Source organism: Lepisosteus platostomus, chromosome 3, assembly GCF_059453375.1.
Source record: "Lepisosteus platostomus isolate fLepPlt1 chromosome 3, fLepPlt1.hap1, whole genome shotgun sequence".
NCBI lineage: Eukaryota > Metazoa > Chordata > Actinopteri > Semionotiformes > Lepisosteidae > Lepisosteus > Lepisosteus platostomus.
Window position 1 is genome coordinate 44,897,954 of NC_142613.1, and position 72,089 is coordinate 44,970,042.

The 72,089-nt window shown below is 39.2% G+C and overlaps 2 protein-coding genes across 6 annotated transcripts; one reads left to right on the forward strand and one right to left on the reverse strand.

Moving 5' to 3' along the window:
• Positions 1-25,469: 25,469 nt before the first annotated feature.
• Positions 25,470-30,658, reverse strand: LOC148674933 (uncharacterized). Its single transcript, XM_088623463.1, has 3 exons — positions 30,518-30,658; positions 30,319-30,405; positions 25,470-29,833 (listed from the first exon to the last, which is right to left on the reverse strand). The coding sequence occupies exon 3, from the start codon at positions 29,412-29,414 to the stop codon at positions 25,470-25,472; it is 3,945 nt and encodes a 1,314-aa protein (XP_088479589.1). The 5' UTR covers positions 29,415-29,833; positions 30,319-30,405; positions 30,518-30,658.
• An 81-nt stretch (positions 30,659-30,739) lies between these two features.
• Positions 30,740-34,664, forward strand: LOC148674934 (uncharacterized). 5 transcript variants are annotated; one of them, XM_088625710.1, is made up of 5 exons: positions 30,740-30,878; positions 32,858-33,005; positions 33,093-33,206; positions 33,313-33,357; positions 33,908-34,664. In XM_088625710.1, exons 1-5 carry the CDS (start codon positions 30,832-30,834, stop codon positions 34,373-34,375), a joined length of 822 nt encoding a protein of 273 aa, XP_088481836.1. In that variant the 5' UTR covers positions 30,740-30,831; the 3' UTR covers positions 34,376-34,664. The 5 variants fall into 5 exon arrangements, with proteins under 5 accessions (XP_088481836.1, XP_088481837.1, XP_088481833.1 ...); XM_088625711.1 differs by lacking the exon at positions 33,313-33,357; XM_088625707.1 differs by having other exon boundaries at positions 33,313-34,028.
• The last annotated feature ends 37,425 nt before the right edge of the window (positions 34,665-72,089 follow it).

Sequence of the window (72,089 nt, forward strand, 5' to 3'; positions counted from 1 at the left end):
CGTTACAATATAAACATTTATATTGATTTAAATCGTGTTCCGATTTAAATTGCAAATGCGTGTTTAATTATGTGTGTTTTTTAATCATAATCAGGCTAATGCAACATAAATTGATACAGTATCTTTGTCTTCTAAGTATCTTAATAAACTTTCAGCATAGCTTTCTACCCGTCAAGATTTATATTTCTTGGGATTTTGGGATCAAATGTGGAAAGATTAGATTATAATCGTTTTTATTTGTCAAATATGTGATTGTATTTCTGAATGTTATGTGACACCTACAGTAGTTCACTGCTTTAAATACATCGAATTAAGAAAGTTATGTGTAGCACTTTAGATCTTTTTTCTGAACCAGGGAAAATCTGATCATGTTTCTCTATAACAATAATAAAAAACTTTATTTTACATATCGCCTTTAAAAGTGGCATCTCAAAGCAATACAGTAGATCGAAAAACAGTTAAAAGGGACCAAATTAAATACCAGACAATCGCAAACGCGTTTTCAATAAAATTATTTTATTCATTCAGCAGTTTGTGAGAGGGACATCCAGCAGGGAGAGACACACACACCGGTTTTCATTGACAAAATTGTTTTTTTTCAATTCCTCTTGTCTAACAGGAATGTTTTGTTTGTGGACAGACTGTTAGACAAGAGGAAAAGACCGCCTCCTCCTACGAAGCATTAATCGCGTATCTAAGGAAAATTGCAGTATACCTTTGTTCATGCACATCATTATACAGTACAGTATCTCAATTCGTATTTCGATAAAAAAAATCGTTTGCCCAGCCACTACTGTTGTTATTGTTTTTATCCTGTAAAGCGTTTCCTTTTTCTGCGTTTTCCATTTCCTTTTTCTGATCACTCGCTTTCTGGATACACATCTCACCTGTCCTGTTCTTTGTTTTCCTGGTTTGCTGATTATTGCTGCTGCGGTCCACTCCTACCCTCACACCTAAAGAATACTATTTTAAATTTCTTGGCGCAGTTCATTAACCCTTGTATGTGCTGTCCGCGCCCAAAATGCAATTAAAAAAAGTAAAAAACCGCGCTCAAAATGCAATTTAGAGCTTAATAAGATACACTCCACAGGCAAAATTAAAGACAAAATTAAAGACAATTAAAATCTGTAATCTTTCCACTTGTACTGTGAGTCATCGGACAGTTTCTGCTTTGTGTAAGGATGGTGAGAAAGCTGTGCTCAATGTATTTAAGGGACTTAAAAGTAAAAGGAGATGCTTCATATTGCTTGACTAATTTTAAAAACCAAGTTATAATTGCAGACGCTCCCTCGGTGCCGCGCCGGGTGTAAATATCAAAGTATACATTCCCAACAAGAATTGTACCCATCTGTCATGCAAATAAAACACCTTGAATTGAAATTAATTGAGGGAGAGAGGGGGGTAGTGGGACAGAGATACTGTAGACAGACTCAAGGCAAATAAGATACTTATGGGTACGCAGGCATTCACGACAGCAACATACGAAACGTTTGCACGTACTGTATAGTTAAGTTATTACTTGGCTTTCAAAGTGCAACAAAATACAATATTGTTGTTGCTGCTGTTCTGGTTGTTTTTATCCCGTAAAGCGTTTTGAGAAGCCACCTTTAAAGGTGATATATACTGTAAAACCGCTGATTCTTATGGAATGTGTTCCGCAGGAGATTCAAATTTTTATTTATTTATTTTTTAATCGCGTATCTTAGGAAATCTCAGTATAACTTTGTTCATGAACAGTGGCATGTTACATTATCATTCGTTTTTTTAACAAGGCTCGCCAGCTAATGTGAATCGAAACCTGTCTTGCTAGCTTTTAAAGTCGTGCATGTGTAAACTGTACTAGAGGGCATGCAAGTTACTCTGCCCCTTTCAGCTGCAGGGAGTCCCTCTGCTGCAATACACAGCAGACAGAACGGGAGACTATTGCCTTTCATATCTGACACCAGTGAAGTAAAAGGGGTGTCTAAAGGGGTGATTTCAGACCACATTTTAGTTACTTTATTTTGTTTACTTTTAACATTTCTGTAATTTACAGTAGATGTCACAATAGAAGCCCGAAGCCTATTATACTCAGTCTAGCCTTGGATCCTCTGAGTCCCATGACTCAGTCTTGTCTGCTTTCCTAGAATAAAACCAGTTAAGTCTTGTGTACTATGCAATTTATATTTTCCGATCCATGCATTCCCTTAATGTTTAGAGTTTACTATATTCTCCAGACTCAAACACATAAGTACTAATAGCTCTGTCCCTTTAGGAGACTCTTTGCAGTACTGTGTCCCACTACCCCCATGAATTCTTTAGGTTGGGTCTAATATTTTCCAGTAATATACAGAATGGGATACAAAATGCTGTCAGGCAGGTAACAGAAAAGAGAAAAATATAAATATTTCCATTTTACAGACGTTCACACATTTATAACATTTTGGCTCAATAAAAAGCTAACCCAATAATTAAATGTGATAAAGTATAGTTTGGATGTTTATACATTCATGTTAATCGTATACTTGATTTATTTCAATAAGTGTTCATGTTTCATTTGCTAACTTAGAGCATATTGTGCAATGAAGAATAAAATAGCTGCATGACAAGTGACTTCCTTCTCTCAGTGGAAATTAAAAGGTAGCCTGATAAATTATAGTAAGACAGTAAGAAAGGTTCTAATCAGGAGGAGACAATTCTTTCCATTTTTTTGTTTGATTGCTGGTAGCAAACTGATCTGAGGATCTACTCCAGCTCTTTCTCTTTTTATCATACAGTACATTTTATTTTCTTGCTTTCTGAAACACAATATAACAAAAAATAACCTCACAAACTCAAAGAAAAAATCCTTGCTCCCCCCCTCCCCTTGGCAGTACTTCCTCCCATGCTTTTAACTAAGGGCATCTAAAATACTGTCAAACAGCTACAATGGTATCTCTGTACAAGGTTTTGACTGTGTCAATCACAGCACCTACCGTTCCCTTACCAGCAACAACATGGATTCAGACACTCAGACATTAAAAAAAGTCAGGCCAAGAGAGAAAATACCGAGCTTTACAACATGCGGTACCAGTAACATTTTACCCACAGTAGACTCACCAACCAGATGTGTTTCAGTTTCTGTGATAAGCCTAGATTAATCATATCCTCTCCTCTAGTAGGATCACCAAGTGTAAACATGTAACGTCCCTATTAAAAATAATGGCAAAACAGAAGTTCACTCTTTCTAGAACATACCTTCCTATGGACACTCCTAAAATGTATAAAATAGTGTCCACAGCATCTCATAATAGAGGCAAATGGGGAACTACAAACTCATTTCATACAATGCCATCCATGAGGGGTTAAATACACCCTGAGAGAAATTAATTTCTGGATAATTCAACGGCTGTGATTTCTGGAATATGTATTATCCCAAATATTTTCAAAAGAAATTGAATCATTTCAATGAATCTGTGCCATTCAAGTACCTGCTCCAGACAGTAACCACTGCTAAGGGTTTATATGAAGCTTGCATTAAAAGACTTTAAAAAAATGTCATGTTCCCATAAAAAAGTCATGCCTTGGAGTATAGACCCCCAAAGGAATGCCATAGACTCAAACTGCAAAATAAACACATACAGAAAGAAAGTATTTGTATTGTAATTGCAAATCCTGGTATGAGTGATTGGTATGACTTTCCTCATTACAAATCTCTTATTAGAATTTAAATTTCTCTGTAACTCCAGGTCAGAACAGAGAAAATGTAACTGCCTTAAGGAGTTTACGATTATGAAAAATAGAAGGATAAGCATGATACGTATGTCTTCTGTCATTTTCTAAGTCATGTTACAGAGCACCCAATCTTATTGAGAATATGAATCCATTTAAGGTTTATACCATTAAAGTAAAGGTTTATTCCATGCTGAAAATGTTTGTACCAGACTTTTTTGAGGCCTGTTTAATTGTGTCTGAAGTCTGATGTTGTAAATTTTATTGTTAAAAAGATCCATGAAAATGTCACTACTAAAGTTAGCTGGTACTGTTGGTATTGTAAGTGGCAAGTAGAGCTCATATTTTAGATTTTGTGTAATTGCTAGCGTTGAACTGTGTGTTGGATGCACATGAATTGAAGGAATGGGCAAACATAGCTGATGCGGATCCACAGAGCCAGCATATTAAGATGTTTATAATTAGAGGCAATTTGTTTAAATAACTAGGTATGGATACTGATGTGCAAGAGAGGTGGAAAGGCTGTTTCCTTAAGCCAGCACTATAAAATGTTTTATTCTCAGTGAGATGCTGCCATTTCATAGTGGGTTTCTAACACTGTGTATAGTTCCATCCACACTGTGCCTTTACTTCCATCCATTTCTAATCTCTTTATCCAGTACAGAGGATTTGGAGCCTATCCCAGTAAGCGACGGACACAAGGCAGAATACACCCTGGACATAGCGCCAGTCCATCACAGGACAGACAGACACAAACACACACACACCAGGGCCAGTTTAAATCTAACCTCAGAACCTTTCTTTTCAGAAGACTTAGTGTCTGTATCTGCTTCATTTTCTAATTTTGGTAGCACCTCTAACTGCTTGTCTTTCTTATATGCATTTACTTTGTAATCTGTGGTCCTTTTATCTGTTTTTACATCTACTGTATTGCTTTGAGATGCCACCTTTAATGGTGATATATCAAATAAAGTTTTTTATTATTGTTATAGGGAAACATGATCAGATTTTCCCTGGTTCAGAAAAAAAGATCTAAAGTATACTAGTTTGTCACTCTTCTCATTCCCTTTGCTAAATGACTTTTCATACTAATCTGATCAATCTAACTGCCAGTTTTCTGTGCTTTCTCTATCCTGCTAGATTTGCAATTATTCTGAAAATTTTCATCTTGAAATAACTCATTTCTAAATACCTTTTTCACTGTTAATATCTTGCAGCAACTCTGCAACAAAATATACACTCTGACAGTTCATCCTGCTACCAACATCTGTTATAAATGCAGACGCTCCCTCGGTGCGCTGCTCTGGTGCGCCGGCTCTTACACAGTGCCTGTCTGCCGTAAGCGTTACAATATACATACCCAACACTGCTTGTACCCATCTGTCATGCAAATAAAACACCTTGAATTGAATTGAATTGAGGGGAGAGGGGGGGAATACTAAAGCCAATACTGGCTCAATACCCTCAATGGGCTTTGACGTGCTAATGCGTTGGTTTAACAGTCCGGGTGTGGCAGGCTTCCAATGTCAACTCGACTCGATTGGAAGACAATGAACGTATTTTAGCCCTAAATGAATTAATAGCAAACATGGTTTACATAAAATACATTTTTCCAAGAAAGTTTATAATAATACGATCTATAGTTGAAATCTGAGCCTACTTTAAAAATAAAGGAAAAGCATTTTCAGAGAGCAATCACGCTGTGTTTATGTAGAAAAAGCGATTAGGTTTATGAGCAATCTAATTACCTATTCGCTTAAAACGCTATATAAAATAAAGTTTATTTAGAGATGAATGATCAGTGTCGCAGTTTAAATAATGGGAGTCAGGAAACTAACACACAGCGCCACCGGATTTAATAACGCAATAAAAATGCTATAAAATAATGTGACTAGGCACAGAAAAAGTTTACAGCACAGTACAATAATAAATGCTGACCATGACTTTAGAAGCATAAATTACCTTACACTCAATTTAAACACAAGCTGTCTTTCTGTATGAACCTCTAAGCTGGTTCATACAGAAAATGTAGAAATGCATTAGCCTGATTATGATTAAAAAACACATAATTAAACACGCGTTTGCGATTTAAATCAGAACACGATTTAAATCAATATAAATGTTTATATTGTAACGTATACTGTCCAGCCTCCATTTCTCTATAAAAATTTACTCTGTTGCACACACACACACAATAGAAGCAGGAACCGCTGTCAGAAGGGAAGATATGTTCAAAATATCGCAAATATTTTATATATATTAAATATATATTTTAAATATGCGTTGTTAGTCAGGCACGTAGACCAGTAGGCTACAAGACAACTCGCATGAACAGGGAGGCGAAACAGCCCTACACAGCCCTGTCGCAGTACACAAATATAATCATATTGTCATTAAATTCTTTAGATACGCGATTCCACATTATATTCCCTATTAATCAAATTCTAAAAGTATGCTTGTTGACTCCGGTATCTCTTTAGTTAAAGACTTCGATGCTTAAAATGTTTAGGGAGAAATGGAATACTGGTGTGTATGTTTTCTTTAAAGTACCGAGACCAGCCATATACTGTATGTTTAAGTTCCAAAATTAATATTGTTTATGGCCTTCACACGCGTTACAGTATGCTCCTATTCTTTTTATGCTCAGGTACTAAGATTTCCCTTCAGTGGTAAAATTCCATATAAATATTCAATACTTAAACGGGCACAGTAAAGACATTAAATATACATATACATACTGTATACAGTACAGTTTGCATACAGTAATATGTTTATGTTCCTAAATCAATCTCTTTTATGAGCATGTGAAAGGCATGGTGAATCGGAGATTCTCAAAAATTACTGTACTTTGCATGATTGGAAACAAATGCGTGATTGCGAAATGCTTTGGTGTTACTTTTACAAAGACGGTCAATGAAAAAAATAATGTGGACCAGGGCAATACTTTGAGTTTACAGCTTGTCCATGGTCATTCATTATTAATACTATTAGTAATATCTTCGTTAAAGACTTTGATGGCGACAGCTCAAACATGAGAAGTTGAGCTTTATTAGCTCCACTTTGCGGAAATTCCGGATACTATTATTTGACTTGCGGTACTATAGGAGAATTTACGGTAACTTGCGGTAGAGTGCGTAAAGCGCACCGCAAAATAATGCGGTATCGCCCGCTTGTTTTGAATGGCTGCATCTGTACAGCATTTGAGCTTTTAAATTTAACCTGTGTATTACAGCATGTTAATCATCAGTCATTAAAAAGTTGGTATATTTTATGAAAGCAAGATTGCTCAGTTGGGCAAAAGTACATAACCTACCTTTATCATAAGTATTTCAATTATGCAGAAATATTTTTTTGCATCAAAGCTTTTACCGAAGATATTACTCATATTATTAATAATGAATGACCTTTGACAAGCTGTAAACTCAAAGTATTACGCTGGTCCACATTATTTGTAACCGTCATTTTAAATGAAAAGACTTTATTTTTTAATCGACAAAAAGTAACAACACAGCATTTCTTTGATCTACTGTAACTGACAAGGACGGGACATTAGCTAGCCAATATGATAAAGGAATAAATTACTTTTTTTGTTTATTTCTGTAGCACATTTATTTGAACATTTCCATTGATTGTACAAGCACTGAAAAACTGTCCAATCCCTATTTCGTCGGGCATTTTCTTTTAGTATAACAGACATAAAAACTCCCTTGCTTTTAACAGAGCGTTTCATAATTCCTAAAAACGAAAATTATTTAAACTGCGACACTTATCATTCAACCAGAGCTCAAAATATCACAAAGATCCTCAAGAGCACAAAGAGACTGTTTTAAAAGATACTTGTACCAGATACATGAGAATCCAAGCCTTTTTATCTACGTCTTTAAAATTTATCACACAGTAACAAGTCAAATTTCAGGAGCGTCCGTATACCAGAGATTATGGTACTGCTTCAGAAGGGTGTCAGCTAGTCAGATTCCAGGACCGGAATTATCTGTTTTATAATCGAGAATATGTAAGCGGGTATCTAAATAAATTAATCATGATATTAATTTAAGGATCTAAATTTCTAAATCTATGTATCTATATAGCTGGTAGTATTACTGTATTTCACTTTCTATGTAAACACGTTTTTTTAACACCCGAATCGCAGGTGGATTCTGTTTTTTGGTCTGTTATGGTCTGTAGCTCAAATCCTGCTTAACTAAAAATTAGACATGAGAAGAGTATTATTGGACAATGTTGTGAGGCTCTGGTGGAATTTCTCTGTAAACTGAAGAGTTATAGAGGAGACAGGTTGTGTATCGCTTCTTTTGACACTTGTAAAAAAAAACATTCCAATGTTAATCCTACACGGAAGATAATGTGGTGCATTGGTCGTTAGTGAAAAGATTAAATCATTTAATCTCTTTACTGTGCACATTTTATTCTGCTTATTATTGAATTTAGTATTTATATGGAATTTTACCGCTAAAGGGAAATTTTAGTAGCTAAGCATAAAACGCAGAGGAGCATAATGAAGGTCATAAAGGTCATTAACAATATTAATTTAGGAACATAAACATATTATGTAAACTGTATGTTGCTGTTATTGGTATTTTAAAGAAAAAATACACACCAATACTCAATTTCTCCTAAAGTATAATGACTTTTTTTTTATATTTCAAAATAACACATTCGTACTGTATGTACAGTACACAGCGGTACTGCAGGTTGAACTGTAGGGCACAAATCCACCCTAACCCAAAAGCCCAACATATTAATGTGCATTCGCCTGGCGCTGCGCGGTTTTCATCACTCTCTGCTGGAGTGCTGGCTGTGACGAATTAAACCGGTTTCACAGGTATTTTCAACCCCAAGCCACTGTTGTTTCATCGGTTGTTATCCTGTAAAGCGCTTTGAGGAGCCATCTTTAAAGGCGCTATATAAAATAAAGTTTATTATTATTATTAATATTGATCATATTTTCCCCCAGAACTTGTAAATTGTTGTTGTTATCCTATAAAGCGCTTTTAGAAGCATACTGTCCAGCTTGTCAGGTGCAAATAATAAGTAGAGCTTTGGGCTTATTAGTGCTCCATTTACAGCAACCCAATGTAAATACATTTTGTCTCCAAATCCACCACCACTTGTATGAATCTTAGCCCTGCCAAATGATGCAAACTCCGCTGCAATGGTTGTGTGCAGGAATTTTTCAGTATGGCATCTCCATGTTCAAGTAAACACTGCTCTGTGTGCAAATGCAAATGCATTTAAAAAATGTTTTTTTTAAAAAAGCCACCTTTAAAGGCGCTATATAAAATAAAGTTTATTATTATTATTAATATTGATCATATTTTCCCCCAGAACTTGTAAATTGTTGTTGTTATCCTGTAAAGTGCTTCGAGAAGCATACTGTCCAGCATATTGTATTTCATTGCACTTTGACAGATCGACTTATAATCACTTGTTGTTAGAATATCCCCCAAGAGGATATTCCCCCCAAGAGGATATAGAGGCTATCCCCCAAGAGGTATCCAGGTAACAGTGAAACGGGCGTACAGTCTGGGGAGATCGCCCGTTTTCCATGTAAATAGTTCTCTGGTTCCGCACCCCTTGGTGTCTCTCTCTCTCTCTGTTTCTCTCTCTCGGGCCCGCGCTCTTTGGCGGGCTTGTCTTGTGTTTCTCTCTCGTCTGGGTGCGGGAGTGCTGCTGGCGGGTGGGGGGCCCTTTCCCGGGTCGCCTCAGGCTGTGTGACAGGAAGGAGACGCCAGACCAGCAGGGTCCAGCCCGCCACCCCTGCTCCAGCCTGCGCTGGTGAGACCGAGCCGTTATAATGGGGAGATCCCATGGCAGATGTTTGAGGCCCAGTTCCAGATGGTGGCCTGGGCAAACAGCTGGTCTCAGGTGGAGATGGTGGGCAAGGTTGGCCCAACTCTGCTGCCTAGCGGGCGAGCCACTGGGTCCAGTCGCTGCAGACGTGGCAGATGCCTACCGGGAGATAGCGCTCCAGGCGTTTCTCTGGGCCCTGGTGCCGACTGAGGTGCAGCACCACGTGATGCTGGCCACACCGGTCCTCTTGGAGCAGGCCCTGGCTCTGGCTGAGCAGGCTGATGCCGTATTCGAGGAGACCGGTGGGCACCAACGGAGGGGTTTACGGGGAATCAGATGGGGAGGAGGAGATGGCCAGTGCGGCGATGCTGGGGGAGTGACAACGGCTGGTCATCTGCCACTGCTGTGGGGAGAGAGGGCACATCGGAGGCCGTTGGGTTGGACTGGTTGCAGCAAGTGGGTGGTTGCCTTGACCTGGGCGTGAGGGACAGAGTGCTGCGCCGGGGGTGGCGGGTGCCCTCCAGCGGCGAGGTCACTTGCTGCAACCAGTCCAACCCCAGGATACATTCCTCGCGGACTGGGGGAAGGTAGAAGGGATGTTTCACCCTTACAGCCACAAAGTGCACGGTGAGCGCCCTGGGGGTCCGGCTGCCTTGGTGCCCAGCAGGACACTAGGCCGCAGCAGGGTGATGGTCGAACCGGTGTCGACAAGGGCCTGGCAGGGTCTGCCCTCGATAAGGCAGGGAAGAAATAAGCCCCGGCTCTGGCCAACCCTTCCCACAGCAGGAGGGGTGAAGCGCTCCTTCTGACTTTCCGGAGCGGAGGTAGTGTCGCTCAAGGGCGGCCTTCCCCCCTTTAGGCCGCCCCTCTCCCGCCTCCCAACGGCCTCCGGAGTCCCCGGGGATCCAGCGCCTGGCACTCCCGGGCGATGTGCCCTCTCTCCCCACAGCAGTGGCAGATGACCAGCTGTTGTCACTCCCCCCCATCTGATTCCCCGTAAACCCCTCCGTTGGTGCCCACCAGTCTCCTCGAATACGGCATCAGCCTGCTCAGCCAGAGCCAGGGCCTGCTCCAAGAGGATCGGCGTGGCCAGCATCACGTGGCGCTGCACCTCAGTCGGCACCAGGGCCCAGAGGAACCCCTGGAGTGCTATCTCCTGGTGGGCCTCCTCCGGGAGAGTAGGGTAACCCTGGCGGGCTAGTAGGCCATTTCTGCGGCGACTGGACCCAGTGACTCTCCCGCTAGGCAGCAGTGTTGGGCCAACCTTGCCCGGAGCAGTCCTGGCGCCTCCCCTCTCCTGCCAAAACGCCTCCGGAAGGCCCACGCCAACACCGCGTAGTTGTACCGCTGGTCCCCGGGTACATCCAGCAACGCCTGGCAGGGCTTCCCCTCCAGGACGGCGGCAAGGTGGCCCACCATCTCCACCTGAGACCAGCTGTTTGCCCAGGCCGCCATCTGGAACTGGGCCTCAAACATTTGCCATGGGATCTACCCATTATAACAACTCGGTCTCACCAGCACAGGCTGTAGCAGGGGTGGCGGGCTGGACCCGCTGGTCTGGCGTCTCTTTCCTGCCACATGGCCTGAGGCGTCGAGGGAAAGGGCCCCCCTTCCGCTGATTAGGTCACTGTGGGGTAGCCCTGATAAGGGCTGTTGCCACTGGCGGTGCTGAGGGGTCGTCCCGGCCCCTGGAGGCTGCTGCTCGCCCCCAAAAGGCGTTTTAGGGGGTCACTCAGCTGCTGTGGGAACCGGCCCTTCTCTGAGTCTGACATCATCGGCCGTTCAATGTCCATCCTCCCGCTTCTGACACCAATGTAATGAATTCGGGTTAGTTGAGGATGAACACAAAGACTCAAACCTGTGGAGTTAAAAACTGCGCTTTATTTCTTCTACGTCACCACCCGCCAGCAGCACTCCCGCGCCCAGACGAGAGAGAAACACAAGACAAGCCTGCCAAAGAGCGTGGGCCCGAGAGAGAGAGAGAGAGAGAGAGAGAGAGAGACCAAAGCACCACGAGTGCCCCTGTCGGTCATTTTGGCCAGCAAATCACTTACCGCGGTGCCCTGCGGTGGCTTGTGGGCAGTTGCCCGTACCGCGGGTTTTTACTGTGCATTTGAATGGCTGCATCTGTATATAGAAAAGTAGATTGAGGGACAGCTGGTTAGGCAGTTACTGAGTTAGTGTTGTAATAGTTGAAGAGCACTGTGTTAATAAAGTGCACGTTCATCACTACAAAGCTGTATGGTTAATGACCGCAGAAAAGGCTTCTTCCTGACGACCCTTCTGTAGATGGCATTTCTGTTCAGGGGTCTTCTTATAGTTGATCTATGCACCACTACTCCAGAGACAGCTAGGGAGTCTTATAGATCTCTGGTTGTTATTATAGGATTACCATTTACCTCTTTTATTATTCTCCATGCTGCTGGCTTTAGAGCAAGGCGACCTGTCAGAGGCCCTCTGCTTTCACCTCCTAGATGTCAGACCGGACTGGCTTGGGCCAGACAAAGGCTGAGGTGGATTTGTCAGCAGTGACATCAGGTCCTCTTCACAGATGAGTCGCTCTTCAGCCTGTTCCACACAGGAGGAGGTGTTGCGTTTTTTTTTCCATTATTATATTTTGTGCTCTAGAGGATCAGATTTAGAGAAACAAGATAAGGAGGATAGAACAGAATTTATTAACCTAGGCTGATCAACTAATCGCCAGTTGCAAAAACCTACAGAGCAAGAGGGGGAAGTGTTAGAAATTTCTAATTGAAGATTCAAGAGTATAGAAGAGATACAAATGGTGATGCACAATAGTGTGAAATGCTTCTATGAGCTGGGCAGCTGCTAATCAATTGTTTAGTTTTTGCTAGACAAGGACATTTTTTCGCTGAATTTCTAATTGCCTTTTAATCATGCTGTCCTGCTGGCTCCCCCTTAGGCTCTATTATAATTTTTTAATACTTGACCTGACATGTGAGATAAAAATAAAAGACAAATATTTTAATAATACTTTTGGATTTTATGAGTGACTTTTATCAGTTTTACAGTTCTAAAATAATTGTAGGTGTTTTTCATTTTAAAGAGTCAATTTAAAAAGGAACAGGAAGTGTCTCCTTCACTGCATGTCGCTTTTAATTGCATGGACAAAAAAAACTACATTTTGCTATGTACCATACACATTAAAGAATTCCTTGAAGAACTATCCACAAATAGCCATACTGTAAACTGTTTAATGAATTTCAGTTCTACTCCTGCGGTTTGAAGTTTGAGAACAAAATGGCATACAATCGGCCATCTTGGTTGATGCAGTAACCCTATGTTTTCATTCACTGTTTTTCCACTATGATAATAACCACCAACCACTTTTTGAACCCAGTCAGGACTTCTTCAGGGCAACAGGGGGTGTCTGTGTTCAGTTCTATGAGGCTTTCTTTTTCATGGAGTTTGCATACTCTTACATTTTTTAAAGTCATGTTCATTATGTTAAATGGTATTTCTAAATTGCTACACATACGCCTAAATATGTCTGCTTTGTAACAGATCAGATCATCCATGCAGGTTGTCGTCCACCCTTGCACCCTATACTGTTGGGATTTGCATCAACTTGTAGCCTCTTTTGCTGGGTAAAGGATAACTAGCTCGTTCTTTCTTAAATATATGACTGAGACAAAAATCAACATCTTTTTAGAAAAGGAATGAAAATAAAATGTGTATGAAAGTTTAGATGGAAATGATATTTTTTCTCAACTTACTTTTTTCATTCAGACCTCTGAGATGCCTTTTTTGTAAGTTAAGTAACTTGTACAGTATATTGTGTTGTGGGCTGTTTAGTGTAAATATTAATAAATATTTGTTTATCCCACTTTACCTTAGATTATTACTCTTTGTAATTGTGCCAGGGAACAAAACAAAGATCTCAAGTGCTTCTAATTATGCCAGCTGCTCAGATATATTTTTGGCATATTTTTTACAATTTGGTTATGAATGGTTATTTTAATTATTTATCATTCTGCTTGGTATATTGTGTAGTTATCTCGGTTTAATTTTCATAATATTATTTTGGATTGTCTTTGAATGAAGAGGTGCTATTTCCATTAACATCATATAATCTGAGAAAAAAGTAATGTATTTTCCACAACTGTATGTTTAAATTGAAGACAAAGTGTAGCAATGCTATACTTGGAAATAATCACTGGGGTATTAAAAACTGAACTTTATTAAATAAGTACTGCTTTCAATTTGATAGTAAAGTACCAAATAAAGTGCTGAAAAGTTTAATTTTAAACTGAAACGAATGTACTGATAGCAAAAAAAATAATGCTTATGAGGCACGTAATATTATTGAGGGAGTAGATATAGATATTTTTGTAGCATTATTTCTATAATAGTATTCATATTCATCTGATACATCTGCATAATTGTTTTCAAATAGCAGTGGCTGGAGCGTGGTAAAGTCCAATAATCAACCCTCCAGCTCTACTACTCTAGTTAAATCAAAAAGCTGTGGCAAATAATCCTCAGTTCACCAAAGAGAACCAACAAATTGTCTCTCACCAATGAATCCTATATCACAATGTTCTGTCTAAAAATATTTTTTTTTATCCATCATACAGATGCAGCCATTCAAAACGAGCGGGGTACGTTGCGGTAAAACGCGGTGGGTATGTTGCATCATAACGCATTTTATCACGTTATACCGTATAATACCGCAGTTATGATAATAATATCTGGTATCACCACCAGGTGGAGCTAATAAAACCGAACTTCTCATGTACAGCATTTGAGCCATCGCAAGAAAACGTATGGTTTCAAATCCTGGTCACTGCTGAAGAACAATCTTTTCCAATTAAGAATTTAAGTTGTATACTCTTTAGACTTTTAATAATTTTATACCGTGTACTACAGCATGTTAATCATTAAACATTAAAAAGTCAGTATATTTTATAAAAACTAGATTGCTCAGTTGGACAAAAGTACACAACCTACCACCTTTATCATAATTATTTAAGTTATGCAGAAATATTGAATGCATCAGTCTTTATGGAAGATATTACTAATATTATTAATAATGAATGACCATGGACAAGCTATAAGCTCAAAGTATTACCGTGGCCCACTTTCTTTGTAACTGTCTTTGCAATTGAAAATACTTGCAATATTTTAATTTTAATTGCAAACATTGCAACATTGCAAACTCCAAGCGTTTCATTTTGTCTATTGCTACAATATCGACAGCAGTGCAGTTACAAGGAACATGTTTTTCATTGACAAAAAGTAACGCCACACTCTCTTGTTTAACCGGATTGTTTTGATTCTGGACAGACTGTTAAACCAGAGGAAAAGAGCACCTCCTTCTTTGAAGCATTTTGTTGATCCGAAATTAACACAATGCACCAGGAAATATGTTAGACGCATTAGCAAGTTAATGCATGTTCATTGAAAAGGGCATGATTTTCTCTCCAAGCCTCAGCGGCAGACAGCAGATAATTTTTTTCTTCCTTGATTAACTGATGAGTTAATGTGAATGTGAACAGTGAATGTGAGTTCTGTCTTGCATTGTCAGATTGTAAATAAATAAAAGTATTTCATAAATCACGCGTTTGCGATTTTAATCAAGATGGGGGTAATGGGGCATCAGAAAAAAGTGACTTTTTATGCGTGATAAACGGGTGATTTTTCTTCCTCATGATCAGCTTAGAATCTGAATCTACCTGAACATAAAGCAAGTGGTCTCGTAACTCTAGAAGGTCAGCTGTTAAGCATACTGTAGTCTTTGTTAACACAACACTGCTTTGTCAGTGAAAAAAATGACTGCGGGCACTTTTCCTCCCCCTCTACATTCTCAGAGTACAATAGGCAAACCTTCCATTGAAAGACAGTCCCCCTTCCCTCCACAGACAGACTGACAAACGGGAGTAGAAGTGGTCAGGGTGGGGACTAGGAAAGCTGCTGACCAGTGCAGCTGACCCAGTGCAAAACGGGCGTACAGTTTGGTGAGATCTCCTGGATTTTTGTAAATAGTTCACTGGTTTCACACCCCTGTTATACTTGAACTCAATTGCCACCCTATCCCTGTGTAGCTACCCGAATAGACCCTTGTGTGTTGCTCTCTCTCTCTTGTTCTCTCTGGCGCTCGCTCGTTCACTCTCTCGCTATCACTCTCAATCTCTCAATTCAATTCAATTCAATTCAATTCAAGGTGCTTTATTAGCGTGACCAATGGGTACAATCTGTGTTGCCAAAGCAAATAAAAATAATAAAATGAACATGAAACAAAACAAAAAATAAAAGTAAAATAAAATCCACAGACATATTACAGATATTTACAACCAAGACATATAATAAAATATTTACATATACTGTAAACAGATGGACCATTATTGGGAGACAGACTCACTGTTCCTCAGGCTGTGACAGGAGATCACATACTGGGCTTCCAGTTCAACTGAGTTCCCTCCTCCCTCTCCCAGTAGGATTGGGACCCGTTGTTCAACGCAGTGGCTTTTGGGTAGTTGCGTGCGGTATGGGTTTGTACCATGCATTTTGAATGGCTGCATCTGTAGGCCTCCTGCCTCCATCACAGTCATGATGATGTATTTCCTTCCACTTGGATCGTTCTTATCGTATCACTCTCCTTTGGGATCCTATATCAGCCAGGTCCTCTGGATAATCTTTCACAGTGAATACTTCATCAATGAACTCTAATTCTGTTAGACTCTACGAACTACAGATCTGGATACATCCCTCCTGATCTTTTTTAGAATCAGAATTTATTAATGCTGTCATGTCATCTTTCTTTCTTCAATGGGAGGCTCCAGAGGTCTCATGTTTATGCTCAGAGTCTTTCCCTCAGCCCTGTGTGTTAGACCAAATCATCCAAAACGAATTACTTCTATCATTCTGCTTTAGCTAGTTTTCTCTGAACTACTAAAATTGATTTTGTGACAAATAGCCAGAAGGAATGTCATGAACACGCTCTATAGTCCATGTTGGATGTTATGTTAGATCCTATGTGAAGCGGTAAGAGCTGAAGGAGACAGAAAACATAGAAGTCCTAGGATGATGGGGCCAATTCCTCCAGATCCCATGCTCAGAAAACGGGAGGTGTTGGGGATGAGGTCTATGCCCTCAGGAGATGGACGTAGGGTATCCTGGTGCTTGGCGGGCCGCGCAGCATCCGTGGCCTAATGTTGAGCCCTGAGGACTGGAGGAGCTAGGCTTTAAATAGACATAACAGGCTACACCTGGGGAACAAAGCAATAATCACGGAACTAATGACAGGAGTAGTGGAGCCTCACAGCATCCGTATCCTAATGCTGAGCCCTGTCCCCCAGAGGAGCTAAGAATAAATAGGGGGGGACACAAAAAGGAGCGCCCTCTAGGGGAGGGATGTCAACCATAACAAGGAAAGACCTAAATTCCCCATCTTCTGTTTACCTAATCAGATTTCAACACAACCTCCCAGCATTTGTCACAACACATCCATCCTTCCAGTCCATCATAGTCTTTGTAGTAGCTCCTTGGCTTGTTCCACTCATTTACAACTTTCAATTGCCTTGAAATCATGATCAGGCAATCTTTCTCTCAACAAAGAGATTAAATACCCTAAAAATAATTTGTATTTAATCCCTTGCTTAAACCTTAAGAAAATGACATATATTATCAAATGTGTTTATTGCATTTTACTGCACGCATATTTTATTATTATGCTTCCTGATCTAAATATATTAATTAAAAAATCAGATCACCCTATAATAGCAGTTTAAGTTAAGTGCGGCATTTCTGACAGACTAATCTTAGGATGAAATGTGTACAAAGCCTTGTTGTTATTGTTTTTTTTTTCTTTCAAAAAGCTATTAACCAAGCTCCAGTTGCCTGCAACTGTCATCTTTGATGCACTTGCCCTAAGTCAGCTGCAGGCCTACAGCAAACTGACACATAAAGAAATTTACATGTCCTTCGGCTGTTTCTCTGCTGTCAGTGGTATGCCACAGGAAGTTAAAATTGTTCATTAGCTGACACTAAGCAAGGCCTATTTACACAGATGTTTACACAAAAACATCAGATTGCATGGACAGATTCATACTGACTCAGCAAAAGCATAAGGTTACCATCTCTCTTCTTTGCTTTATGTTTATATTTATGGGTTATAACCATTGGAATAATATATTGGTTTAAGTCTGTTTTGTACAATTTTTAAACATACCATCTTATTATCCAAAATATAACTGTTATAAAATTAAAAGAATACACATTCTGAATGATATAAATAAATATCAGAGTTAATATAATTTATTTTTATTTTAATCATTATATATCTAAAATATACTTCATATATAAGAAAAGGAAGCTGTAAACAAGATTTTGAATGATTTAAAAAGATTAGTATTTTTGGACAGGAGCCACTTGTCTGCTGCTTGGAACAATATGTAATATTAATAAATGTTACATTTACTATATTTACAGTAAAGAAATCTCATCTTAAAACTGGTTATTAGTTATAAAGGGAAAGACTGTGTTACGTCCCAGTGTGTGTTCTGTGTGTGTTTTTTTCTGTTATGTCCACACTGCTGACCCTTGATTGTTCTCCCTTCCCCATTGGCCCACCATCACACCACTATTTCAGTATGATGTCGTCATCAATTAGCTCTCAGCCAATCAGAACACATCTTATTCAGCATATAACATGGAGGTTTTCAGCAAGGAGAGGCCTTTTGTTTGACTTCGGTCCCGTTTGCTTCTGGTTATTGCTTCTGGTTATTGCTTCTGGTTATTGCTTCTGGTTATTGCTTCTGGTTATTGCTTCTGGTTATTGCTTCTGGTTATTGCTTCTGGTTATTGCTTCGGCTTCGTTTGATTGTTTGTTTTGCTTTGTGTGTGTGTATTTTTGTATAGCTTCGGTTTTGTTGGTTTTCTGTTAGTTTCTTTGTACTTTCGTTTGTGTGTTTATCCTTGTTTTGCCATTTCCTTGCCCTAATGTGCTACATGTTCAACCTTTGTGTTCTTTTGTACCCTGTTCCTGTTGATTACTCTTGTTTTCCCTTATTTGTATTCCTGGTTTACTTGTGTTTTTGTGTGAACTTTTGTGTATAAGGTTAGTTTACGTTGTTGGGTAGACTTTACACACTTAGTTTATTTTGTATTAGTACACTAGTTTAGTACAGGTGAGTGCCATTTGTCTTGTATGGTTTTGGGTAGCCAGTGCAGGTTAGCTAGGGTGTTGAAGACGCCGAAGACCGTGTGTTTCGGGTTTTCTTTTGTAGCCAGATTAGCTTTCCCTCACTGTCCTAGCCAGCTCCATTTTGTTTATTGTCTTTCCTTTGGCACCACTCTAGTTCCTTACCCTTGTTATCACACTTCCTAGTCCCTCACCAAAACCCACCTGCTTCCAAAAAAATTATCCTAAATGTTACATGCCTATACCCCTAGACACTTGGGGTCGTAACAGACTGATTTAAACATAAGTAGTATAAAGCGACACCTTTCGTCAAACTTTTGACAGGTACCACGCCCCCTTTTCCAACCAATGGTCGTCCGCGGTGTTTGGTTGTCCCGCCCCCCAGCCATCCAATGGCGTGTTGTTATTTGTGCATGTCCCGCCCCCTCAGGAGCCAATGGTGTGGGTCGGAACCCCCTACCGGCCGGTCGCCCCGACGCCTCGGGGTCCCAAAGCCCCCAGCCGGCGCATCCCTGGTTGTGTGCGAGTGTGTATTGGTTTGGAAGTGGGAGCATGTCTGCCGCGGGGTTGAGTGCGCTCTATTATAACCCTAGGAAATCGGGCAGTTACGGCGGCGCAGGGGGTCTGTTGCGGGCCGCGAGATCCCGGGGTGTGCGCGGCGCCAGCCGCGGGCGGGTGGTCGAGTGGCTGTCCGGCCAGGCTGCTTATACGCTGCACAAGCCGGCGCGCGTACGTTTTAAGAGAAACAGGACGCTGGTGTCCGAAATGGACTGGCAGTGGCAGGCCGACTTGGTGGACATGAGAGAACACCAAGCGTTCAACGACGGTTTCTGTTACATCTTAATGTGTATAGACATGCTGTCTAAATACGCTTGGGCCGTGCCGCTGAAAACCAAGACTGGTGGGGCCGTGACAGGCGCTTTCCGAAATATACTGCAAGAGGGGCGGACTCCTAAAAAGTTACAAACGGACGAGGGTAAAGAATTTCTTAACAGGACCTTCCAAAATTTTCTCAAACGTGAGAATATTAAACATTTCGTTACGGCCAGCGATGTGAAGGCTAGTGTGGTCGAAAGGTTTAACAGAACTATTAAAACAAAAATGTGGAGGTACCTGACACACAAAAACACCTTTCGTTATATCGACGTCCTTTCAGATCTTATTTACGCTTATAACCATAGTTACCACACGACTATTAAACGAACCCCGGCTTCTGTTACGCCCGACAACTCCCTTGAGGTGTGGAGAACGGTCTATGACGCTCACTTTAAGAGAAAACCGTCAAAGTTTTCATTTAATGTGGGTGATCGCGTGCGGGTGTCCAAAATAAAGGGAGTGTTTGAGAAGGGATATGAACAGACCTTCACAGATGAAATTTTCATTGTCAAAGAGCGGTCCGCGGCTCTGAGACCCTATTACAAACTGCAGGACTACGCAGGCGATGATATTAAGGGTTCCTTCTATGCCGAAGAGCTACAGAAGATAAACCCGGATGTTGAGAACGTCTACCGCATCCAAACGATTTTAGCAACCAGGGGTCGTGGCAAAAACAAACAGCTTTTGGTAAAGTGGCGTGGCTGGAGCGATAAATTCAATAGTTGGGTGAAGGCTTCTGAGGTCCGAGACATATAGAGGTGGTGAAAAATGAACCCCAATGGTTTCTATGTGACGCTGGCCAGTAATTCATCCTCAAAGATGTTTCCAAAGAACACTAACGCCTGCTTCACAGAGCATCTGGCAAAGGCGATTGACCTGGACGGGGGCTGGGAAGTGGGCCTGGTCGAGCTACACTATCCGAATACACTAAACACTTTTGATGAAGACGAAGTTTTTCTGTTCATCAGCGAGGAGCTCAAGACTATCTGGACCTGTACCTTACCGAGAGGGTACTACGGCAACATCGAACAGCTCTTGCATGAAATGAAACGGGCTGCTGAAAAATCCAAGTTAACGGCTGTAAGTCTTAAATACAACCCCATTAGCCGTTCGGTAAGAATTGTTAGTGATAAACGGTTTGTTATGCAGCTGCGTAATCGCCTAGCGCGGATGTTGGGTTTCAATTCGGGTGTCGCGGGTGTAAAATCACCGCACCCCGTCGATATGACTGGTGGATTTAACACCATGTATATATACACCGATATCATAGAACACCAGTTAGTAGGCGACGTCTACGCACCGCTTTTGCGTTGTGTGCCCTTCAGAGGCGTGGATGGTGAATTCGTCACAGTATTGTACGACAAACCCCATTACGTGCCGGTGAGCATCGACCATTTTAACAACATCACTATTGAAATAAAGACGGATCAAAACGAACACGTGTCATTTGCATTTGGAAAGGTCATCGTCAAGCTGCATTTCAGACCTGTGAAAGCGTCAAACATCTAAAAGGATGACGGTCATCAAGAGCTACGGGGATCCTTCTCTGTATACCCACTACTACAAACAACAGGCTGGTTATGGATTACCAGGATTTTCAGGGCTACCGGTTCAGTACGGCGCTGGTATCGGTGGTATTTTCAGAGCGCTATTTAGAAAAGCCGTGCCTTTTCTGAAACGCGGGTTTGAAATAGCTAAGCCGCACATGGCATCGGCGGCTAAAAACATCGCCAAAGACGTGGTCGGCAACGTTACAAGCGCGGTCATGTCTAAGGTGGGTGCACATCAGCAGGAAGGTTCGGGTCTAGCATACATCCGCAGGGGTGTCGGTAGAAAAAGACAGACGTCATCATCCCACCGTCGGGGGCCGCCGAAACCTGATAAAAGAACGGCTAAGCGCAGACAGGCAACTCATAGAAGCTTCAGGTCGACCAAGAAGAGCGTGACACACCGCAATCAACGCGACACGAAACGAGACATATTTTAAACATGGCATTTGTTCACGGCGGGTCTGCAGAATGCGCCAAGTCGGAGCTGGACATATTTCAATTAGCGCCTACCCAAACAAGCGTCGAGAAAAGTTTTTACATAGAAGTTCCACCCCTCACGGCCCTCACGGAAAACGCACCTCTGGAGTTCTACGTCGCAGGCAACGGTGAAGATTATTTAGATTTAAACAACACGCTGCTCTATCTGACCTGTAAAATAACGGAAGCAGACGGTCGGGACATTGATGCGGCAGCCCGTGTGAGCCTGGTGAACTACCCCATCGCTGCCATCTTCAGCCAGGTTGACATCACCGTAGGAGACCGATTGATCAGCCAGAGCAACAACTGCTATCCTTACAGAGCCTTTATAGAGTCGGTCCTGAACTACAGTGAAGAGACGCTGAAGACGCAGTATTCAACAGGTCTCTTTTACAAAGACACAGCCGGTGAACACGAGTCCACAATTTTGGATGGTCCCAATCAGGGGTTCCGAAAAAGAGCATCATACACGACGCAAAGCCGAAAACTGGAGCTCCTGGGACACATTCACGCCGACCTGTTTTTTCAGGACAAACTACTACTGAATGGCGTAGACCTGAAAATAAAACTCACGCGAAACAGAGATGCTTTCTGCTTAATGAACAACGCCGGAGAACACAAACTGAGCGTACTCTCTGCATCTTTGTTTGTGAAAAGAGTCAGAGTGTCACCCGGGGTCAGACTGGGACACGCCGAAGCACTCCTGACGGCCAACGCTAAATACCCCATAGACCGCGTACAGATGAAAGTCTTCAGCCTGCCTGCCGGGAGCCGTGTGTGTAACCAAGAAAACCTCTTTCTCGGGCAGCTACCCAAAGTGGTCATTTTGGGGTTTGTGGACAACGCGGCATTCAGCGGCAGTTTTACCCAAAACCCCTTCAATTTTAAACACTACAACGTTAACTTTCTGGCTCTCTACGCGGACGGGGAACAAATCCCCACTAAACCGCTTCAACCAGACTTCCAGAATGGACATTGCGTCCGTGAATATTTTAATCTGGTGGAAACAGCCGGGAAGCGTCTGAAAGACAAACCTGTTCTGGTGGACCGCGAGGAGTACGCGCGCGGTTACACATTGTTCGCTTTCAACCTCAGCCCCGACGACGAGTGCACAGGACATTATTCACTTATCAAATCAGGTAATCTGAGAGCTGAAATACGCTTCGCGACCCCGCTACCCACAACCGTTAACATGGTTGTGTACGCGCTGTTCGACAACGTGATAGAGCTGGATATGAGACGTCAAGTCATTTACGACTTCAGCTAAAAAGCGCTGGGAGACCACACAACCTGCACATAAAGATGAACACCAAACAGCTGGAAGACATTCTAACCCGAGACCGCTATACCCGAGACAGTTTTCTAGGCGTGTTCCCCAGTGATGCCCTACCGAGCGAGAGACTGGCGCGGCGCCCTCTGAGTTTAATAGTTAATACTCACCCACACGACCGCCCCGGTGAACACTGGCTGGCTATTTACTTACCCGACGACGAGGGCGCAGAATTTTTCGACTCCTACGGATTTTCACCCGAAGCCTTTTTCTTTCCCAAGAACATTAATGATTTCTTAAACAGAAATGCTAACTCCATATTTTACAATAACAGACAATTGCAAGATTCTTTTGCAGTGACCTGCGGTCTACACTGCGTCTTTTTTCTATACCATAGATGTAAAGGTTTATCTTTTAGAAACATTTTAGAACTTTATTCTACGGATGCAATCCAGAATGACCGCATGGTGGAAATGTTTCTGAAAAACCGACGTCGTGTGAGACGGAGACCCCGGTACCCTTTCAACCCCTTTGAAAATACGAATGTTCAATTATGCGGGTGTTTACGACAATTTAAAACATGTCATAAATGTTAATCGGTCGTCTAAAATAAAAATGAAATCGAACCATTTCGACGTCTGTGTGGTTATTATTTAAAAAGAACACAAAACATGGATGAAAATCAACACAATATTTTTATTATACATTCGCTGTTACAGCGCTCAAGCTTTTTTTAATACATGTTACAGACAAACCATTTTTAAACATATTGCGCACGCTTTTTAATATACATTTCAAGTCATTTAACACAAACACACAGACCCAGAGAAAAAAATGTTACAAAGACAGCCATGTGGGTCTAGGTATTAATGATCGTCTCCTTTCAGCGGTTATCTTAGAGACCGGGTCGACCGTCGACAACTCTACCGGTTGTTTTAAAGTTTTGGCCGCCGCGGCACACCCCGGCGGGGCAGCCTTGAGTTTTTCAAGTAGCTCTCGGTTACCAGCGTTGGCTAGCAAGGTGCCCGGCACGTTGATTTCAGCCATAGCCTCCATGAACACATCCCAACCTTTAGGCTTCTTACCGCCAGCAACTGCTTGCTGCTGCGTGAGAGCCCGGACAAGATCAATCATGTGAGAGCCCTCAACGGGTGCCCCCTTGTACACAAATTCCCCCTTTTCATTCCAGGCTATTAGTGGTTCATTGCGGGCCATGGTCTTTAACAATATCTCGGCATTTCTCCGGAACCTCTGAGACACGCTGTCCAAAATATACCCAAAGTCAGCCTCGCTCGATGACGGCGGTTGCGCGAACGTACGTGATAGTTCGGTGGGTGCATTTTCCGGTAGTACAACGGTTAAAGTCCCCTTTTCGGAAGTCTCCTGGCGTACTAATGCCAAATACCGTTGCAACACCTGGCTGTACAATTTCACTTTTTCATATTCGGGCAGATGCGAGTTCTGCAGAATGTCACGCATTTCATCATCCAGTCGACGGGCGGTTATTTTTCTTACATCGCTTTCGACCCCAGACCGCTCTCGGAGTCGCTCGAGCTGTTTCTGAGGTACCAGGTACATTTTTTCAGCGTGCTCCATTATCGACGTTGTAGAAGTCCCGTAATCAGTGGTACGGCAATACTCAACAGCGCCCCGATAAAACCACCGGACTGGTTCACCAAGAGTCTCTTTCTTTTAAGAGAAAGACCCTTTCGACTCAAAGTCTTTATAAGCTTACGCTTTCTCTTCAGGGTCCCAAACTGCTTAGCAGATAACGGTATGTTCCCTTTCAAGGTATTCAAGGCGATTTCAGCTATGGCCTGTACAAGATCATTTGTAGCCCCGCAGAGAATAGCTTTCCGCTGTTTGGGGGTGGCTTTTACCAGAAAATTTAAGAGAGTCAGGTTTCTCCGAACGCGTGAAGACATGACGACGCCCCGAACGTGTTTTTCGACTGAGTCGGTGGTTGTGAGATCACCGACTTTTAGATTTTTTAAACACATAAGCCGTGGGTACATCTGGGGGGAAAAGACCTGTTCGCAAGCGATAGTCATCTGGGGTGTCGGCATTTAAATCCACCAACAAGTAACCGAAAGGTTTTTTAGTAGCGTCATCGAACGCTTCCAAAAAAAATTTGGCTTTACCGGGGTACATCTGCCGGGACAGGGTTGTAATCTGTAGTTTATCTCTAGGGTTTTTAAACAGCACCATGTACTTTGTATTTAACGCAATGGTTCTACTTTTCCGACCTTGACAAAACACATTTTGGACGATATACATGATGCTGAGGTTTCGGTGGTGTACGTATTTGGTAAAAGCTTTTTCTATCTCATTATTTTCACACGCAGACTCCATCAAATCATCCACTATAATCAAATTTACGCTACCCGGCGGCAGTAGCTGGTCGTCGGAAAACGACGTCGGTAGTCCTTCTATAAACTGAATGTATGGAAATTTCACAAGCAACACGTCGTATAGAGGTTGCCAGCAGCTGTAACACCAGACTATGTTTTCGGGTTTACGAGTCATAACGGTATCACCGCTCTCCAAGAGCTGTTTTATAAAATAACTTTTACCGCAATTCGAGGGTCCGGACAAAATGCACGAAAAAGGGTGTTTTAACCTGACATCCATCGTGTTAATATCCGTAGGGCAACGATGTCAAATTTTCTTGCAGCACCCGCTTGTCGTACACTACCTTCTGGGTTTTCTTTAAGGTCCGGGTCTCAATGCGCCAATCCTTTTTAACACGCACGATCATCGGCTGTTGAATAGAAATGTGTTTAAATTCCCGGCACTCTGCATAAGGGTTAACGCCATAGTCAAAAACCAAGTCCCGCAGACTCTCAAAGTTAACTTTTTCACAATTGTTCACATTGAGCGTAATGCCTTTTACCTTTAAACAGGCTTTCCCTCCAGACAGTTTGTACCCGTACGACTTGGGTCCTGTTGACACAAACTCGGTGATGTGTTGACCAGCATCGATTTCGCTGGTCAACTCACCCAAGTAGTCGCCCAGTTCCGGATTCCACTCACCCTCCCGGCTCACAAAGATAACGGAATCTGTGTCATGGTAGAGACAACGGCCTTGCAAAGCATTTAGCAGATTGTATAACTCCAAGCGGGCATAGGCGGTTGTAAAGCTAGCGATGAAAATGTTAGTGTTTGAATGCCCCGTATAGTGGTGTTTAGTGTGTTTCCACGTAACACAGGCTGTGTTTTCATCGATAAACTCGCAGGCTGACACCTCATGATATGGCGTAAATAAGTACCGGAACAATTCATCGGGGTTTCTCACAATGGTGGTCTGTGGTAAATTGTCTCTTTGCCCATACTTCCCCCACAAACTGTTCAAGGCAATTTTTGAAAGCTGTCTTTTGGCCGGATTCTTTTTAATGTTGCCGGGGTCCAGCCGGACGCCCTCTTTTTCATAATATTCGCCGATATATCTTTGTTGTTTCGCGACATCTGTACACCACTCTGGAAACCCCGAAGCTTCCTGCTTCCCTTTCAGATGCAGTTTGATGTAGTCGGTAAAAAGATCGTGTGAGGCCTTTTCGAAATGCCAAATTTCGTAAATTTTACACACTCTATACCCCAGGTCTACGGCCTTCTGTAATTCGGGGGTGCACCAGACACCAGTCAAGGCGCGATCTTCATCACTGTGCTCACAGGGGGTGGTCTGTTTTGTTTCAGCACACGTACGACACAGCGTGAAAAACAGTTTTTTGTCAATTTTGGTTGGTAGAACTGGAAAGTACAAACGTCTGGGTGGGTAAACTTTCACCTTCGCTAAACCGAAATACAGTTTTAAATCTCCAAAGTTGTTATATATTATTCGGGGGTGGCCCAGTGGGTATTTTTTAGTTTTGTTCACAAACGGATACAGACTGGTGAAATCATAGTAATGAATTTTTTCACCGGGCTGCGCTGTGTAATGCAAACAAATCGCATTTGTTCTCCCCCCAAAAAGCGACTCGCGAGGTTGCAGAGGCTCTGGTAATTGTGCGGCTGTTAGAAATTTACCCAAGTCTCCATTTTCAACAAGCATGTCTCTGAACTCGTGCTCCCACAAAACACGCACGTTAAAACCTCTCATTTTGAGAAAATTAATTTTCACCATCGTCTTTCTGTACAACCAACCAAAAGTAGTGTTTGTCAGCTGATTAAAATCGCTTTCACAATAACAAACGCTACAACCGTGAAAAAAGCAACCGTTGAACTCAAAGGCTGTCGGCACGCCGTCAATTACAGCATACCCATCCAGAAAATATGGGCCAACCTTGAACTCACCGGCCGTGGTTAACGCGTGTTGGATTTTAACGCGCTCTGTGTGTTCAATGTACATAAGCCATTGAATGCTGGGTGTAGAAAATCGTTTTTGCTGGCGGTGGTAATTGTCATGGGGTAGCAACGCAATCGTCTCTTCCTGTAAAAACATAAGTCTGAACATGGCCATGCAGACACTAGCGATGGTCACAAACTGAAAGGGGTCGATGCACACAACGCAGGCGGCCCCTGACTCAGTCACGCGTGTCTGTCTGGTCATATTCATGACCTCGTCCCGAAACCTGACACAGCCTTCTCTTAGAATTGCCACATCCAACTGGCAGTAACGTTTCAACTCTCTCTGTAAGTTAAACACACTTCCCCGGCATTCTTCATACCAAACCAAAAACTCGGCTTTCTCGCCCGGCAGCATGTAGTTAACGCCGTAAAGTTCAGGCGGAGGCATCGGTCCGACATAATTTTGGTTTTCTGCAGTGTTCATCAAGTGTGGAAAATGACCCTTACACCCGGGGAACCCCATGGCGGCCGGCAGTTTGCTTAATTTCATAGGCAGAAAGTTTAAAGAATCGATAAATCGGATGTTCAGAGCTTTTACGGTCATACACATTATCTTACCACCCTGATTTATTAGTTCAACGTCCATCTTTTCAGCTAACAACTGCCTGATCACTAGGTAATTGTCATATCCCTTGCCATTGTGCGATATGAACGTATGGTTTTTGAAACGTCTATCGATAAATTTACACACAAAATCCTTTAGACAAGTTTCACCATAAAATTCCCAGCTGCGTTTATTGTCAATATGAAGGGCGTGGACGTAATTTGGTATGTGGGTCCCCGTTTCCTGCATGCATTCAAAGTCGAAAAAAATGTACTTGTTTGAAATTTTGGGGTTGTCCAAAGGCGGTATGTAGCACAAATGTGTGTCCGGGGTGTCGATCACGTTGTTACAACGCGAGCACAGTTTCTCTTTACATTTGTGACTTGCGAGGTTATAAACCCCACATTTCTCACAAAAGACCCTGCGCTCACACTTACTCACACCCGTCGCCGCATTCCGCAAGTGTCTCGCCAAACACTGTGAGCTACGACAAAAGACCTTACAGGCCGGGCAATTCTGAATTTCAGCATCAATTTCGCAACACTGGGGATCTAAACAGGTTTTACAAGCTTTAACACAGGCGTGTGCGTTCTTGTGGCTATACGCGGCGTGGCAGTTAGTGCAAAAATACGCCGCCCCCACAAAAGCTTTAATATTTAAAACCCCATAAAAATGCTCTTCATGCAGTAGAACAAAAAGTATTTTAGAATTTGGTGGTGTGGGTCCCGTTGTAAAATATTTCCAATCACCCTGGTCGTGGTACAAAATTTTAATAACCACCTTTAAATGTTTTTCAAAAGCGGTAATGTCTGACAAACTAATTTTCCGATTCTCTGGAAAACCCAACTCTTTGTGCATTCGTTTAGCACCCTGTAACATTTCCCCATCGGTACAACCCTCATTCAACAAACCGTACACACTCCCGGCGAAACACAGATTACCGCCCGTGTAATGTAAGTCGATAAGGTGTGCTTTTTTCTGCGCAATTACCCGGCTGTACAGAACGGATTTAAATCTTCGGCGGGCACCCCCCTGCATATTCCTAACTATCGTCACCACTAAGCGGAGGGTGTCATCGGTGAGAACCTCTGTGTGGCTCTGTAAGAGGTCCGAGATGTGGCTTAAAAAATCGGCCGCATTTAATTCTCCGGGGTGTCTCCTGCGTGAGAACAAGGGTTTGTTAAAACCACCCGCTGTCAAACGCAGCTGTACAAAATCATTCGCCCCGATGTTTGGAGAAAGTTCGTCCAATATTCTCTGGACTGCACCATGCACAGCGTCTATAGCCTGTACATACGAGGTTATTCTGTCGAGATTAACAAAACGAAATTCTTCATGGTGCTCTGTTGCTCTAAAATTATTATAAGCCCTGTTATAACGGCGTATACACTCCAGGAAAACCATGGGGTCTCTATTCACCACGGCACCGCCACCAACCTGATTCAGATCGTTCAGTACAACCGGTTCTGGGTTACCACCATCCTGTTCAGCCACAACAACCTCGGGCCTTAAGTTATTTTCTACCACGGCATTTTCATTGCGTGGCTCGGGCGACCCTTGGGAAATCTGATGCCTCGCTCTGAATCTTTGACGACGCAACAAACATGCTTTTGCCAGTTTAATTCTTTTATTTATGTACAAAAGCTTGCGGTTGGCAAGCGGTTGGTCTTTTAAGCACTTTTTAGACCGCATGTTTAGTCATTTATCACCGGGGATTTCCACCGATGAAGCATGAAATAGCATCAACAGGTTCTGAAATCCAGAGGTTAGATCGGCATCCTCTTTAGAAATTATATCTAAGATGTTAGCGCTGAAAACCTGGATCGGTTTTGGAAACAAGGTCTGTACACCGGGTAAAACCGCTCTTAGACGCTCTAAAACTCGTTTTTTGATCACCTCGCTACTGCGCACCGTTGTTAGTATCTGTGTAATACCGCGCACGGAGTCTAGCACATCACCCAACACCAACTCTTTAGGCGCGTTATTATTTCGCTCCGCAGGCTTGACACGTCTGGCTTTGGTCGACGTCTTAACAGTCGTCTCGGATGCAGTCACCACCTTGGGTTCCGACGTTTCCACCGCATTTGTTTCACCGCGCGTCGATACAGATGCTGTGTGAAAAAATAAGACTTTTTATTACCACGCCAATGCTCCACATCTCAAAATCTGAAAACAACACTGTGATAAAAATAAAAGACTTTTCAACACAACAATCAATGAAATCTAAACTGTCAAAGTCAGAAAACTACGATAACTATGATAAAAACGCCACGCATATGCTGCCCCCTTACACAAAGGGCTGTGGGTGAATGGAGCAAGTTACCCGGCCATGTTGTTACACCGGTTTCCTTGACGTCGGTGGTGGCGCTACTGGGTCAAGCGGCGTGCTAGCGGCATGTAGACCCACGCACACACCAGTCGCTTTTAACTTTAAAAGCTAGGCAGTTTTAAAATAAGGTTTTTTAACACCCCCAAACAGAAAACTCCGCGAAGTAGGATCTTTCAGCGAATTAACAGCCTAACAAAAGAAGTAACGTTTACCGTAAGTGGATCATAACACATCTTGACCACGCTTAATTATATTAACTATATTAACCTTTGCCGGTTGGTTTCAGTCGTTTTGAGCTCGATGCCCCAGTTAACTTGTTGGCGCGCCGCAGTTTATTTTTTGAAGGTCCGGGGTCTGCACGGCGTGGGAAAATAACATTAGTGAAAAATATAGAAAAACGGTATGTATTTTTATTATAGACACGTTTAAATGACCAGGCTATAAGAATGTTTTATATAATACCAACCTCTTCTCTCAGGCGCTCTGATAATATCCCCCGCACCGTCTGGTATGATGTGAACATCGGCCTGTGTCACCACAAGGTTTTGGGTTGGTAATGCAAACCCCAAACGGGGTTTTTTAAATGTGTGGCGACTTGTCCCTTCGCCCGCATCTGTGGAATAGACACATGCGCGTTTTGGTGCGGCGTATATACCCCATGTGTCTTTAAGACTCACATGGTCGTAAAGCGTTATTCAAAACATTGTCGTAATTACTCACCGGTGTTGTGCTGCAGCGTAACTGGTCTTTTTACACCCGTGGTTTTCGGTGCTATTGGAAATGAATGGATACACACAGTCACGACCACATTACGGCACCAATCGCGGGTAATTCCATTATATTCATTCAATATTGCCTAGTATACAAATATTATACAACGTTTTGTAACTATAGCTAACACGAGACATGCACCGCGACGTTGTAATTGTCTCACAATAAGCCAGATATACATACCGCTGAAATTCGCTGAATCCGCGGCTTCGTCTATCAAGTCGAACAGCTCTAATTCTGTAAACAGACTATCTTCAGACTGTTGCAATTGATCGGCGTGGTCCATTCTGACGAGTTAGGCGATAACGTGCGACTGTAGGAATTGGAATGCAGCTAAAACTTCGTCTGTTAAACCGCTGGTACTTATACTCAAGCCGCTAAACATTCTCTTCTAAGAAACACACATGGTCCCCCCATAAAACCATTAATCTTAGGTATCGTTGGGGGGTGCACGTACTGGTCTGTAGAAATTATTTTAAGAAACATTTTAGAAAACGTTTTAGACCGTTATAATGTTAAAATCTATATTATTTTAAGACATACAACGGTGTCTAAAATTTCATAGCTGTTAAAACGTGGCGGAAATGTACCGCGTTGTCTTTGTTTGATTCACCAACAGACCGCTAAGAATATTATCAAGCAAAATGTTTTTTATTATGTATCTGTTCTTTACAGGGCCGTGTTCACAAACCAAGCTTGACGTTTTGAGGTTTTATTTTTCCGCGCTGCGCTGTTAAGAACATTTTTGCGTGAAATACATGTGGTGTTTGTAAATTAGAAAACTTTACATGAATTTAAAATGTTTGTAAACTTTCACTGGTGTCAATTTTAGCCCCCCCCCCCCCCCCTGCATTCCAGAGCCTGTAGCTAACCCCTCCCCAACCCCCCGTCTCCAACATCATCACAATGCATCTCTACCGGGAAACAATTTTAAAACTTTAAGAACAATCCGTTACAGTCTGTAGAACAACACCCCACCATTTGTTGTCTGTTAACACCTTAAAGCCTTTTATGCTGGCGCTGTGTGGAAATTTATCCCAAACTTTCGAAAAAAGCTGTCGCGAATGTGTTATTAAAAATAAACTGTGTCTTATTACGTTATTTTAAAAACTTTAAGGCCAACCACGCGTTTAAAATTTCTTGTCGGGTGAAACACATCATTTGTGTTTGCGTTGTGTGTTAATACTTTTAAAGTTTAAAACTTATAAACTGATAAGCGAATATAGCGCGTTATAATGTTAAAATCTATATTATTTTAAGACATACAACGGTGTCTACATTTCTTAGCTGTTAAAACGTGGCGAAAACGTGCCGCGTTGTCTTTGTTTGATTCACCAGCAGACCGCTAAGAATATTATCAGGCAAAATGTTTTTATTATGTATCTGTTCTTTATAGGGCCGTGTTCACAAACCAAGCTTGACGTTTTGAGGTTTTATTTTTCAGCGCTGCGCTGTTAAGAACATTTTTGCGTGAAATACATGTGGTGTTTGTAAATTAGAAAACTTTACATGAATTTAAAATGTTTGTAAACTTTCACTGGTGTCAATTTTAGCACCCCCCTCGGCATTCCGGAGCCTGTAAGCCCCACTCGGCATTCCAGAGCCGGTAGCTAACCCCTCCCCACACCCGTCTCCAATATCATCACAAATCATCTCTACCGGGAAACAATTTTAAAACTTTAAGAACAATCCGTTACAGTCTGTAGAACAACACCCCACCATTTGTTGTCTGTTAACACCTTAAAGACTTTTATGCTGGCGCTTTTATGCTGTGGAAATTTATCCCAAACTTTCGAAAAAGCTGTCGCGAATGTGTTATTAAAAATAAACTGTGTCTTATTACGTTATTTTAAAAACTTTAAGACCAACCCCGCGTGTTTAAAATTTCTTTTCGGGTGAAACACATCATTTGTGTTTGCGTTGTGTGCTTATACTTTAAAACTTATAAACTGATATGCGAATACTTCTCGCTCTCGATAAATCGGGGGGGTGGGGGGTCATCACAACCAATTGTAAAATGTCTTGTGTTATGTAGGCGTGTTACACCATTGGCGCATATTCTTAAACGCTCCGACCTGACAGGGCCGCAGTGCGTGCTTGGCGCGGTCAGACACCACAGAGCTGCTGAGATGGCTTCTTTGTGTGGAGAAACAACGGGGTCCGCTACTCTACAAAGCGATGAGGTAGGCGGCTAAAATATTTTTTCTACTCGTGGAATTGTTGTATCGGTGCTTAGCGTATGTCATTTTAATACTTGGTCTTCTTTTTAGCAAAACCCTAACCCACCCTCTGAACCCTGTGACAGCGGTGGGGGTGTGAGTTCAGCTGGGGTACCAGATGCTGAAGAACAGCCGGGTGCTAGCGATGATACCACGCTACAAATGGTAAATATTAACGAAAAACCTTAGCTCAAAAGTGTAAATGCTCGGTATTTTAGGTGCAATGCATGTCTATTTTGTTAAGCCTTCCTTTTCTTTTTCCTTTTAATAGAATAAAGAGGATGTGGACGGGTCAATCTTCAGCCTGCCGACACATGTGAATGTCTCGTGTCTATGCTTGGGTGTTCGCCCAAATGTTAATAAAGATGATGCCCCTGACCCTAATGAGCCCGATGTTATGCCCCAGATTGTGAAAGCAGTAGTTTATTGCATCTTCAAGCACTGTTTAAAGGGGGTCCTGGTTGATGACTGCCCGGCCTGTTTGATTGACCATCCTGGGCAGCGGGGCCACACATGTCTGTCTGTCGGCTACACAGATGGGTTTGAAGATGTGACGTTTGCCGCTTTAGAAATTTATAAGTCTCTCAGTTTAGCCCGAATTTTATCGGTTGTTCTGTACACCGCCCGGTGTCTGGGTTCGTACACCATTACAAATGACACTGAGCGGGGCATAAAACAGTTGCTAAAAAATATAATTGAGGACCACTCCCCATACGAGCATGTACACGCCACCCTTGAACAGCTGGATGAAAAATTAGTAGACGTGACTTTTGATGTGTTGCAAAAGAAACACTATTCTTATTTTTACAGACGCAAAAAAAAAGATCTATGTAAAATGTGAATACAGATTTCACTCTGTTTTACAGACCCGGGTGTGCCATCGACCGAAGAATGAAGAATTTCGAATGTATACGTCTGAATTCTTACTAAGAGTGCTTTACACACTTCTCTCTACAAAGCTTGATATGCAAAACAAAGAGGCGAATGCTAATGTCCTTAAATTTGTTAAAGAGATAGATGCGTATGTCGAGAACTTGAGTGAAATTATTACAGATCTGATGTTTTCAGATCAGAAAAGGAAGCCTGGGGGGTTCTACAGTGTGTATTCCAAAATACAGCGTGTTTTGCACAGAACCTGTGGTAACACCATCCCGCTGGTTACGCAGGCAAATTTTTTTGCCCTGCTCGATCGGATCGCCCAGTGTGGTTCGCACGGCTTTAGACACGGTGAGCGGAAGGGGGTTATGAATGCTTTTTCAGATGCCGCAAAGTTTCTCAGCAGCGTAGGGGTGGTGGTTACGTGTACCGAACTAATTTTCCGCACCAACATTTAATTGTTGAATGCAAACAGGAGCCGGTAACGCATGTGTGCTGCGTTGTTTCACTGTTTGAAAACCCCTGTTGAAATAAAGCGGTTCACATTTCACATACTTGCAAACTGGAGTCTGTAACTTGTGTAAAAAGTGCTGCTGCGCTGTTTCTGTGTTTGAAAACCCCTGTTGAAATAAAGCGGTTCACATTTCACATACTTGCAAACTGGAGTCTGTAACATGTGTAAAAAGTGCTGCTGCGCTGTTTCGGTGTTTGAAAACCCACTGTTGAAATAAAGCGGTTCACATTTCACCTGGTGTTTGCCCGGCGATTTCTTTCCGTGAGACTTTACGCAGTCAGTGTGTGTGTGTGTGCTTGCACCCCGGCTGTTTTGGAGACACGGCTTCTGCAGCATATAAGCAACCACGGCCCAAGCGTATTTAGACAGCATGTCTATACACATTAAGATGTAACAGAAACCGTCGTTGAACGCTTGGTGTTCTCTCATGTCCACCAAGTCGGCCTGCCACTGCCAGTCCATTTCGGACACCAGCGTCCTGTTTCTCTTAAAACGTACGCGCGCCGGCTTGTGCAGCGTATAAGCAGCCTGGCCGGACAGCCACTCGACCACCCGCCCGCGGCTGGCGCCGCGCACACCCCGGGATCTCGCGGCCCGCAACAGACCCCCTGCGCCGCCGTAACTGCCCGATTTCCTAGGGTTATAATAGAGCGCACTCAACCCCGCGGCAGACATGCTCCCACTTCCAAACCAATACACACTCGCACACAACCAGGGATGCGCCGGCTGGGGGCTTTGGGACCCCGAGGCGTCGGGGCGACCGGCCGGTAGGGGGTTCCGACCCACACCATTGGCTCCTGAGGGGGCGGGACATGCACAAATAACAACACGCCATTGGATGGCTGGGGGGCGGGACAACCAAACACCGCGGACGACCATTGGTTGGAAAAGGGGGCGTGGTACCTGTCAAAAGTTTGACGAAAGGTGTCGCTTTATACTACTAACATATATTTCTAATTACACAAAAAAAACACCTGCCATGAAGATTAATTCTTACTTAAAGCTGTGAAACAACCTAATATTTTGGTTTCTTTCAAGAAAATAAAAAAATGGTTAAGATCCCTTGTTCATTTGGCTGCTAACTACCTAACAGGCTAGATGGCCCAAATGCTCTCCTCTCATTTGTAACCTTGCTTGTACTCTGTGAGCCAAGGCAATTAAAACTGTAGTAATTTTGGAAAGCAGTGTGACAGCACCAGCACAAAATGCTTAAATGACAACCTGCCACTTGCACTGCAGTTTCTGGTAAGTATTCTTGTTACTTCAGCTATGAACCTTCTTGACTCTGCACATTTTCAGTTGAACACCAACTGTTACAAAGCATATGGAACCCAACAGTAACCACATTTGATTTGATTACAAGGTAGGCATTTTTCAATTGTACACACAGTGCAATGAAAATGTGTGTGGCATCTGCTATCAGTGAAAAGACAAAAGGAAAATAAATCCTGCAATCCTGCATTAGGTTTTCTATATGAAAACAAAAGTTTGTATAACTTAGACTCCTGGAATATACAGTATATAGCCACTAAACCAACAAGACTGCATTATGTATTTGCCCAGATACAGCTGGGCAAAATCATGATGGCAAATGGACTAATTCAAGTGAAATAAACTGTGGAAGAGAACTGAAAGTGCAGTCATCTTCTGGTTTAAAAAAAACAAACTCTAAATGCCATTATATTTTCCATTTTGAATTTTGAATTTAGATATGTACAAGTACTATTATAGCAAGACATAAGTTTAGTATGGGAAAAAGCAGTTTGAGAAACCTGAAAGAGGCACATCACGTTAACAAGCTACAGTATAATAATGAATAAAAGTATTATGTATCCAACTGAGCAATCTTGCTTTTATAAAATACACCTACTTTTTAATTAGTTTAATGTTTAACATGCTGTAATGCACAGTTTAAAATTACTACAGGTCTGAACAACTTTTATTTAAGTATTATACAACTATAAAATAGTATACAACTTTAATTCTATAATTGGAAAAAGATGGTCCGCCAGCATTGGCTGGGATTCGAAACAGCGTTTTCTGGCAACAGCTCAAATGCTCACATGCCATGTTAAGCTTTCACTGCTCCACCTGATGGTTTTACACAGTAGAGCAGTCACACAACTTGAGTATTTTTAAAAACCTACAGTACCCTACGATCCCTAAACTGCAAACTACTACAGTATCCCCTGTGCATTCTGAATGGCTGGAATTGTAACTAACAGCAGATAAATGACTTTGGAGGTGCTTTGGTTGGCGTATAAGACTACAATAAGATTATACAGCTACTATATGCTGTAAGTGACAATAATTAAAGGGAATTTTGCTATCAAGTGCTATTACTTTTTCCACACATTTCATTGTACACTACCTTATTGTACCAGCATCGGAATACCCTACTGGTTTCTTGGTCAGCCTTCACACACTGACTGAACATCTCTTTGAATCTCATTCAAGCAGTAAAATAGCTGGTGCTGTGTAGCCTCTTTTCCTTCAGAAGGGCATCACAACATGGTGTCCATTGATATAAAATACTCACATGTCATGTTAAAAATTTGATATAAAAACGATTCTTGTGATTTTCATACATACAAACCCCTGCAAATATACTGTATGTCAATATGATCAACATTTAATTATGGCAATGTATAATGCATTAATGCAGTTTAATCTTCCTTACTATGAACCATAGTAGTAAACACATTAATCATTTTTTTGTCTTATGGGAAATTATTACAAAACCTACTGATTAATAGTAATATTTGGAATTTTAAAAACCTAAATACATTGTAATATGGTATATTTATTAATATCTCAGGCTTACATTTTTGAGTGTTCCAGCAACGGTTTATTAAGTTTTATACCACTTCTAGAAACAACAGAGCTTCTCTCTGTGATGACAGGATACCAGTGTTAGTTAGTCCTTTGGGAGCATCTAAATTATTCAGCAATAAAAATAGGTTTCTCAAAAGGGATTATGACTCAATTTACATATTAGGAGGATACTTTTTTGGAAGTGCCTTTAAGCAGGTAGCTCAAGGCGGGAACTTAGGTACTAAGGGCTTTATTGAGAATCAGTATGTTTTGAATGTGAGATGGAAAGCTGTACTGACTATTGGTGAGCATAATAGTGGAATTAGCACTATTGTGAAACAACTTAAATTGTGAATTTAAAGTCACACTGAAAACTGTATTCCCTTAATCTATTATTTTGTCTGTTAAAATATTATTTTACATTACAGTTTATAATATTCTACATTATATTATTATAGAAGAAGTTGTGAATTTGATTGAGCCTTTTTAATGGGCAAATCCACAACATCATCATGACCTCCCCAGTGGTGATTACAAAGTTCCTGAACATATTGCTTTTCAAAAACTATTGGAAAGGTTTGCCAAAAATCATCTGAAAAGGCACTCTGGTCCCTGAGGGTCAGGGTATAGAAAACTATCCTACTTTAAAGTGGAAAACATTGGAAAAGAGGATTTAAGGGCTTAATTCAGTAAGATCTGGTATACCCCCGATCATCTTTGAATATAAAATTTGACTATTTCATTTTTTTAGATAGCTATAATAATTCTGTTCTTATTTCTTTAAAGCATATCATATCTTTCATTAGAAAACCACCAAAACCGATGAATACACATTATATTTTTATTCTCTTGACCATTACATATGCTTGAAATATTTTAATAATTTATGTAGGACACAACAAATTAGCTTGTAAATTATCCTTAAACATTGGAAATTTGTATCCTACTTCAAAACACATTCAACACATTGCACCAGCATATATTAAAATTCAGCCATGCTCTCTGAGGGATGTCAATTGAAATTAAATGAACATCTTATTCAGTTGATGCCTTTAAGTCTTCAATAATACTTAGAATATCCTGTAATATGTGATATCTTTCCAATTAAAATCAAAATTCCAACCTGTTGACATGGATGACCATACCTTTTCTCTACCATGGATACAAGGGAACCTTTAGAAGATGGGTGGTGACAGGGTCACAGTTTTCATTCATCACAAACTTTGAAGCTTTAGCTTACAGAGTCACAGTAGGATTTTATTTATTATACTGCAAGTACTTCCTTATTTAGAGACATTTTAACCCATTTATAGTTCTCCAATTTGTCTTTTTTTCCAGATCCCTTGTAATTCTCTCTCTTTACAGTAGGACTAAAGAGGTATCTAAAAGGTAACTACAATTTCTTGCAGCCTGTCAATGTAGGATATTCCCTTAAACATAAACCCTTGAATGTATCTGGTTTGCTCTTGTCTGGACTGATTCAAGAGTTATCTTGAATTATCTTTCCAAATTAAGTGGTGATGGCAACTGTACACAATAGTCAACATGAGGTTTTACTAATGTGATGTACAATTTTAACATCTCTTAAGAGGCCATGGTAGCTCAGATGGCAAGGGTGTCTTGCTCCTACCTGGAAGGTCCTGGGTTCAATCCCAGGTAGGGGCAAGTGATGTAGCTTGCTCTAATTCCTTCCAGATGGCTCCCAGGTCCACTCAGCCTGCTTTCCAAGTGAGTACTGGGGGTTAATCCTTCTGGGGGTAATAGGCCGTCTGTAGTGTGATGCTGACCACATCACCTCACCTCCAGTGTCAGATGGTTGAGAAAAATGGTGGCCCCTGCCCCCCATTCCCCCATGGGCCTTTGTGGCCTGAAAAGGGACCTACCTAACATCTCTTAAAGTCTATGCTTTTGACTATACTGTATATCCCAACCTTTTGCCATAGGAAGAATAGGAAGAACATTTGTCCTGGAACAAATACCCTTGGTAGCAAATACTGACCCCTTGGGTCAGATTTTTGTCAATCATCTCATGGTTGAGCACTACATTAGCTATTCTCCAGACCATAGGTAATTCCCTTGTATTGAATGACTGTTATATATAATCGGACCATGGAGATTTTTTTTCTTGAGCTTCTCTCAAGCACTTCTGCCTATTCTGTGCAAATACTATTTCCTCCTACTTTCTCCTACTGCCCCAGGGATGTTGTTGACCTCTTTCTTAGTAACACCTGAGTGAAATATTTGTTTAGTATGTCTGTCACTGCACTTTCATTGTCTATTTTTGTCTTAGACATGTTTTACTCCATCCTAAATGATTTTTATGCTTTTGTTTAACTGTGAAGAACTCATTATGTTTTAGCTTTCATTACAATATCCTTTTTGTCTCTTTTGGCCTTTCTAATATATTTTTAACCTGTGCTTCCAGGTCATTGTTCTCATTTTCTATGATTGTGTCCAGTTGTATTTTAGTAATATTATAAAATTCATTATTTTCCCTTGTATTTTTCCTGTTTGACTTGTTGAAGTAATTGTGATACTGTTTTTTGCTTTCCACAAGAAAAATGTGGAAAACATATGTTCTGATTTCTAGCAGAATTTCATTAACATTATACACTACAAAATAGTCACATCTGACTACAAGTTTTTGCTTTCAATGCTACACTTTACTTTGCCAAAACAAGACTTTGTTTCTCAAAATATCACAAATGCACACAATCTCCAATATCCTCTAAACACAACCATTACATTTGTTTTCAAAAGCTGTGAAATTATGTTTTGATAAAGCAGCACATTAATGATATACTGTTCTCCATAAGACTTTATAAATACATAGAACAAAATTGTTAATTCCATAGAATTCTACCAACACAGCACCACACCATTAGAGAAAAAGAAAAATGACAATCAGCTTCAGAATGGAATTTTTGGGAAGAACAACGAAAATATTTTTATAAGACTACATATCTGGTAAACCAATTCTTAGATGCTTCTAAGCACATCAATAATTGATCAATTCTTTAGCAAAATACAATCACAAAATTAAAAACAGATACCCTTATCTTGCAATGGTAAAAAATAAATGTACACAATTAAAAATACACTCAGAAAAAGATTTGAAAGAACATAATAGCTGGGAAGGAAGATGACCACTGACTTATTTTCAAACCAATCAGCTATGGAAATAGCTTGTATAGGTACAAATAGCTGTCATTTAGTAAATTCTGGCCATGCAGAGACTTTCAATAGTGTGCATTCATAATTGTTTTTATTTTTTTAAAGTATGTTTCCCAAAAATAATGTACACACATGAAAAGTGCAAAAAGGTGCAAACATTAAAAACACACTGGTAGTAGTGAAATACAACAGTAAATATAGTAAAAACATTTTGTTCTTCATTATTTTATCCTTTATTTTACATGTTTGGAAGGCTTAGAAAACCATACTAGGTCCTGTCTTCATAAAATCCATGCAGATCTTTCTTATGTTTATTTCAATCACTCAAATTTTATCCAAGATAGCAAACGTACTAAAATAAACCTAGAAAGAGAAATTTGCATCCTGGTGTGCTACTTGAGAAACTGAATTTTCAAGAAAGACAATAAAATGTCTGTTTTTTTTCCCTGATTTTGTTCTAGATATTTCTTTGTAATGGGTGTACTGTGTAAGACATGACTTGAAATCAAGACCCTAATCAGGTCTGTATTGCGTATACTTTCCAAGATAATTCAAGACTGTTAAAGGGTACATCCATTCCATCTGAGGAAGGGGGTGTATTTAAACTGTTGCTCTCCATTTTCCACTGATTCCATGTCTATTTTACCCTATTTCTATCTGTTTCACCTCTCCTAAACCCTGGACAATTATACTAAGAACCTTATATTTTCTACACTGACCTACTAAAAGCAACAGTAATAGTTAAACTGTAAATGTTCACTATTAATTCATTGAAACCTACTTTGATGATACCAACTTTTGAGGGGAACATCTTTGGTGTAGTAGCAATATGATACTACTCCATTTGCTGAACAATGGTGTGACCACCTTGCTATATAACAGTGTATTTGTTTTTGCTTTCAAATTGCACTGTTTCATATGAAATGATATGTACACATTAATAGATGAACTTAAATGATGCAGAATAAATGGCATGCTACTATACATTTACTGTATCTGCATGCCCTGACCACTCAGCCAATAAGCAAGATATAAGTCATAATAATACAAAAATGTTGTTATTGCTTATTTATGATAAATGGATATAATTGGTTGGCTTTCTCCTGTCATTTGTGTTCAGAATGCAAGATAAGAATTTGATTTCATTTACATCACTTTGTAGATCAGGACTTCTGATGATAGCTCAGATAGTGAATTAATTTAGCAAACACAGTTTCACTTTGTAAAAAGAATCACTTGTTTGTAAATTGGATAAAAAATACATTTATGTGATCATAGCCAATACTGCTATGGTAAAACAGTAGTTTTGTTATGAATAACCCCATAAAATTATGTTAAACTCAATAGTGCATGTATCTTCTGTTTCTGTGTATACCAAATACATCTACAGTTTTTCTACAATGTATTATTACAATCATGAAGTAAGGCGATGCCAACAAAATTCCCTTTGTATTGTTTTCATTGAAAGAAACTGTTAACAGTAAAACTTTCTAAGATAGTCATTATATTTTCTGCCTCACAATAAGGGCACAGGTTCTAGCTGGGCCCCAATCAAAGACATACTCCACACACAAATTTTAAATTCAAACTGTTCTATATTGATTGCTACTTTGTATGATACCAGCTTGTGTCCAGCACAACAAGTCTTACTCCCAGTGATCTGTCAGTAAGCCAGCAGCCTACAGTATATTGTATGTATGCGGCTGAAGCATTAATAGCACAGTTAGTCTTCAGCCCAGGGGCTGGTGTAGTAGCCAAGTAACTGGACTATAATTCTGTAGGTGTATTTTGAAAAAAATAGAGCTGTAGTAAGATGGAAGCACAATGTATCTTCAGCTAGGAGGATTATAAAGCAGTCCACAGCTCTGCAGCTCTATCTGAAAAATAGACAGTCTTTAATTTGTGAAAGTCATTGCTGTAGCAATCCAGCCATAAGATTGAGGTCTTCAGCTCTGTGGCTGTATTTGGAACAAAAATAGTCAGCTTGTGCTGTGTGAAAGTGGCTTCTGTAGTATAAGTGTTACGTCCCAGTGTGTGTTCTGTGTGTGTTTTTTCTGTTACGTCCACACTGCTGACCCTTAATTGTTCTCCCTTCCCCATTGGCCCACCATTACACCACACTTTCAGTATGACGCCATCATCAATTAGCTCTCAGCCAATCAGAACACATCTAATTCAGCATATAACACGGAGGTTTTCAGCAAGGAGAGGCCTTTCGTTTGATTTCAGTCCCATTTGGTTTTGGTTATCGTTTTGCTTCACTTTTGGTTATTGCTTCGGCTTTGTTGGTTTGTTGTTTTGCTTTTTGTGTGTGTATTTTCGTATAGCTTCGGCTTTGTTGTTTTGTTGGTTTTCTGTTAATTTCTTTGTACTTTCGTTTGTTTGTGTGTTTATCCTTGTTTTGCCATTACCTTGCCCTAATGTGTTACATGTTCAACGTTTGTGTTTTTTTGTACCCTGTTCCTGTTGATTATTCTTGTTCTCCCTCATTTGTATTCCTGGTTCACTTGTGTTTTTGTGTGAACTTGTATATAAAGTTAGTTTAGGTCGTTGGGTACACTTTACACACTTAGTTGACTTTGTATTAGTAACACTAGTTTAGTACGGGTGAGTGCCATTTGTCTTGTATGGTTTTTGATAGTCAGGGGGGGTTAATTAGGGTGTTGAAGACGCCGAAGACCTTATATTTCAGGTTTTCTTTTGCAGTCAGGTTAGCTTTCCCTCACTTTACTAGCCAGCTCCATTTTGTTTGTTATTTTCTTTTCTTTGGCACCACTCTAGTTCCTTACCCTTGTTATCACACTTCCTAGTCCCTCACCAAAACCCACCTGCTTCCAAAAGAATTATCCTAAATGTTACACCCCGATACCCCTAGACACTTGGGGTCATAACAATTAGCATAGCCACTCTTCAGCCCAAAAACAGGGATAGTAGCTGGTATAGCTGGTGTCTTGAGCATGGAGTCTGGTTCAGTAGTGTATCAACCTGTGCTGGGGCAGAAACTGATGTGAAAGACTTGTGTTTGTGCTCCGATGTCTTCTCTTGATCATCACTGATCCTCCTAGTTTCTCAATCTATTTATGTGGACTGGAGAAGAGTTCACATCTGATCCCTTCTCCAGTGATTGCCAGCATCAATTTTGTTGTGCTCTTCAGCTGCTTGTCTGGTCCACTATATTAGGTAGGGGGAAGAGACCTCAGGGAAAGTAATGCACATCAAGGAATTGCCTCCTCACAACATCTCAATTTGTAAAAAAACCTATACGGATGGGTGATTTTGAAATTACAGTGCTTTGGAAAAATTTTAAGAGCCTTAGTATGTTGTCCCATTTTGTGAAATAAAGAAATGAAGCATATACATTTTTTAAACTTAATTTTGTATTACAATCACAAATGCTTAGACTAAAGATTTTTAAGGGTAAGTTACAATAAGTGTCAGAAAAAAATAAAATTAAATATGTTAATTGCATACAAATTCAGACTTGTGAACTCAATATGAAGTATGGAAGCCCATTTCCGCCAGGAAGTAAAAATAAAACGCGCTATGGTATCTCAGAATTTCGACTTAGTAACTCAGAATTTCGACTTAGTAACTCAGAATTTCGACTTAGTATCTCAGAATTGCGACTTAGTAACTCAGAAATCCGACTTTAAAACTCAGAATTATGACTTTATATCTCGTAATTACGACTTTATATCTCACATTTGCGACTTCGAAATAGCCCATATTTCATTGTCTGTCCTTTTGTTATTGTAACGGATTCGGGTTCTAGGGCTTGTGCCCTCGCCGCTCCCACCCTAATTCGTGCCTTACTGCATTGGCTCGAACCCAGGTCTTGCCAGCTGAGCTAAAGAACACTTTCTTTAGCCCTGGCAGCCAGCATCCCAGTTATGTGCAAGGGAGGGCCGTGCCTGCACCCCACTGCAACCAGATTGTACAGCCTGTATGTTGGCCATTCTGTTACACTATATTCACGAATCGTACAGGATCATAGGATCTATAGGCCTGAAGACTTGTCTTGTACAGTGCCCTGATAAAAATCAAATTAATTACACTAATTTTTATAGAATCCCATTTCCGCCAGTGAGGCTTCCATAGTACCCGGATGGAATAGTGGACGGTGGGCTTTTTAAAAAAGTTTTTATTTAAACATCAGAAATACAAAAATGGAGACAGAATATGAAATAAGATACAGAAAAAGACACTTCACATCCAGAGGAATTCACAATTATAAAAGATGAAACTTATACTTTTTACATATTTCCTTTTTTACTTAAAAAAAGAAGGTCTTCTTTAGCTCAGCTGACAAGACCTGGGTTCGAGCCAATGCAGTAAGGCACGAATTAGGGTGGGAGCGGCGAGGGCACAAGCCCTAGAACCCGAATCCGTTACAATAACAAAAGGACAGACAATGAAATATGGGCTATTTCAAAGTCGCAAATGTGAGATACTAAGTCGGAATTCTGAGATACTAAGTCGGAATTCTGAGATACTAAGTCGCAATTCTGAGATACCATAGCACGTTTTTTTTTTTACTTTCTGGCGGAAACGGGCTTCCATAATTAAGTGAAAACACCTTTGACAGTAATTATAGTCACAAATCTTTTACTGTAAGTCTGCACCAACTTTAAACTTCTCATACTGACTCTGTTCCATTTATGCCCATTCATCTTGGCAGATTGCTCAAGTTGAGAATTGCTTATTGACAGTAGTCTCTAGGATTCTAGTCAGAACTGAGTCACTTAAGGACTTTCTTCTTAAGCCACTCCAGTGTAGCTTTTACCTTGTGTCCTGACATATCGTTCTGCCAAAAGGTGAGTTTTTTTTCTGAAGTAGGTTTTTCTCTAAGGTTAGCCAGTTTTTTGCTTCGTCTATGTTACCATCACTCTTGACAACCTTTTCCATCTAATGAGTAGCAGAACTATAACATAATGCTGCCATCACCATGCTTGACAGCAGGGATGATGTTGACTGAGTGATGCACTACAGTGTGTGGGGTTTGCATTAGATATAGTACATTGTAATTAGACCAAAAAGTTCCAATTTTATCTTGGCAGACCATAAATTCTTTAACATATTTGCAGTATTACTTTGGAGCTTTGTTGGAGTTTGATAGGGTTTTAATTCCATACAAGGCTCATTTGTGGAGTGACCAGGATATTGTTGATTCATGGACATTTTCTTTCATTGCTGTGTCACTTTTATCATCGTCTGCCCTACAAATGGTTATGGTAATCTAGAAAATATGAACATATACCAGCTATGTTTTCAAACACAAAACCCTAGCTTTCAAGAAACATTTGATTAATTCTTTGCATCACTTGGCTATTAGCAATTAAACAAAGGCCTCTCCCTTGTAACCTTATTTGACATTCTTATATAAATGTAATGAATAATCTAACATTTATCCTTGGCATTGTCTTTATTATAATGGTGAGTTCACTGCATAGTTGTCAGCTGTAGACTTTGTGCTTTTCTCAGTGCAACACCTGGCTGTTACTCCATGACAATTGTAGTGTGCTCTCACGAGGCACCAGTTCTATAGGGGTTTGGGCATTTACTGGGACAATTATTAATTGTAGCAGTAAATCACGAAATTGATTCTTTTAATGGCCTTAGAATCCAACCATGCGATATAACTCAAATAACGCACACACACAGGTACTAATACACAAGGATACATTTATTAATACATAAAATATGCATATAAACATAACAGATCTTATCGTGAGAGTTATCAGAATACAAAAGGTATTTATTCAATCAGTCACGAAGAGTTACATATATCAAGAGGACATACGTTCAGTATATCATTCATTTAGACGGTTTCGTAAATGAACTTGGTTATAACTTCTACATTAGATACTCAAAACAAGTACATAACTCCTAGGAATTAAATTAATATCAACTGGTTGGGATAACAATTGAATTCTCGAGCTGTAATGCAGTGAAGTTGAATAGTCATCCAATCTCTGGGGATTCAGATCTGCGGGCACAAAGAAACAGCTGCAGGCTTGTTGCTGTCCAATCCGCGCTCTCTGGCTCCGTACCAGGCTGTGCTGTGCGGCTTGCGACAGTGCGCTGCTGATGCTCTCTGAAGACCGGCTAGTTAGTTTTGGCTGAAACTAGCAAGAGTTTGTGCACAGGAGAAAAGATGACTGTGGGTCCCAGCAGGTCAGGAAGAGGACCGGTCCCTTCCTGATAAAGCGCTAGTTCCGAATACTGATTCAGCTGTCCACAGTTCCAACCTGTTTACAAAGCTTGCTGCTGGTGCTAACCTCGGGTGGATCCTCTGGTTAATCTCTGGCAACCTCCGCTCTAGACTCTTTGAACAGAGGAAAGTTCTGGCACTCGGACACACTGGCCATTCCGTGGTTGTCCGGGCTGAGTCTCAGGATGGTAAGGAGGTGCGCTGCTAGAATGTTTTGCCCTTGGAAGCCTTTCTGCTCCTGGGCCGTCCTGCCCTGGAATTGTCTCGCACCCCTGGAATTCTCCTTAGAGATCCTTCTTCGAAAACTCTGTGTTGCCTGTTTTTATCTGGAGGAACTGCAGGTTGTTCATTGGCTAAAAGTTTCATGGGCATCAGAGACCCACGTGGGTTACTCGGCCCTACCAGTCCCTGATTGGTTGATCAAGGTGAGATATGAGTCACTTACTCCTGACACTTAGGAATGCAGTCCAGATATCCATCTGGCACTCCCTAGACAGATAGGCGCCAATGGATGACCATTGATCATGATAGCCAGGCTTAGCTAAGTGCATCCCCCTTTGGGAGCTGTCCCTTATCAAAGGAAACCTTAAATCAGCCTGCATGAATAGTGTGGCTGCACCACAGAGATGAAGAGAGAGATGGGGCCTCATTTGGGAAAGCACAGCAACACTTAATTCTGTCTTATTAACAAGCATTGCTGCTACACCATCCACATCTATACTTTATGCATCCCTAATCTTATGACCTTTGGGACTTGCTTTGATTCTCCACCTTTCATGGTTTGATTACACTACATCACTGCTGCCAGTTTGTCAGGAAGTATTTTTAAACCGTAATAGTGTCACTGATTAAGATTTCAGCTATTGAATTTTGGACTCTGGGCAGCAAGGAAGTGCAGTGGTTAGCATTACTGCCTGGGGTTCAATTCCTGACTTGTGGTGCTTTCTTTTTGAAGTTTCTATGTTCTCCCCACGTTCACATGGGTTTCCTCACACAGTCTAAAATATTGATGGATAATGGTTAATTGGCATCTGGGAAAACTGGCTGTATGTGTGAGTGTGTGCATGTCTTCGTGTCTGCCCTGTGATGGTCTGGCATCCCATCTGTGATGTACTCATGCTCTCATTGCTTGTCTAGATAGTTTCTAGCTCTCACACAATTCTAGATAGGATGAAGCAGAAAATGGATGGATGGATTTTTGGACTCTATTTAGTGAAATATAAAATTATTGTCTTTATAAAACAGGACAATTGTGTGAGATTATTATACACAAATATGCACAGAGTGCTTTCTCTGGATTTGTTTGTTTAAAACACCCTCTTTTTCTAGATGCAGTCCAGTTGTGACCTACTGTACTTCTTTATACAACAAGGACCTGGAAACAGTCTTACATTAGTTCAACTTTCATTTCTTAATCCTCACATAACCCCTCTATAGCTCAAACCCCATTTCTAAATGGCATACAATAAGAACACCAAAATAAAGAGTCAAAATATTATCAAAGCTGCCGTCAGTTCTATATAAGTGGTGTTCAAGTCAGAATCCAAGCTCTAGTGCTTAGGGATTTTTGGAGCCTTCTGGAGGTGCCCAAAAGTGCAGGGGTCAGAACTCACTGGAGACAACCTAGGGGGCAGTATGAAGTAGTTGTGGAAGCCACAGCAGAGACTAACATAGACTGGTACTAGCAATAACTGTCACAGCTGTGGTAGACTGCCGACTTGCCATAAACCAGCATCACTGTAGTAGTCACAGCAAAAATGGGCCATTGACAATCTACTACAACTGCCATTTCTGTAATAGTCATAGCAGAGAGTGGCAAAATGGTAGTGGCCATTGCCAATGTGTAAAAGTCATAGAGATGGGTTGTCAACTAGCAATAGAACATTGTGGCCATAGAAGTTGCTAGAGAGGCTGTGGTCAACGCAGCGGGCTGAGAAAATTGAAGAAACTGCAGCAAGCTAGTGCTGGTTTGTAGCAGACTGGAGTGGCTGTAGAAGTCACCGCAGAGGTTGGCTGCCAACTTGAAGCAGACAAGTGACGCTATAGAAACTGCAGCAGGCTGATGAAGCTGTTGCAGTCTCAGCAAAAGCTGGCTGCTAACAGGGACAGCAGCTGTTACAGTCGAAGCAGAGGCTCTCTGCCCACTGGGGTACAAGATACAGGACAAGCAGTTGTAGTAGATTTAGACAGTTTCAGGGATTTGTGATCCAAAGAGGTGTGCTAGCATACAGATGCAGCCATTCAAAATGCGCGGTAAAAACCCGCGGTACGGTAACCTACCCACAAGCCACCGCGGGGCACCGGAGGGTACCGCAGGGCAAGTGATTGGCTGGCCAAAATGACCGACAGGGGCACTCGTGGTGCATTGGTTGGTAGTGCAAAGATTTAATCATTTAATGTCTTTACTGTGCACATTTTAATCCGCTTAGTTTTGAATATTTATATGGATTTTACCACTAAAGGGAAATTTTAGTAGCTGAGCATAAAAAGAAGAGGAGCATAACGCATCTGAAGGTCATAAACGATATTAATTTAAAACATTACTGTATGTATGTAAACTGTACTGTGTATGGCTGGTCTTGGTAGTTTAAAGAAAAAATACACACCAGTCTTCCATTTCTCCCTAAACATTTTAAGCATGAAAGTTTTATGAAACGGTACCCAAATATGCGATTGCTGTATAGAATGAATTTTAATTTAAAAAAAAATTTAACACGAACATTAAGCAGTTTACATCTTCCGCCTGAGAACAGTCACCCGTTGCTACCCAACGCAGAATGGTGATTGGCTGACACCATCTGACACCCCTCTGATTGGAGAAAAAAGACGTGCTGGTTTGCTATACCAGGAAGAGGATTTCTTTCAATTCTAAACGTGTATTTTAAAAGTTTAAGAAATAAAAACCTTACAGCGTACACAGATTTCTAAACTGATCAGGATCGTTATCTTTGTCTTATGCATAATAATGTTCACCGCTCTGTCCAGCAAATTAATAATAAACTTAATTTTATATAGCTTTATAAACGAATAAGTAATTAGATTGCTCATAAACCTAATCACTTGCTTTTTCTTTTTATTTAGGCTCAGATTTCAACTATAGATCGTATTATTAATAACCATAATAACAACCAACCAACAAAAACAACCATATAAACATAATACCAACCAAAAACATAGATAACAACCACAATACAAAATCAAATAATCAAACCATTTTACACTCGCAAAGTCCTCCAATTATCATAATCCCGCCCCTTATGCAAAACCAAACCTTTCTCCCATCCCAGTTTATCCTGTTTATCATAAACAAAATCCACCTCAATTTTCAACATAAAGCATTACACAAAATCAATACCTCAACACTCCATACTCAACAACGATAATTCACAAACAGCCAGAACATGTAACTACACATTCCCAAACATACCCAAACATAGCCCCGCCCCTTATGCAAAACCAACATCCCTCCCCTGTTCTCTCTCTCCCCTGGCAGTTGTAATTGTTTTTATTTTCAAATAAATTTTAGCAAAGTCATGTATTTTAAAAATCTTAAGATTTTTCTATTTATGTCTTTATTTAGTGGTTTCATTAGTGACAAAGGCTAAACTTTCTTGGAAAAATGTCTTTTATGTAAACCATGTTTGCTATTAATTCATTCAGGGCTAAAATATGTTCATTGTCTTCTAATGAAAGAAGGGTTCCTTTCGCCGTAGTCGGGAGCCTAGCTTTAACTAGTAAGTACTGTATTTACTGGGTTTTTGAGGGGGGGGGTGTCTTTCGCTGGAAATCTCGCCTCCTACTTTGAAAATACCCGTGAAACCGGTTCAATTCGTCACAGCCAGCACTCCTGCAGAGAGTTGGGTTGTACTTGCAGTGCATACAGTACACGCGTTATGCTCTTCGTTAATGTCTGTGAAGTTTTATTTAATCTCTGAGCCATACTGATTCTTCTGGAAGCCAGTTTCCGCCAGGGAGTAAAAAAAAAAAAACACACTATGGTATTCTCTCCAATGCAGTGCAGTTAAAAACATACCTCTGATGCTGCTCTTAAATGAATATCGTTTATGACCATCAGAAGCTTTATGCTCCTTTTCTTTTTTCCAGTGGATTGAACAGGGAGAGGCATTTCATGATGTACTTTTCACTGATGAAACAACAGTGGCTCTGGAACAGTTTTCAACCAAGTCGTTTTATAAAAAGGGGAGATATGTACACGTTACTGAAGCTAAAAGTTTAGCCTTTGTCACTAATGTAAACACTAAATAAAGACATATAGAAATCCAATTTTTAGGATCAGAGTCTTACATGTGGTTATTTCGAAAACGTTTGTACGTGCTCCTTCTTACCATGTTACTGTTTACCGTTACTGACCAGATTAAGTTTAAGTGCCTGTGGGCACTTTTCCTGTCCGTGGGGGGTGGACCGTCTTTCATTAGAAGGTTAGTCTGTTCTACTCTGAGAATGTAGAGGCGGTGGGAAGTGCCCGCGGTCATTTAATTAGTATTAAAATCTTAGTTATCTTTCTAGTTCACAGGTTTGCATGCATAATTTAATTTCGAAAGCCACTGAGACATCAGGTACTACTGTTGTATTTATGAAAAAGAAACAAAACAAAAAACATACTAACAACTGTGCCATCCTACTCCTTAGTTAATACATTTTATTCATAAACAGTTAACATTGTTAGCAAAATATTTTGAATTATATTTAACCCTATTTTTTCTTTAGTTTTGTATTTAACTTATTATATGATAGTCAGACTTAATGTATATTAATGTATATTTGAACAATGAAAATATATTTTTACAAGATTTTACATTAAGCACTTAAAATTAATATGGTTAATAATAGTAAACTGTAACATGCTGTTACAAGATCGGTTAACTGCGAAGAAAATCCTTTCAGAGAAAATGTTTCAGGTGTGAAGAACAAACCTGTTCCCACACACCCTGCCCCCACTACCATTAGAATATACACAAACATTTTAGCGTTTCATTCTGAGCAGAAGACCCTCACACCTGAAGAGTGCTGGCTGTGACGAATTAAACCGGTTTTACAGGTTTCAATCACAGATTGGGACTCAGTAAAGTAACACACAGCGCCACTGGATTTGATAATACTGTACCTAACCAAAATCCGCAATATGGAAACAGAACCTAATTGTTGATAGATGATGTACTCGTAACATTTTTTCAAGACGAACTACAACATTTAAAAAATGACTTGTATGTACTTGATATCTCTAATCAATCCACGGGTTCCAGCACAAAACGAAACTAAAACGCATACCGTTTCGCGCTTCTTATTAGTTGCTCAAAAGTAATTTGACCGTATGAAATGCATAATATAAACCTAGAAACATATACGTGAGCAGTACTTAAGCACTGTAGTATCGGTGTTAAGAAATACCTCTCAAATACTGTAAATCAAGTTAAAAATATCTCAAGACCGATTCTGGTCGTAATGAAACCATGTTTCGTGTATGTTTTCTTTTTCATCTTGAAATAACTCATTTCTAAATACCTTTTTCACTGTTAACATCTTGTAGCAACTTTGCGACAAAATATACACTCTGACAGTTCATCCTGCTACCAACATTAAATAAAACAAATCTTAAGATTTCTATATTTATGTCTTTATTTAGTGGTTTCATTCGAAGCTTACAATGTTTAGGGAGAAATGGAATACTGGTGTGTATTTTTTTCTTTAAAGTACCGAGACCAGCCATATACTGTATGTTTATGTTAAGATTTCCCTTCAGTGGTAAAATTAGATATGAAGATTCAATACTTAAACGGGCACAGTTAAGACATTAAATATACATTGTATACAGTACAGTTTGCATACGGTAATATGTTTATGTTACGCGATTAAAAAATAAATAAATAAAACTGAAAGGTCCAGCACCAGCTGGATTCGGACACACAACCTGCCAGTTGGTAGTCACGCACTTAGACCAGTAGGCTACAAGACAGCTCGCATAAGCAGGCAGGCGAAACAGCCCTGCCGCAGTACACGGATATAATCATACCGTTATTAAATTCTTGAGATACGCGATTCCATATTATATTCCCTTTTAATCAAATTCTAAAAGTATGCTTGTTGACTCCGGTATCACGTTAGTTAAAGACTTCAAAGCTTACAATGTTTAGGGAGAAATGGAATACTGGTGTGTATTTTTTTCTTTTCATGATAGGTGTCGCATTTTAAATCATTTTCGTAGTTAGAAATTATGAAACGCCCTGTTAAAAGGCAAGGAAGTTTTTATGCCCGTTGAAGTAAAACAAAATGCCTGACAAAGTATGGCTTGGACAGATTCCAAGTGCTTGTACAAATGTGCTAAAGAAATTATACTTTGAGTATACAGCTTGTCCAAAGTCATCCATTATTAATACTATTAGTAATATCTTCAGTAAAGGCTTTGATGCATAAATATTTCTGATAAAGGTAGGTTGTGTACTTTTGTCCAACTGAGCAATCTTGCTTTCATAAAATATACCAGCATTTGAATGACTGATGATTAACATGCTGTAATACACAGTTCAAAATTAAAGGCTCGAATGCTGTACATGAGAGGTTAAGCTCCCCCTGGCGGTTTTACAAGGCGACGCCGGATAGCTAGTCACGTGACACACGTGATACCGCGTGATACCCCGGTGGGCGTGTCGCGGTATGCCGTGAAATACCTCACCCATTTTGAATGGCTGCATCTGTACTATTAATTCTGAAGTTCTAATCTGATACTTTTTTCAGGTGTAAAGGAGGTAATAGTAATCCTGCCAGTGGCAGATAAGCACTCCATGTTACTCACCTTAAAAAATGTATTTTCTTCAGGCAGAAGTCTCTCATTGTGCGTCTTTGAAGGGCTTTAACCTCAAAGCATTAGAGCTTATATGGTTCCCCTACTACTCCAGGTAACCCAACTCCTTTTTGGCTGAGGTTGTTGACTTCCTATCAACAGACCTATTGCAACTACTGTAAGGCCTCAAGGAATTCCATGAAAGTAGGGGACTGTTGATTTTGAATCTTGAGCTGCTTGTCTTTTGGCAGCCTAAAGAAGCTGGAAGCTAGTTCTTTCAAATCCAGCAACAAAAAAGGGGAAGATCATATTCTGACACCATAAGTGAACATATGGACCCTGCAAAAAAAGTGACAGGGTAGGATTTCTTTTTCAGTACTAAAAAAGGGATGTTTATAAACTGTGGGCCACTTTACCAAAAAGATACAATCCTTAAGTCCATAGAAAGAAGGTAAACAAAAAAAGACAATTCAGCCTGTTTTGCAAAATATTTAATGCAATAACATAATTATTTTAAAATGTAAAGGTGTAATAAGTCTTTTTGCTCTTTACTCAGGTTGATTTTACTTTTTTTTTTAAACTAAGTTTTCATGTAATTCTTCATGTATTGCACAAAGATGTATTTTTTGCACAACATGTAAACTGGCTTAAAAAAATACACATTAAATAAAAAGAGAAAGGCACATTTTTAACACCTCCTGAAACTTATAGCACTCATCCTGAGTTGCAGGAGCTTTCTAACTTCTTACAATGGTTTCAGTTTTTTTTACAGACCCACCATTTTCGGCACCAAATTAACTCATCCTATTGATAATCTCTTTAAAATTTAGGGAAAGGGGAGTGATAGTGGGCAATGCAAACTAGTTCAATAGAATTAAAATAACAAGCTAGATTTTTTATTCTGGTGTAGCTGGACTAGTAGGTGGTACATTCTTCCCTTTAGACAACAATTTCCAAAACAGTTCCCCAGTTTTGGATCCTTCAGATCAGATGTTAAACTGAAGCCTTGATCATTTGGACACTAACGAGTCTGTGACACATTTCACAACAGCACAGACATTAGCTCTGGTGTTCTGAGTTAACAATCCACTCTAGGCTTGTACAATGTAACATTCCTAAAGTTTACTGTATGTCTTCACTTGGTGAAGCAACAGACATGATTCCACTAACATTATTTGATTTCCTGTGGATAAACCAAGGCCAAACTGCCTGTGAAGGAGTAAGGTCATTCCTAAGTAAGTCATTCAAAAGTAAGGTCATTCCTAAATAAAATAACTCTTGTCAGGCATTTTGTCTGACTTCATCAATTATCTAAGTCAGTGGTTCTCAAACTTTTTGTACCAAGTACCACCCCTAATCCAACCAAAGCATCCAAGTACCACCTACAAGTCATCATCTCATAGGAACCCCAGAAATTATCAATGACCAACATGAGCGCATGTGCACACACACTCACACATACATATAATAAATATTAAAATAATAAACTTTGTTTGATATATTAAAATGTGGCTTCTCAAAGTGTTTTACAGAAAAAAACAACACATAAAAATAAAAAAGCACCATTTCAGTGAGAGGGGTGAGCCTGTTTAGTTGAGCAAAGCAGATGTGAATTAATTTTTCGAGCCTTGATACAATTCACAACAGTCTAACAGATTTTAAATTGTCAGGTATTTTCTTGACGGCAAAGGTCTCGCGGTGGATGTTGCAATGAAACCATTAATTTCTGGAGCAACCTCTCTAATTTGTGCAACTACACCGCTGTGTTGGCTTGTCATTGCTCTAGCACCATCTGTACAAACTCCGACACATTTTATCCAGTCGATGCCATTCTCTTCGATAAATTCATTCAGAAGCTGAAATACGTGCTCTCCTGTAGTTCCTGTTGGTAGCGGCTTTCAGAATAGAAAGTCCTCACGGGACGTACCCTCAAACTCATATCTAACGTAAACGAGCAAATTGGCCAAATCGACTACAGACTCATCTAATTGCAGTGAAAAACATCTGCTCATCTTAACGCGCTCTGCCAGCGTACTTTTGATATAATCCTTCATTTCAATAATTCTATGAATGACTGTGTCTTTCAGGGGGGGCAGCAGGTCGAGCTGTTCAGCAGCTTTTTCTCCACACATAATAGTGTGGGGCTTACCTGCTTTAGCAATCCGCAAGCTTGCATTTTTCCACATTTCCGTTTTTATTTCAGTGTTTATTTTAAGTATTTATTTCATGCGCATGGGAGAGAAACACAGATGCTCGGTGTATTTTTCTCAAATTAACTTAGAACAGTTCTTAAATATTTTTCTGTTATTTTTCATGCTTTCCTGTGCTCACAAGATTACCAGCGTTCGTAGCACGTATTTCTATGCATTCCTGTGTTTACAACGTTGGCATTGTTCCAAAATCACGCACATTCTCCTTTCTCCCTATTTGCTGGAGATACAGTAGCTTTTTTTAAATACAATTGGTCACTTGCGTCCGTAGCACGCATTCCTATAGAGTGGTATAGAATTACAGAGTATCTCTTGTGTCCACTGAAGTATTAGCGCGCACTGTATCGTAGTACGTAAGCTGCGTATTCGAGACGTATAAAAATACAAAATATGAAAACCCATCTCGATTTTTTCAGCGCACACAACACAGTTCCAGGGTCATTTGGGGTACCACCTGGCGGCATGCCACGTACCACTGCAGGTACGCGTACCACAGTTTGAGAACCACTGATCTAAGTAGTCCCACAATTTCAAAATCTGTTGATATATATTAAGAAGTGCTTCTTAATAATAAAAAGAAGCACAAAATCGAAATGATTTATTATTTTTTTTCTTCAAAATCGTTAATTTCGTTTCTACATCCAGCCAACCTGAGTTGTAGTTGGAGGCTTGATGCATGATCAAGGATGTCAATAACTTTCTCTGCAGACGGTAGAGATCCTTGAGGGAATTCTCTTGCAGTAAAATTATGCAGTCCTGAATCTGCTGAACAGATTTTATCTGCTCTGGACTGCTAGCTGGAAGCATACAAAATATCTGAAGCCTTGCTGGATTATGGTCACCCTGAAGCACTGTTTGATTTTAACTGCTTTTATCCTTTCTTACAGATTTTAAGACATATTTCATTATATATCCTTTCAGGTGCATTTACTAATTGTCATTGTTCCATTACATTTACTGTAATTTAATCATGTAAGTTTGTTTTTTTTCTGAATTTTCCTTTAGCTTATCTAAATTGAAAATAGTGTTTCCTGGATAGCAAGGAAACATAATCTCTGCAGCAGAAGCAGAATTTGTAATACGTTGATTCTGTGTTGAAAATGAAGTGTTAGAAGGGGATTAGACTCATATTCCTAATAAAGGTACATATTTTAACTCTATTTTCTAATGATGTTTAGAACCGGAAAGCAATTGATTAGCTTAGAATATAATGTCCCATTTTAGAACTCCCATTCCCATTTTATTATTCGCATTATTCCCATTTTAGAATTGTAAGCAATTTTAAAGAATATTCTTTTTCTTGTACTCGCTGTCTTCACCATCTTCATCTAGCCAGGTAGCCAATAACAATTGTCTTCATTCTTATCAGTAAGTATACAATATAAGATAATTTCCTTAGCATTAATTGTTAATTATTTTTTTCACATGATAGAAAGATATCTTTTCAGTTATGTTGCAGGATAAATAGTCAATAGTAATCACAGTAAAATAAATAAATATATATATTTACCTTGAATACTTACTATCACCTTTCCCACCTGGACTGTAGGGTTTTGCAATAATAAAGATTTATTCATTCCAGATTTTGACAGTTCATCCCACCTGCACAGAAGTGGCAATGCCATTCTGAATGTTTTTAGATTTCTTCATTTCTGCAATGTAAATGGCTCTAATTTTCTCATACATATAAACTGCAAATCCACAATATTTTAATACAGAAATAGATCTGGTAAAAAAAGTACTTTGACATCTTTTATATAACATATAAATGTGTGAAAGTTAACTTCTGGGATCACAGTCAATACCATATTTATATATATATTTATATATTTAAAAATCTACCATGATAATCATTTCCTCGAATGGAGGGAAAAGGTAGATAATTTCTATGAAACAATTAAACTTTTTTATATCAAGTAACAAAAAATGATATTTAATATACTTTATGTATACACTATACATTACATATAAATAATATATAGAGATAATCTATAGATTATCTTTTATCTATAATTATTTGAAATTATAATAAATATATTATTCTAATACATTTCTATACATTTTTATTCTACTACTTTAAGTTAGAATTGGAATTTCAAAACAAAATGTGTACCAAATATACAGTACAGTATTTGGAATGTGAGAACTCCTGCAACTCTAAATCTGAGTTGTAGAACAGGTCAGGCAGCATGGTCTCAAACCCCACATGTTGGACTCAAGATATTCAGTTCAGTTCAGTTTATTTGTCATATGCAATTACATGCTTATTTGCATGTATGCTCCAATACAAAGGATATTAAAGGAATCACCAAAAACATCAACACAGAACAACAGCAGCACCAACAAGTTAAATAACATAGCGATCACACATGAACTTGCCAATTCTGCAAACCACAATCTGGAGTGGTCACATATGGCTATTACTTTTTGCGTGTTTATTAAATATGCTTAATTACTAAATAGATTTAACCCAGGCCAATTCAATGAAGTAAATTAGGCATTTTTACCAATATATTTTTTGTGTAGAGGTCCAAGAAAACATAAGGGAGGAATTTAGTAATAATTACTTATCAATTTATTAATTAGTGACTCACTGGACTAGCTATAATTTCACACTAATATTACATTAATTTAAAAATATAGGTATTTTGCCTGCTTTCTATAAAAGCTGTTAGGCCTGTGGAGGCAAAAAACAAGAAACAATGGTGAGTGAAACAAATTGGACAAAAATCCCTTGTAGCGGCGAGGCTTATTAATAAGAAAGAATTAAGTGTTCTGAGCTTTCCCAAATGAGGCCCCATCTCTGTTCATCTCTGTGGTGCAGCCACAGAGAAACTATTCATGCAGGCTGATTTAAGGTTTCCTTTGATAAGGGACAGCTCCCAAAGGGGGATGCACTTAGCTAAGCCTGGCTATCATGATCAATGGTCATCCATTGGCGCCTATCTGTCTAGGGAGTGCCAGATGGACATCTGGACTGCATTCCTAAGTGTAAGGGGTAAGTGACTCATATCTCACCTTGATCAACCAATCAGGGACTGGTAGGGCCGAGTAACCCACGCGGGACTCTGATGCCCATGGAACTTTCAGCCAATGAACGAGCTGAAGTTCCTCCAGGTAAAAACAGGCAACACAGAGAGCCTGAGAAGAGATTCAGTGGAGAATTCTGTGGACTTTTCTAAAGGAAATTCAAAGGAGAATTCCAGGGCAGGACGGCCCAGGAGCAGAAGGCTCCCAAGGGCATTCTCGCAGCGCGCCTCCTGACCATCCTGAGACTCAGCCCGGACAACCACGGAACGGCCAGTGTGTCCGAGTGCCAGAACTTTCCTTTGTTCTAAGAGTCTAGAGTGGAGGTTGCCAGAGAGTAACCAGAGGATCCACCCGAGGTTAGCACCAGCAGCAAGCCTCATGAACAGGTCAGAACTGTGGACAGCTGAATCACTATTCAGAACTAGCTCTTCATCAGGAACGAACCGGTCCTCTTCCTGACTTGCTGGGACTCATAGTCATCTTTTCTCCTGTGCACAAACTTTGCTAGTTAAAGCCAACACTAACTAGCCGGTCAGTGAGCATCAGCAGCGCACCGTCGCAAGCCGCACAGCACAGCCTGGCACTGAGCCAGAGAGCGCGGATTGGACAGCAACAGCCTGCAACTGTTTCTTTGTGCCCGCAGGAGATCTGAATCCCCAGAGATTGGATGAGTATTCAACTTCACTGCATTACTGCTCGAGAATTCAATTGTTATCCCAACCAGTTGATATCAATTTAATTCCAGAGTTATGTACTTGTTTTGAGTATCTAATGTAGAAGTTATAACCAAGTTCATATACGAAACGGTCTAAATGAATGATATACTGGACGTATGTCCTCTTGATATATGTAACTCTTTGTAACTGACTGAATATATACCTTTTGTATTCTGATAACCCTCTCGATAAGATCTGTTAGGTTTACATGCATATTCTATTGATTAATAAATGTATCCTCGTGTATTAGTACCTGTGTGTGTGCGTTGTTTGAGTTATATCGCATGGTTGGATTCTAAGGCCATCAAAAGAATCATTTTGTGATTTACTGCTACAATTAATAATTGTCCCAGTAAATGCCCAAACCCTACAGAACTGGTGCCTTCAGAGAGCACACTACACCCTCCTCAACCCCTAAAGGGTGACCAGGTCAGTTACAGGGGTAACAGCGGATTTATTTCTTCCTAGAAAAATTACAAAACTGAACAGATTAAACAATGATTAACTAGCAACAACAAACTACTCTCCTTTCACTAGATACTGTATTTCCTGTTCCTGTGATAGGTGCTGCACCATTATACCACTTTCTTTTAGGTAATTTGATGGTAGTAAAATGGGAATTACAGAAAGTCAATAATGCTTTTGTGTTCTTGTATAAATTGGAGATCGCACCATGTAGTATGTCCTGTAAGGAAGAACATGTATCATGTTCTATTAATCTTAAAGACTTCAGGAATGTTCTCCTTCCGAATCTGCTGAAATTGAGAAGATCTCTTAATACCCAGGGATACATGTACTTTATGTAAATAATTGGATGGAAAATTGAATAGAAGACCACATGCAATAATAACCATTTACTCAAAGGCATAAGGAGTAATTGTAACAATTTTTTATGTCCAAAGTTTTGAGACAATTGAGTGTTAGTTTTTATCTTTCTGTTCTTGGTTAATCTTTAACTCTTGCAACAAGTTTATTTACACATTTAGAGTTTATTCTGTACTGGACCATCACCTATCAATACCTGTTTCATGAACCACTTCAGTCTCATAAGTTAAAACTTTGATTTCTATACTTTTGTCATATGAGATTTCTCTCACAAGAGTTTTAGCAATCACAACAAATTTAAAACTCCTTAATGGTATCATTAACTGTACTTCTTTGACACCTTCTGATGGGTTTCCACACAACAACATTATAGCACAACACAACATTTTCGTTATAGCATGTTAGTATGCAAAAACAAGTATTCTCTGAAACCCATGCTGTTAGAACTAAATAATTCAAGTGGTAACAGGCACAGCCCTCACTAATAACCTTATAGGTGCTTGGCAAGCAAAGTTATATCTGTTGCAAGGCAAACTGTTAATTAATAGCCCATATACTTCAATAATTTATGTCTCAAAATGTTGATTCGGTACCCAGCTTATATTTGAGTCAGTGATATCTGGAGTCAAGGACCCATTCTGTCCCATTGTGATTCATTCAGGGTATGAGTCACTTAAGGTCAATACACACATTTGATTTGGATTTGCCAGAACAACATATTTAAGAGTACCAGGAAATCCTTACATTATTTAATTTGTTTTTTATTCTGGCACTTTGTTCCTTTATTTGGCTGACATTAAGGGCCTCATTCTCTAAAAAAAATGTTGCTTAATGAAAATAAAATTGGCTTTTTAAAATTTCTATAAGAGTAGATTCCTGTTTGTTAATCTCCGTGTCTCTAATTTTTGTTAATCTAAATTGTTCTCTTTGGAAATTATATTTCTAGTATACATTATGTGCTTATTTTTGGCAGGAAAATGAAATGCAATTTTTCAGATTAGTATTTTTAAATGTCTGTTTAGCATTTCAAAACTAATCTATAAACAAAGCATTTTGCCGCATTGACACATCATCCCTAGCAACATGACATGGTGATGCAACATATTCGGATATTTTTATTGATTCACACTTATTGTATTTAAAAAAGTAAACACCAGGGCCATACCAAATACATATATGTCTCAATATTTTCTTTCAAGTTCATTTCATTTTGATATATTTAATTTCAAGATGGTTTATGCTTTTACATACTTAGATGCGGGGGTATTGTACCCTGACACTCTTTAAATCAAATTAAGAAATGTTTTTTTTTTCTAAATTTTGCTATAACTTTTTCTTAGAGCTTTGAAATTCTATAATACGGTACCGATTATGATATCTGTCACTAGGCAATGGGTAGTGTATTTTGATAATTAAGCATTGTTTTATTATAAGATTATTGCAGTATTCAGTCATCTGGGTTTTATTTCTAGTAAGAGAATGCCACACACCTGAGTATGTAAAAGCATAAACCATCTTTTTCTTTTTATAAAATAGAACACTGCTCTGCTACTGTAATCACACAAATGACTACATAGCTAAATGCTGTAACTTTACTTGTATTTTTAGTGCATTTTTCTTTAAGTCATGTAAGTCACTATGGAGGAAAATGTCATTCAAATAAACACAATTACTGTATGTACGTAGTATACCTGTATGGCTTCTTTAAAACAGAAATGCATTCCTGATAGGTAGCTTAAATATTAATATAACCTAAACATTTAATGTAATGGAAATATGGTGATGTAAAAGCTTTTTCACTTCAACGTGCAAGAAATTTATTTTAAAGGCTTTTTCAAGCAACAAAAATAATAAAATCATCAGGGAGCAATAATAAAAAAAACAAGGAAGTAATGTTAAAATAAAGTATTTATGTTCTCAAGGTTTTGAGAATTAAAAAAAATTAAAAGATAGCACATACTTGCACATACTTTAATAAATGTAACCTCAAAAACTAAATGAATGTTTAAGGAACATTTGCTAGCAACAATATCAACAAAACTGGTACTCAAATGTCAACCTTGTGAGATTCTGTAGGAAACATCTGTAGGAAACAAAAAGAATGTTATTGCTGGAAACTTTAATTGGATTTTCCTTTTGATCCTTGACATTCTCAAGCAAACATCAGGATGAAATCAAATAATATGTTCGATCTAAGCTAGTCATTAACTCTTAGAAAGATTGATTATAACAGTGAACGAAGCATATTACTACCAAAACTGACAGCAGCATTCTCATGGATCATTTAGTGCATGATAATAGAACTACCATCTGCAAGGGAAGAAAAGGATTGTTTTGGGCTTCTGCTTAAATTTTAACTTGTATGGATTGTAGTGTACATTTGAAAGGCAATATGCATTTTAACTGCTGCAATTAATGTATTATGGAAAAAAACAAATGCAATACAAGTGCTAAGCTATAGAGCATATGACAGGAGATACAAAACTAATGGAAATGAAGTAGAGTTATAGTGATTCGCAATAATCCAATAGAATCACATTTTTAAACACTTAATGTTTAAAGTTTAAATGTTTAACCCAGTGATTTTAAGTGACCATAAGTATTAGTATATTTTCACTTTCAGAATGTTAAAGTCAATATTTGGTTGCTTATACATTTCAGGCAATAACTGCATTAAGTTTTTTACTCAATGAGCACACCAAGCTCTTTGTACTGTATAATTATTTGAGATGGTTTGCTGTAGCCCCTTTGGTGCATTCTGACTTCAGCATGGGCAAGTCTAAGATTTTCCATTTTTTCTCCTGATAAACTCTTTGGTTACACTGGCTGTATGTATTATGATCCGACCATTCAGAATACTGCAGCATGCATGTCCTAGCGCACCATAACGCACCCCATTTAAAAAAAAAAATCAGCTTTTGGACTGCACTATTTTTTACAACTGCCAGGTGGAGCAGTGAATGCTTAATGTGGCAGATGGAAGCATTTGGGCTGTCACCAGAAAAGATCTGGTTTCGAATCCTTGAGACAATCTTTTTCTAGTTAAAGAATGTAAGTTGTATACTGTTTAGACTTTCATGAGTTTTAAACTGTGTATTACAGTATGCTAAATATTAAATTAATTAAAAAGTAGGTCTATTTTCTAAAAAAAAATACTCATTTGGATATATAAAAAGTTTTTATAACACTGTAGCTTGCTTTGAACAGGATGTGCCTCTTTCAGGTTAACATCCACATTGAGAAAATCTACAGTATATTTTGTCTTAATCTCAATTTCAGCAACCTGTAATTAGTAAACAGTGTAACTTTAAATTTAAAACTTTAAACCATACAGTATATTGCAGAACTGAGCAGTCAAAAGACTTACTGGGAGATTGTTTCTGGAAAAATTGGCTCTGGCATGAGTGTGTATCTGGATAATGATACTTATTATAAAGATGCAGCCATTCAAAATGCACAGTACAAACCCATACCAGATACAACTACCCACAAGCCACCGCGTTGTACCGCAGTACGTGATTGGCTGGCCAAAATGACTGACAGGGGCACCCGTGGTGCATTGGTCGGTAGTGAAAAGATTTAATCATTTAATCTCTTTACTGTGCACGTTTTAATCCGCTTAGTATTGAATATTTACATGGAATTTTACCACTAAAGGGAAATTTTAGTAGCCGAGCATAAAAAGAAGAGGAGCATAATGCATCTGAAGGTCATAAATGATATCAATTTAGGAACATAAACATATTACTGTATGTAAACTGTATTGCATATGGCTGGTCTTGGTAGTTTAAAGAAAAAATACACACCAGTCTTTCATCTCTCCCTAAATATTTTAAGCATCAAAGTTTTATGAAACTGTCCCCAAATATGTGATTGCTGTATAGATTGAATTTTAATAAAATTGTCATTGCTCTAGCACCGTCTGTACAAACTCCCACACATTTTATCCAGTCGATGCCATTCTCTTTGATAAATTCATTCAGAAGCTGAAATATGTGCTCTCCTGTAGTTCCTGTTGGTAGAGGTTTAAAGAACAGAAAGTCTTCATGGGACATGCCCTCAAACTCGTATCTAACGTTAACAAGCAAATTGGCCAAATCTACTACAGACTCATCTAATTGCAGTGAAGAACATCTGCTCATCTTAACGTGCTCTGTCAGTGTACTTTTGATATAATCCTTCATTTCAATAATTCTATGAATGACTGTATCTTTCAGGGGGAGGGGGGCAGCAGGTCGAGCTGTTTAGCAGCTTTTTCTCTACACATAATACGTGTCAGCTCTTTTGCCAACGGCAAATAAGGTTCTTCAAAAATAGTAGCTTACCTGCTCTAGCAATCCGCAAGCTTGCATTTTTCCGCGTTTCCATTATTTCCGTATTTATTTAAAGTTTTTATTTCATGCGCATGGGAGCAAAACACAGAGACGCTAGGTGTATTTTTCTCAAATTAGAACAGTTCTTTCTGCTTTTTCTGTTATCACGCTTTCGTGTGCTCACAAGATTACCTGCGTTCGTAGCACGTATTTCTATGCATTCCTGTGTTTACAACGTTGGTATTGTTAAAAAATCACGCACATTCTCCTTTCTCCCTATTTGCTGGAGATACAGTAGCTTTTTTTAAATACAATTGGTCACTTGCATCCGTAGCACACATTCCTATAGAGTGGTATAGAATTACAGAGTATCTGTATCTGCGTCCACTGAAGTATTAGCGCGCACTGTATCGTAGTACGTAGGCTGCATGTTCGACATGTATTAAAATACAAAATATGAAAACCCGTCCTGATTTTTCAACGCACATGACACAGTTCCATGGTCATTTGGCGTACCAACTGGCGGCACTCCACGTACCACTGCCGGTACGCGTACCACAGTTTGAGAACCACTGCTGTACGTTATTTGCCGGAGAACGGTTTAGTTCAGACAAACAAGTCCATGGACTTGTTATTGGTACCAAACCTTGATGGAATGTCATGGTTCTGTACAGATTACTGAAAAGTGAATGCTAAAACACCAAACACTGTATGCACTGTTTAACCATAATCAAGGACCGATGAGCTGTTCCATTTCGTTAGAGGGCTATTCCCTGGAAATTAGACACAAGAAGCGCATGGACAATGTTGTGTGGCTCTGGGGGGATTTTTCTGTAAGCTGAAGAGATATAGAGGAGACTTTTGTTATGGAACGTTTTTGGAACTTGCAAAAACATTCCAATTTAAATGAAATACAGAAGATATTATTAATAATATTAATAATGAATGACCATAAATGAGCTTTTTATTTATTATTTTATGTATATTTTGTTGCTAGAGATTTTCCATTATCCATTATCTCCAGGGGGCGAGAAGTTGAGAAGATGTTTTAATGTATAGCATTATACAGTGTTGTTTTAATGCTATTTTTTGTACTTTTTATAATAATATATTCATTTTATTTTATTTATTACACTTTGCAAAGCAGAACCTATGATGAGTTCTTACTTTGTACTCACTGTCTGTTCCTCAGGCTGGAACTGGAGTTCAGTCCATCTAACAGCTTTATCGAGGGTAGGTAGGAGTGCGACCTATAGTATAAGGTTACATTTTTTTACGTTTTTGAGAGACTTCAGAACGCTTTTACTGATGAGTAAAAATATCTAACATAATGCTTGCTGTGGTGAAAGAACTATTGAGCACAGAACATCCTTCCGTCTGTCAAAATAATTGCATATGTAGTTTATGATTATCTGAGTAAAAACAGAAAATACAGGAGGACTTTCAAAAATTAAAGAGTTTAAACCCAATGAGTTTATGTTATTCTGCTTTACATGGTCAGGTGTTTTCCACACATAAAATAGCTTTGGAACAATCATTTCCACGTTATGAACTTGCTTACTACACCTGGGATCCACCTTATTCAAACCAAGGTTTCTAAAAATGCACCAAAGTACTAGATTTGTACTAGATTGTTTAAATAAAAGTTGTGAAAAGTTTTACAAAACACAATCTTTAAAATGCTTGTGGTTAGAAGGCTCTGTGGCATTTGTTCGAAAAGTTATTGACATCTGAAACATCATGTCTGAAAAATAGGCATTTGAATAAGAAAGCAAAGGTTGTGAAAACAGTGACAGATCACCCTGAACAAAATACAAGCAGTTTGAAATGATTATTTATGCTTAATAAATGAATATTGTTAATAATGATCAGAGATGTTATTATACTTTGGTTTTAGTGGTCTTTTTAATACCACTTTGTTATTGTATTATTATTATTATTATTATTATTATTATTATTATTATTATTATTATTATTATTATAAGTATTTTGAATTGAATTGAATTAAACCAGTTGAACTAATTTTTACTCCTATGATTGACAGTATTCACGATTGTTAACTCATTCATTTTTTAATTAATATTATTTTAATGTGTAACACTATGTGATATATAAAAATAATAAAAATAAAGTGTACATATTATTTACAATTTTATTTTTAGAGAAAGAGTATTCGTTAAAAAAACTTAAGCTCTGACTGGCAGTGAAACCTTCTAGATGAGAGGCACGCAAATAGCCCAAAGCAAAGCTTGATAACATACATACATTGAAACAGACATGTCAAAAAGTTTCCAAAATAATCACAAGTGAAAGTCAAAGAAATTGATGCAGATGTTTATGAAGAAAGTGGAATACAGTACTACTACCAGCTATATAAATACATTATATTTAGATCCTTAAAGTAATATCATTATTAATTTATTTAGTTACATGATTCCATATTACTATTCCTTATTAGGCAGATTCTAAAAAGTAAACTTTTTTTACTGCAATATCAACAGCAAGTATTCATAGAAAAAGTTTAAACATTATAGCTTTTTATAAAGTATATATATATAGTATAATATAGTCAGAACGAGCATGTCAAAACATTTCCAAAAAAAAACACAGTAAGTGACCAAGTTAAAGGCTTTGATGCTTTAAATGTTTATAAAGAAGGTGGAATACTGTTGGGTATTTTTTTAGCTACCACTACCAGCCATATACTGTATGTATGATATATTTATATTCCAAAATAATATTGTTTATGATGTTCAGAGATGTTACACTCCTGTTATTTTTATGCTCAGCTACCACAATTTCCCTTTAGTTTAATACATTTCCCTTTAAAATTCCATATTAATATTCCATATCAAGCAGATTTAAGCACAGCAGAGAGATTAAATGAAACAATCGTTTCACTAACATCTAACGAACCACAAGTGCCACCTATTGACCATCTTTGGCCAGTGAATTACATACCACAATGCACCGCACAAATTTTATCGTAGTTGGAAGAAAGACCACGCATTCTGAGTGGCTGCATCTGTACGTCAATGTTGTGATGCATGGTGAAAGACATAGTAAGTCGGAATGCATTTTCTCCTACATAAGCAGGCAAAATATTTCTGTAAACTTCAGAAATTATTCTACTGCTGCCATCATTACTATGCATACCTACACATGACATTACCCCCTTGATGATTTCCAGATGACGTACTGTAGTGCTGTTTGGAGCATCTGCAGTTCATGTCTTACTCCACACTTGAATATTTACATCACTTAGTTCCTTTGTTTGCAACTTTCTGAAAATAATTACTGTTAATGAACATGACTAAAATTATATAAAAAAAACAATTTACAAAAGAAGAAGATATGTCTATGTTTGTTTGGTTATAGATATGAATGTCTAATCCTGCAATTTTCTAAACAGTACTATGAAACTGGAGGATCCATATTTCTCTTAGACCTTTGTTTTTAATGAAGTGATGCGAGAGAATTCACATCACATTGGGAAGAGTTTAGAAAAAGAAAAAAAAAGTAGTTTGTATTTTAATTTGACCTAAACATTAAAGGGACAGAGCTATAAAGAATAATGTAATTAAATCAAATTTAAAAAAAAAATTAAAAAGCCTTCTGAGCAAGACTATATCTACTTACTTTAACAGTGAACTGAAAATAAACTAGTTGGATGTTGAATGACACCTGCCAAGTTTGGAACAAATTGTCCAAACAGTAAAGTGAACAGGTGATGAGCTCTTGTGGATGTAAAAATTGTCACTGCTACAGTTGAAAGTCTCAAACAGATTTCGGTGTGATGAATCTTTCCTGTATTCAAGTCAATTTGTGTAGAGGGTTCTAAGACAGCGATACTTAGAGGTTGGATATCATGACAGGAATCAGCAGCCATAATAGTTCACGCAAGTGCTTCATTTTAACACTTCATATCAAAATAATAATTTTATCACAAGAATACTACCTTACCAGTTTGGAGTTATTTGGCCTGTTTTTGCACAGGAGTGGTTTTAGGTACAATATGTGCATCTATAAGAGAACAAATTATGTTCAAGTAGCAAAACTGGGGTATACATAATGTTCCCCATTTGTTTTGTCATCATCTTTTTTGAGTCTTTTTTGAGCATAGGATGTTTATCATTAGTAACTATAATTATTATTTAAAATTATTATTATTTAAAATTATAATTATTTAAAATATCCTAGTTGTAACGCTACATCACTGTTCTGTTGAAAAGAATACTATCAGTATTCTTGGCTGTACACTTCTGTTGCCTTTGTGTTTTAATGAAGCTTGAGTTATGGCTTATCACCTTGTATCTCCCATCAGCGCCTATCTCTTCAGTGTTTTACTTTTATGCAGCACGAATGAAATGATGTCACACATTGAAAACGACACAGTCAGTTTGGCGGCGACCTCCTTGCCGCCGTGATGCACAGGTCGCCCTTTTTTTTTGACCCGCCCCTATTTAAAATGATAAAAGTACTGACCCAAAGCCAGTCCAAACCCGCTCTATTAGAAATAACTTACACCGAACAATATTCAAACATTAATTTGATCAACATTTATTGAAACAGCATTTCCAGTTTCCTTGTTTTAACAGACTAAAGCAGCCTAGTCTTGTGACTTTCATTTTTGAAAAAATGCTTCACAGTCGATGCAGATAATGTAACCTGTGCTTTTTTCTTCTGTTGTGCTGATTAGCTCACCAAACTTCTCCCACCTGGCTCTTTTGTCCCTCTCTCTTCTTTATTTTTATCTCACTGTTCTGGAGTTGTGTCTTGATCTGCTCCAAAGAGGTTGCCATTATGTTTTTTTCACTGTTGTCTGCTTACATTCTCTCTGGTTTTGCCTTGTGAAACAACCAGTTCGGGCTTAAATATGGTAAACTGCCAGTTTTAAACCTTAAAATCACTTTAATTTAAGATACAAATGATTGATTTTCTGCCCCATGTACGATCCAAGTATCCTGGACTTAGTGACGTAGCTCTGAATCATCTATTACCATTCCCAACAACCTACTCTTGTGAGCTTGGATTTTCAACACTTTTGGACTGAAAACGAAGATAAATCAGCTGAACGTGGAGCCGGACATGATACTAAAGTTGTCCAGGTTAGATCCAGATATCACTTTACTGATTGCTCAACAGAAGCAGCTCCATTCTTCACATTAACTTTTTAAGTAATAAAACATTTGCAAACTATGCAGCTTTTTTGTGAAAATATTAGTACTTTTCATAAAATTTAATTCAATATTAGTTATTTTTAGTACATTAATAGGTGATGATTTTAACATAGTAAGAAGTGGACATAGGCATAGGTGGTCCACCGCAACTGTGACTTGGTGTAAGTGGTCCGTGGACCTAGAACTCTGACAACCATTGCTGTAGTAGATAGTAAACTGCACATGTAATGCTGCAGAAAGTAGGAAAACCGGTTCTGCAGCAGGAGATGTAGTTGAAGCCCAGGCGCAGGACTTAGAGCAGTTCACAGCCGTGGACTCCCAGAGGTTTCCCTTCAATTAAATGATTTTTCCTCCCCCCAGTGCTGTGTAGCTAATTTATTTGTTGGGTGTCAGGAGCCCCACATGAAGGGGGGGTTACTGTCATTCCCTCTGCAGCCAGAGGGCGTTCCTACTCTGTCATGTCCCTAGTTTTCGGTGCTTTGCTGTCCTCCCGTGTCTCTCTGTCTGGGGCTATATATTTCCGGGTCACCCATTCCTCTTCGCTCAGCATTGACGTTCAGATGTCCTGAGACCCACCTAGCACCAAATTGCCACTCCGTCCACGGCCTGAGGGCATAGGTTTCTATACGGCATTTCCTGAACTCCTGTACTGCTTAGCCCGGGCTAAACCCCATCCTGCCGCTACGCATAGGGTCTTTTTCCGCTGTCCTGCCATTACACAGTTCGTCCCATCCGACATCCGTGATGAGCAGGTATTGTTATGGAGCATGTTTTGTCAAACGTAGTGTGAGGGTATAAAGTATCACTGCAACCTGTGAGATGAAATTCTGAATTTTCAACTGTGAGGGATGAAACCTACAAAGGTGCAAGTCATTCTATGCAGCATTATCCATGGTTGTATTTGTAAAGAAAATGGTATTCATCCAGTCATTGGGGTTGGTACAGAACTCCATTTTCTCCATATGTGAACCATATTGTCACTAGAATGAAACCTGCCATCTATGGACAGATATAGTCTTTTCACTAAGCAGCTGATGACCTGCTGTGGGCAGAAAAATGACCACAACAACTATGTGGTGCAGTTAGAAGTACCTTTGTTCTTGTGTAAAATATACTAAGTTTAAAAGGTTTAGCAGTTCCACATGCAGGCAGCTTAAATTGTGAGAACAAAACAAGGGAACAAAAAGTTTTCTGGTTATCTTAATACACGTGATTATCATTATTTGTCATATTTTAATTGTAGGTAATGTGGAATGATTTCAAAATTTCATAGTAACTTCCCAGGTACAGATTAAAAAAAATGAGCACCCAAAAGTATTGAGGTGAAGTCAATTATTTGATTCACTCATCATTTCAGCACACCAGAGCCTTTGTCATGATATGAACACATTTTTAACACATCTGATGAAAATGAGGCTTTCTTTGACCATTTTTCTCAAGATATTATACAGTATATACTGTATATATTTGTGTACTAAAGATTTACTGTAAAAAACAAAAGTTTTAGACGTACTGTATTTAAAAGTTTACCGTAGAAGTTACTACATACTCTCAGTGCATAACAATTTGGATGACTATTGGAAAGATCAGAAACACACCGCAGAGATCCTGAACGACATCTTTAAACCTTAAAGTCCAATTTAAATTGGAAAGCACTAGGTGGCTGGTAAGTAATAACCTTTTATATTGCATTCCTAACCACAGGCCTACTGGATGCTGTTTGAAAAAATACCTTTTGAATCAGGACACAGTTATAAATCGTTTTTTTTTTTCAATTTCTTCAGTTATAAGCAAATTGGTTTTCAGCATTTTATTTCTGTAAAAGCAAATGTAGTTTTTATAAAAGACTGATTCTTACAAAATAATAAAATAATTCATTAATTCATCTTTTAAACGTCTTAAGTTTTAAAAAACATACATCCACATCTAAGATTTTTAAGAAATAATTATTTGTTCTTTATTTATTTAAAGCAGCTCAAAATATTTTAAGAAACCAAAAGCTTCACAAATAATACAAATAAATTCAATAATTTGAAATTGTTTTGTACCTATTCTCACCTCTATTTTGCATGTAAATGAAATAAGCAACACAATTCTCAAATTTGTTAAAAATGTGTTTTATTTTGGTCTCTTAATGAAATCATACCATTAAAACTTTCCATTGCAAATTTAAAAGCAGGTTGAGTTATAAAAAGGTGCTAATGATAATAATTAAACATAAATAAAACTGTTGTAATATCTTTAATTTAGGCTTAATTGCCATAAACTAGAAATCTTTTTCATACACAAGAGTGCAGGCAGCTTACAATTATATATCTGCATAGCCTGTAGTTCATAAAGGGATATTTAATCAGCATAAGTGCCCTAGACATTAACATTACTGCAT

Excerpts from the sequence above, each read along its gene's own strand:
- LOC148674934 (XM_088625707.1), top strand. The coding sequence starts at position 30,832 with ATGAATGGATACACACAGTCACGACCACATTACGGCACCAATCGCGG. Across the intron at positions 30,879-32,857 it reads CATTACGGCACCAATCGCGG|GCGTGTTACACCATTGGCGC; the intron begins GTAATTCCATTA and ends TGTGTTATGTAG. Across the intron at positions 33,207-33,312 it reads ATGATACCACGCTACAAATG|AATAAAGAGGATGTGGACGG; the intron begins GTAAATATTAAC and ends TCCTTTTAATAG.
- LOC148674933 (XM_088623463.1), bottom strand. The coding sequence starts at position 29,414 with ATGCGGTCTAAAAAGTGCTTAAAAGACCAACCGCTTGCCAACCGCAAG.